At 37.0% G+C, this 72,089-nt stretch overlaps 4 protein-coding genes and 1 long non-coding RNA gene across 7 annotated transcripts in view; 2 read left to right on the top strand and 3 right to left on the bottom strand.

Annotated features, from left to right (window-relative positions):
• The window catches only part of LOC309504204, a 46,825-nt gene extending 43,442 nt beyond the window's left edge, over positions 1 to 3,383 (top strand). Inside the window, exon 3 of the long non-coding RNA XR_014208014.1 lies at positions 2,883 to 3,383. This is a non-coding gene — a long non-coding RNA (uncharacterized lncRNA). The remainder of the gene's footprint in view (positions 1 to 2,882) is intronic.
• The window catches only part of enpp6 (ectonucleotide pyrophosphatase/phosphodiesterase 6), a 26,906-nt gene extending 9,719 nt beyond the window's left edge, over positions 1 to 17,187 (bottom strand). The window contains exons 1-5 of the mRNA XM_082177069.1: positions 16,883 to 17,187; positions 3,848 to 4,027; positions 3,392 to 3,503; positions 2,110 to 2,251; positions 1,856 to 2,035 (exon numbers count right to left, since the gene is read on the bottom strand). Coding sequence (XP_082033195.1) covers positions 1,856 to 2,035; positions 2,110 to 2,251; positions 3,392 to 3,503; positions 3,848 to 4,027; positions 16,883 to 17,117 — 849 coding nt within the window. The 5' untranslated portion in view covers positions 17,118 to 17,187. The remainder of the gene's footprint in view (positions 1 to 1,855; positions 2,036 to 2,109; positions 2,252 to 3,391; positions 3,504 to 3,847; positions 4,028 to 16,882) is intronic.
• Positions 17,188 to 21,305: 4,118 nt separating this feature from the next.
• Positions 21,306 to 46,162, bottom strand: irf2b (interferon regulatory factor 2b). Of its 3 annotated transcripts, none has more exons than XM_082177112.1 (9): positions 45,978 to 46,162; positions 44,435 to 44,527; positions 44,174 to 44,273; positions 39,172 to 39,345; positions 37,202 to 37,239; positions 36,986 to 37,079; positions 34,338 to 34,481; positions 29,204 to 29,247; positions 21,306 to 22,057 (listed from the first exon to the last, which is right to left on the bottom strand). In XM_082177112.1, exons 2-9 carry the CDS (start codon positions 44,519 to 44,521, stop codon positions 21,779 to 21,781), a joined length of 960 nt encoding a protein of 319 aa, XP_082033238.1. In that variant the 5' UTR covers positions 44,522 to 44,527; positions 45,978 to 46,162; the 3' UTR covers positions 21,306 to 21,778. The 3 variants fall into 3 exon arrangements, with proteins under 3 accessions (XP_082033238.1, XP_082033237.1, XP_082033236.1); XM_082177111.1 differs by lacking the exon at positions 45,978 to 46,162 and adding an exon at positions 45,708 to 45,924 and having other exon boundaries at positions 29,204 to 29,244; XM_082177110.1 differs by lacking the exon at positions 45,978 to 46,162 and adding an exon at positions 45,708 to 45,915.
• Positions 46,163 to 48,356: 2,194 nt separating this feature from the next.
• On the bottom strand, positions 48,357 to 54,423 carry casp3b (caspase 3, apoptosis-related cysteine peptidase b). The gene is made up of 7 exons (XM_082178018.1): positions 54,188 to 54,423; positions 53,296 to 53,362; positions 51,411 to 51,547; positions 51,202 to 51,330; positions 50,955 to 51,130; positions 49,478 to 49,592; positions 48,357 to 49,394 (listed from the first exon to the last, which is right to left on the bottom strand). The coding sequence occupies exons 2-7, from the start codon at positions 53,355 to 53,357 to the stop codon at positions 49,165 to 49,167; spliced, it is 849 nt and encodes a 282-aa protein (XP_082034144.1). The 5' UTR covers positions 53,358 to 53,362; positions 54,188 to 54,423; the 3' UTR covers positions 48,357 to 49,164.
• Positions 54,424 to 57,024: 2,601 nt separating this feature from the next.
• Positions 57,025 to 67,304, top strand: dhrs13l1 (dehydrogenase/reductase (SDR family) member 13 like 1). The gene is made up of 5 exons (XM_082177962.1): positions 57,025 to 57,219; positions 59,497 to 59,615; positions 60,835 to 60,958; positions 63,810 to 64,136; positions 66,537 to 67,304. The coding sequence occupies exons 1-5, from the start codon at positions 57,093 to 57,095 to the stop codon at positions 66,797 to 66,799; spliced, it is 960 nt and encodes a 319-aa protein (XP_082034088.1). The 5' UTR covers positions 57,025 to 57,092; the 3' UTR covers positions 66,800 to 67,304.
• Positions 67,305 to 72,089: the final 4,785 nt, after the last annotated feature.

Here is a 72,089-nt window from a genome sequence, read left to right as displayed (position 1 = left end):
GTTTTGATATCTTGTATTTCCCATTAGTGATTTAAAAATATTATATTATGTTATATTAATGAAATTCCACCATGTATAAATATTTTAGTATTTAAATAATATATTCTTTTTTTCCCCAATGTATCCAATGTTTCCCAATGTTCCCATAATGAGAATGAGATTTTTGTGAGAGTTGTGTAATATTATATTATTTTTTATTGTATTATAATAATTAAATGCACTTCAACAAATACCACCAATCACCATGTATAAATATTTTACAATTTAAATATATTCCCTTTTTTCACAGTATAGTAATGAGAACAAGATTTGTGAGTGTTTTGTATTATAATAATTATTCTTATATTATATTATAATTTTATTTTATAAATATTTTACAATTTAAATAATATCTTATTTACAGTATAGTAGCGAGAACGAGACTTTCATGAGTTTTGTAAAATAATAATCATTATGTTTTATTAATTTATATTATATATCATTCTAATTTAGAAAATGAAATGCAGTTCAACAAATACCATGTATAAATATTTTACAATTATTATTTTTTATAGTAATGAAAACAAGATTTTTTAGTGAATAATAATAATAATAATAATTGAGTTAAAAATAATGTCAAAATGCGAAACACATCTTTATGGTGATAGCACTAGCCTTTATTTTCAATTTACAAAATATAATCTGTTATTTGTTCTGAAATGTGATGTTCTGTTGACGGGTTTCATGAGGTTCAGGACTGAGTATCTCTACTATGTGTAGTTTTTCTACATCAATGTTTAAGAATACAGTCATTTACATACTGAAAAAAGTTAAAGTTTAAATCCAAACAGGTTGAAGAGCAACGAATCCTGACTCCAAGTGTATTTTTCCCCCTCAAAATGTCAGAATGAAAGTAAGCATTTTACATTGAATCATTTAGCAGACGCTTTTATGCAAAACGACTTACAAATGAGGAGAGCAATAGAAGCAGTTAAACTAACAGTAGTGCCGTGACCCTTCCCAGTGTAAGACTGAAAGAACTGGAAGAACTGGAAGAGAGAGCTACTCTCTGAGACAACAAAGGAAATTAACATTTGAACTCACCATGTGAGACGCAAAGTCTCACCTCAGAACACATCTCTCCCCCTCTTCCCCACTCCTCACCCCCCCCCCCCCTCCCCCCCCTCCCCCCTCATGCTGAGACCACATGAAAATTACCCCGAAATACATATGGTTTGATGTGAATAATTATCATTGAGTATTATACGTTTGGTATCATTTGAAATGTCTCAGTGCGACTGGTACAAATAAGTCAAACAAAAGGTAATAAGGAGTATTTATTTATATAACCGTATACATACTGGGAACTATATTCTCAGAAGGCGAAGCACTGCTACTTGGGCGGATCACTCCGCAGAAGCCTTCTGAGAATATAGTTCCCAGTATGTATACGGTTAGAAGATGGCTGTGTGTCATGTGACCTTGTTATTTGTACAAGCTGTGACTATACAAATCACAACATGGAAAATGTTGCCGTTATTTTGTCACTTCTTGGGAGCAGTATGCTAGCTGGAGCCATTTACCTCCAGTCTTTGTGCTAAGCTAGGCTAGCGGTGGGTGCGTCAGACAGAGTTACGGCACGCACGGAGATGAGAAGGGTGTGTATGGACTTATCTAACTCTGGGGGATACGGGGAATAAGATAAAGTCCCAAAAAGTCGGCGTGTTCCTTTAAACAAACGATATGCAAGTGCTGTGACCCTTCCCAGTTTAATCAATTTTTTATTTTTTTATTTTTTTAAGCAAGGGCTGTTTTGGCCTTGTCGTCGCGAGTAAACATGAGTCTGATGTAACACACACACACAGGTTGAGCTCACCTCCTCAAACTTGTCCTGTTTGGGCCACAGATTGACCACCGGCCCCCGGTCCATCATCTTAATAACGTGTGACATGTCAATGAAGTTATCCAGCTCGATAACCTTCTCCATCCACTGGAGCTCCGTCATGCCGTGATCCGAGAACAGCACCACGTTTATTTCATCTCTCATTTTCTTCTCCTGACAAACAAACAAACAAATGTGTTCCAGATGTTCAAGTTGTTCTTTCATTCTTTCACCCTTGTTAAAAATACCTTGATTTTCTGGTTGAGTGTCTGGAAGGCCTGGTCCAGGGAGCGGATGGCTCGCTGTATTTCAGGAGATCGAGGACCAAAGTGATGCCCTTCCACATCAATCTTCTCATAATAAATGCCAGCCATGTCTGCTTTATTGCTCCTGTTGGAAACATTCAAATCAAATCATCAGATTATAACAAACACACTTGAAGTCCCACTGAAGTGCAGCTTTGTTTGATGCGTTGACGTAATTTCCACTGAAAAAGGAAGCGAAGGCGGGACATAATGAATGGCTCCTCCCCCTTTTCAAATTAGCCAATAGCGTTAAGTTTACCTCACAGACTGCAAGTCATGCTTGACAACACCAAGGAAGCGAATCCGAGCGCTGATGATACGTTGGATTCAATAGTAGAGATGTGAATAAATTCTAGCCAATTCATTACAATTGGAAAACGGAATAAAACTTGAGTGTTTGAGCGACCGAACACACATCTCTAACACATATTGCTCCATGACTGTCAATGGTCGCTTTGGCCAGGTGGTGTTTATAGCAAAGGGGGCGGAGCTTTAGATTCTAGAGAGCATTTGATTGGACAGAAGATGTGATGTCATAAAAATCCATGATCCATTTTAGCGGAAGTGAGAGAGTGTCCGTTTTTAATGTTTATTTAATGTCATTGTTTTGGAACACACCAGCTTATTCCTAACCTTAAGGCTAATATATTCATGCTAAAAGCTAAAAAACATATTCCTATTATGCCTTGATGTTGTTTCAGGCTCTACTAGAACAGGTTTTCCTGCTTGAATGTTGATTATTTTCCTCATATTCTCCATAGTTGCAGCTCCTCTCTTCCCAGTCTGTCAGTAACGCTCTGTTTAATTCCTGTCTCTATGAAGCCCCTCCTTCTGAAAAGCACACTGTGCTCTGATTGGTCGGCTGGAGCAGTGTGTTGTGATTGGTCGAGCGCTTCGAGTGTGTTTGGGAAATGTCCCGCCCCTTACCATAACCGCCAGTTTAACACACTACTAACTAACTCAACCAGGCCCCGCCCCTTTATTCTGCGCATGAATTATTTAAATGAGGAATATTGTGACGTGTTCGTTCCCGGAAGAAACTCAAGACTACAATGGAGGCGTTTCAGGAGTTCAGGAACACTGACACTGATATAGAGAAGAACTGTGTGACTTTGCAGAGATTTTTCATGTTTAAACGGCAACGTTACACACTGAAGAAAGATGAACGTGGAGAAAAGCATTATCGCTCCTCTTTAATGGTTTCTGGGGAGGCTTGTGCTCTTACTTTAACATATTGAGAGCGTTCTCCATGGAGTCGGTCAGGTTCTTCTCTGAAGGATTGTACACGTATTCCTCACAGAACGTAGGTCTGACTCCAAGGATCGTCACTTCACAACCTGAACGGACAGAAACACACATAATAATATGTTGATTATATGCATATTAAAATGTGTTAATATGCATTTGAGAGAGATCAAAGAGGATCTTTTGAAAGCTTCACTTGAAAACGTTGCAAGCTTGTTTTGATGTAAAGCAGCAGCAGGAGCAGCTCTTATAAGACAAACACTAATTAAACGAGGAGGAAGATCATCAAAGAACGGGTATTGTTCAAAATTCATGTACAGTATAACTTTGATGAAAGGTTTTGATCCACTTCAAATGTTGACTACTGTATATATATACTTTTAGTTAATTTTAATAACCCTGGTCCCACATTGTACTCTATTGATGGCATACTGACCTGGCCAGTAGTACATGTAGACTCTCTTCCCTAGTTTCTGCATGGTGACCCACAGCGGCTCGGACCCGTCCCACCACAGGGGTAACCGGCTGTCCGGATTGGTTCCAATCAGGAATTCCTTCATGGTGTCCTTATCCCACATGTAATTCCCAGTCATCTGGTGCACCTCGCAGTGGCGTCCTGTAAATGAGGAGGGAAGCCGATGTTAAATGACAAAATAGCCTTATAAAATTCATTCAATACACAGTTGAGTACATAGTGTACAAGTGCATAGTGCACAAGTGTATAAGTGCATAGTGTATAAGTGCATAGTATACAAGTGTATAAGCGAATAGTGTATAAGCGCACAGTGTACAAGTGCATAGTGTATAATTGCATAGTATATAAGTGCATAGTATACAAGTGCATAGTGTACAAGTGCATAGTGTACAAGTGCATAGTGTAGTATAAGTGCAGTGTACAAGTGCATAGTGTACAAGTGCATAGTGTACAAGTGCATAGTGTATAATTGCATAGTGTATAAGTGCATAGTATACAAGTGCATAGTGTACAAGTGCATAGTGTACAAGTGCATAGTGTATAAGCGCACAGTGTACAAGTGCATAGTGTATAAGTGCATAGTGTACAAGTGCATAGTGTACAAGTGCATAGTGTATAAGCGAATAGTGTATAAGCGCATAGTGTACAAGTGCATAGTGTACAAGTGCATAGTGTACAAGTGCATAGTGTACAAGTGCATAGTGTATAAGTGCATAGTGTACAAGTGCATAGTGTACAAGTGCATAGTGTATAAGTGCATAGTGTGTAAGTGCATAGTGTATAAGTGCATAGTGTATAAGTGCATAGTGTATAGTGTATAAGCGCACAGTGTAGAAGTGCATAGTGTATAAGTGCACAGTGTACAAGTGCATAGTGTATAAGTGCATAGTGTATAAGCGCACAGTGTACAAGTGCATAGTGTATAAGTGCATAGTGTACAAGTGCATAGTGTACAAGTGCATAGTGTATAAGTGCATAGTGTACAAGTCAAGTGCACAGTGTACAAGTGCATAGTGTATAAGTGCATAGTGTACAAGTGCATAGTGTATAAGTGCATAGTGTACAAGTGCATAGTGTATAAGTGCATAGTGTACAAGTCAAGTGCACAGTGTACAAGTGCATAGTGTATAAGTGCATAGTGTACAAGTGCATAGTGTATAAGTGCATAGTGTACAAGTGCATAGTGTATAAGTGCATAGTGTACAAGTGCACAGTGTATAAGCGAATAGTGTCTAAGCACACAGTGTACAAGTGCATAGTGTATAAGTGCATAGTGTATAAGTGCATAGTGTACAAGTGCATAGTGTACAAGTGCATAGTGTACAAGTGCATAGTGTATAAGTGCATAGTGTACAAGTGCATAGTGTATAAGTGCATAGTGTATAAGTGCATAGTGTATAAGTGCATAGTGTATAATTGCATAGTGTATAAGTGCATAGTGTACAAGTGCATAGTGTATAAGTGCATAGTGTACAAGTGCATAGTGTATAAGTGCATAGTGTATAAGTGCATAGTGTATAATTGCATAGTGTATAAGTGCATAGTGTACAAGTGCATAGTGTATAAGTGCATAGTGTACAAGTGCATAGTGTATAAGTGCATAGTGTATAAGTGCATAGTGCACAAGTGTATAAGTGCATAGTGTATAAGTGCATAGTGTATAAGTGCATAGTGTACAAGTGCATAGTGTACAAGTGCATAGTGTACAAGTGCATAGTGTATAAGTGCATAGTGTATAATTGCATAGTGTATAAGTGCATAGTGTATAAGTGCATAGTGTATAATTGCATAGTGTATAAGTGCATAGTGTACAAGTGCATAGTGTATAAGTGCATAGTGTATAAGTGCATAGTGTATAAGTGCATAGTGTACAAGTGCATAGTGTATAAGTGCATAGTGTACAAGTGCATAGTGTATAAGTGCACAGTGTATAAGTGCATAGTGCACAAGTGTATAAGTGCATAGTGTATAAGTGCATAGTGTATAAGCGAATAGTGTTTAAGCGCACAGTGTACAAGTGCATAGTGTATAATTGCATAGTGTATAAGTGCATAGTTCACAAGTGTATAAGTGCATAGTGTATAAGTGCATAGTATACAAGTGTATAAGTGCATAGTGTATAAGCGCAGTGTACAAGTGCATAGTGTATAATTGCATAGTGTATAAGTGCATAGTATACAAGTGCATAGTGTACAAGTGCATAGTGTATAAGTGCATAGTGTACAAGTGCATAGTGTACAAGTGCATAGTGTATAAGCGAATAGTGTATAAGTGCAGTGTACAAGTGCATAGTGTACAAGTGCATAGTGTATAAGTGCATAGTGTATAAGTGCATAGTGTATAAGTGCATAGTGTACAAGTGCATAGTGTACAAGTGCATAGTGTATAAGCGAATAGTGTATAAGTGCAGTGTACAAGTGCATAGTGTACAAGTGCATAGTGTACAAGTGCATAGTGTATAAGTGCATAGTGTACAAGTGCATAGTGTATAAGTGCATAGTGTATAATTGAATAGTGTACAAGTGAATAGTGTAAAAGCACATAGTGAATAGTGAATAGTGTAAAATTACAAATATTTTATGATTATATATCATAAATTAATAAGATGCATTCACAGCTTTCGTGGGCACAGCTCTTGAAACACGCAGTGCAATTATATATTGAATTAAATTGCAGATCAGATCCATTGTGATTCGATAATCAGTCGGTTTCCAGAAGTAAAAAATTTACCGACTTTTAACGATAACTCATAAACCTTTAAAGTCAGCTCTACTGCTACGAGCTTGATAAGCGATGGTGTATATCAACTTAGCTTTAATATATAACTTAACTTAATATATAACTTAGCTTAGTGTATAAGTGTTAAGCACAGTCTTGTACTTTTGCATTTTTGTCCCAGTTTCAAACACTTTGTTGTAATGGTGTGTTTCTCCTTGCAGGCGAGGTTCATGTTTTATAACGCTTTAACAAAGACTATTTTGAAATCGCTATGGGAGAAATTAATGGAAAAAATAGGAGGTTCCAAGGGATCTGATTTAAAAAGACAACAAATTCCCATAAACATACACTAAAAGAGAGTCCACATCACCCAAAACACGCTACAGCAACCACATGAAATTTTAATTTCTAATTAGTTCTGAGATGTTAATGGTAATTACGCTTGACTGCCTGCAATGTTTAAAGTGTAATGTTAAACTGAAGCGCTGACTCTACAGAAGTTCACAGTGCAAAGAGCAGGGTCAGCGCTTCCAAGAAATGCAAACATTAAACAAACGAACGCACTCCGTTAATAACACCGAACCGGCTATAAAACCATCAGAGTGTCAAGAACCTTTGGCCAACCCTGCAAGTTACAGCCCAAAGAACTTCCATTAATAAATCACAAATACTCTATGATACTCAACAAGTAGTTCATGCACGTTTAAATATGAATTATGAAGTCTCTTTTGCTCACCAAATCTGCATTTATGTGATTAAAAAATACAGTGAAAACTGTGAAATATTATTATAATGTAAATCAGCTGTTTATGTGAATATATAGTAAAGTGTAATTTATTTCTGTGATCAAAGCTGAATTTTAAGCATCATTACTCCAGTCTTCAGAGTCACATGATCCTTCACAAATCATTCTAATATGATGATTTGATGCACAAGACACATTTATGATTATTATCGGTGTTGAAAACAGTTTCATATTTTTCCTATTATTTTTATTTGATGCACTGAAAGTTCAAAAGAACAGCATTTATTTGAAATAAACACTCAGTTTTGATCAGTTTAATGCATCCTTGCTAAACAAAAGCTTAATTTCTTTTTTAAACTAAATCTTGTTTATTGGCATTAATGAATGTTTCTCGTTGCACAGCTTTGCTCTCAGTAGTGTTTGATTTCTCTGTGAAAGCCGGAGCACACAATCTTCTGAAGCTTTGTGGCGAGGGGAATGTGCTCAAACAAAACACCAGCATCAGCAAAGTGTTGAAGCGTCGGCTGGGATTGTGAACGCCGCGGGTCAAAGCGTGTGTTGGAGATCAGCCCAAAGAACACAATATCACAACTCAAAATATGCCACTCCCGTGACTAAATACACATTTTACAGCATTACACACAATTCAACTAATCACTATAGTAGTAATCAAACATTAGGAACATATGAACATCTTCGGAACACAAATGAAGATTATTTTGATGAAATCTGAGAGTTTTCTGTCCCTCCATTGACAGGCTACGCAACTACCACTTTCAAGCCCCAGTAAGGAAGTAAAGACATTATTAAAGTAACCCATGTGACTCCAGTGGTTTAACCTCAGTTTTATGAAGCAATGTGAGCACAAACAAACATAATTTACCACTTTATTTACAAAATATTAATCTCCGACGCTCATTCACGAGAGCACCGCGACGCATGTGTTGTGTTGACACGAGAGCGGATGTGGTTGCCTGAATGCGATATAATATTTTGTAAATAAAGAAGATGAATGAAAGTCTTACGAGGTTGGAACGACATGAGGGTGAGTAATTAATGACAGCATTTTCATTTTTGAGTGAACTACCCAAAATTTGGGGAAAACCGTGGACTTGGCAACCCTGAGACAACATAGTTTCATCATGTGATTCAGCAACACTCAAATGAGCAAATATGCTTGTGCAAAATGGATTGAAAGTTTCAATTTTCCTTCACGAATTAATTTAATGCTCTGCCATGTGAATTTCCTCCTGATGATGTCCTGATAACCATTTCGATTCTGGAAACTCACAAACAGCGAGGATCAGTCTCTCTTCCAATGATTTGTGCTGCGCGTCGTGTACAAAAAGTTCAAGACAATTCAACTTCGGCAGCGGGCGGGCGTGTGCGCACAACCGCGACAGTTTTACGGGAACGCACCCGCTTGTCGCTGCACCTTGTGCTCGACCACTTCACCTTAGAGATGGGGAGTCGACTCCAAAAGAGTCGATTCCTCGACTCTCACTAGCCCTAGTGTCGGAATCGACTCCAGGTCAGGAATCGACTCCCAGTGTCGAGTGTTTTTTTCAAGTTCAACACAGCAACAGTTCATTATAACGAAAAGATTATAATGAATGTAAAGATACGGAAATTAAAACAAAAAGATAAAGAAATGAGAGGAAACAATAAGAGGTGATTTTTGTTTCTTGTCTGTGTTGATTAATTTTTCAATATTAAACATTTTAATAATGACCTTTACTTATTTGTATACAAAATTAGACGTTTTCTACAGAAGAGCTTTGATATCTATAATTTCCAGGTAATGTATGTAATCATGTAGGTTATCCCTAAATAAGACATTAAAAGACAAGTGCTGTGTAAATAAGAGTATAGTGTTTAGTGTTGTACTTCTGAAAACTGAAGGGAGTAAATTAAGTGTATAACAAAAACTATGTAATGCTTTGTGTGCTTGTCAATTCTTATATATGCATCCTTGTTTCCTTTCCTCTTACCTCCATCCCCTTAGGATGCGAGGATGGAACATTAACATTAGTGAAATGGCATGTACTCACTCTATATGAAGTTCATTTTCTATTATTAAATGACAAGTGCATTAAAAACTATTATTAAACTACAGTTATTATTGGTAATAATATAACTAATATTTTTCAATGTTAAACAAAAAAAGTTAAAAAATAAAGTTAAACATGCTTAAGTTAAAGTTCATAGCTTCACTACATTAAAATTATATAAAATAATATACAAAATAAATAGATAAATACACTGTCTAAAACAAGTCTGCTTTTACAAGTTTAATGATTAATACTAACATATTGCACACTTAAATATGATTTGAAGAAGCTGCGATGTGAAAAGGAGGGGGATTTATAAGGTTTAGTTGATTAAACATTTTATTATAGGAAACATTTGTATCCTCGCTCTTGACTCCTCAGGAAGCCTCCTTGTTCCTCGCCCTCCTCCCGGTGGAATTAAAGAATTTAGATGTCCTACATGAGAGCGGAGCTCGATCGGTTTCAGGGTCGTAGGACATACGAGCGAGAAACGAGGAAGCATATTGAGACGCACCTTCTGAATCCTGACCCTATTTTAATTCAAAGTAAATGGAGTCGAGGAGTCGATTCCACCGACTCCAAAATTAGGAGTCGGGAGTCGGAGTCGACTCCAAAAAAACCGGAACCGAACACCCCTACTTCACCTCACTTTATGGTGCGTTCACACCAAACGCGAATAGAGCGTCTGGCGCGAGTGATTTCAATGTTATGTCAATGCAAAGGCACGTTTATGCGCGTCTGGAGGTCCTGCGGCGCGAATGAGGCGTTTAGCGTGGCGCGGTGGACGCGAATTCGCCTCGCGCGTCCAGTTCGCTTCAAACTTTTGCTTTTTACGCGCGAATGGATTCAAAATGTTCAAGCGTCCAACTAGACGCGTTAGACGCGAATTTGACACGCTATTCGCGTTTGGTGTGAACGCACAGTAATAACAGGGAAACTTGCTACTGAACACAGACTGTTTCTGCTGCTCCCTGATGAAAGATACCTGTTGATACCTGTTCAGAAAAAAACCCAAGAAAACAGGACTCTGATGGTAACTTGTTTAACAAGCTGCATAAAAGGTAATGCCCTGGCAGTGGCAAATAGCTTTGGTTTAATATTTGATTTGATTACATTAATGTTTAAGTTGAGATTTACAAGAAATATTTTATTGCTACTGTGTAAAGGGAATACTGCTAGTAAAAAGCACATTAGGCTATTTGTTTAAAGTTTTTGCAAACCACATGTTATTGCACTTTTGTGTATATAGCAGTACATTTAGATCAAAAGTGTGCAATACACGACTTTAGAATTCATTATTAAATTTTGCGCGTAATAATGCAATTAATCGCAAGAAAATCATGCGATTAATCGCGATTAAAAATTGTAATCGTTGCCCAGCACTTATATATATATATATACATACATATACATATATATATATATATATATATACTGAACAAAATTATAAACACTTTTGTTTTTGCCCCCACTTTTCATGAGCTGAACTCAAAGATCTAAGACTTTTTCTATGTACACAAAAGGCCTATTTCTCTCAAATATTTTTCACAAATCTGTCTAAATCTGTGTTAGTGAGCACTTCTCCTTTGCCGAGATAATCCATCCACCTCACAGGTGTGGCATATCAAGATACTGATTAGATAGACAGCATGATTATTGCACAGGTGTGCCTTAGGCTGTCCACAATAAAAGGCCACTCTAAAATGTGCAGTTTTATCACACAGCACAATGCCACAGATGTCGCAAGTTTTGAGGGAGCATGCAGTTGGCATGCTGACTGCAGTAATGTCCACCAGAGCTGTTGCCCGTGAATTGAATGTTCATCCCACAACTGCAGACCACATGAAACCACACCAGCCCAGGACCTCCACATCCAGCATCTTCATCTAAAAGATCATCTGAGGCCAGCCACCCGGACAGCTGCTGCAACAATTGGTTTGTATAACCAAAGAATTTCTGCACAAACTGTCAGAAACCGTCTTAGGGAAGCTCATCTGCATGCTCGTCGTCCTCATCGGGGGCTCGACCTGACTGCAGTTCGTCGCCATAACCGACTTGAGTGGGCAAATGCTCACATTTGATGGCGTCTGGCACTTTGGAGAGGTGTTCTCTTCACGGATGAATCCCGGTTTTCACTGTACAGGGCAGATAGCATGTATGGCGTAGTTTGGGTAAGCGGGTTGCTGATGTCAACATTGTGGATCGAGTGGCCCATGGTGGCGGTGGGGTTATGGTATGGGCAGGCGTATGTTATGGACAACGAACACAGGTGCATTTTATTGATGGCATTTTGAATGCACAGAGATACCGGGACGAGATCCTGAGGCCCATTGTTGTGCCATTCATCCACGACCATCACCTCATGTTGCAGCATGATAATGCACGGCCCCATGTTGCAAGGATCTGTACACAATTCCTGGAAGCTGAAAACATCCCAGTTCTTGCATGGCCAGCATACTCACCGGACACGTCACCCATGGAGCATGTTTGGGATGCTCTGGATCGGCGACGTATACGACAACGTGTTCCAGGTCCTGCCAATATCCAGCAACTTCGTAAAGCCATTGAAGAGGAGTGGACCAACATCAGAATCAGAATCAGAATGAGCTTTATTCCATTCAGCAGGCCACAATCAACGTCTTAGATCTTTGAGTTCAGCTCATGAAAAATGGGGGCAAAAACAAAAGTGGTGCGTTTATAATTTTGTTCAGTGTGTGTATATACATATATATATAGGGATGGGGCCGATCCGATAGAAAAATACAGAGCGACCGCAAAAAAATGGAAGTTAAAAGACAATATTCTAAAGATGGCGGCGCCCTCGTTTCTCTGGCGCATAAGGTCTATATAAATGAAGATGACTTGACTTGACTACAATGAACTGGATAAGGGGGAGGTGTGTGTGTGTGTGTGTGTGTGTGTGTGTGTGTGTGTGTGTGTGTGTGTGTGTCTGTGTGTGTCTGTGCACATGCATGCAGGCTGGGTTCTTGCAGCGGCAACAAATAAGTTGAACTGAACCTATTTAATTTTTGTGTCAGTCAGATTCTTTATGGGTGAAGAAACTGCAGGAGGGCGAAGGCTCTCCTGACACAAGAGCTTGAAGAAGATGGAGCAAGCACTGCTCAGGGCATCAGCGGATGAAGCAGGGGCAACAGAGGCAGAGCCAGCAGAAAAGGTCGCTCGCATGGAAGCTGGTCCAAGTACTGGTTCTCCTCCAAGCACAAGTAAGAGCAGCTTCAGCAGTCTGTACGAGGAGCATGATGAACCTGCAGGAGGTACCCAGCAGTGGGGATTTCTTTAAGACTGCAAGGGAAGCTCGGCTTCCCCTATAATGTCAAAAAATTAATGGTCAAATATGTACTATTGTGTTAACATTTTATTGACTAAAAAAGCGTTAGAAAACGTTCATCTCAAAGACGAGTTCGTTCAGAATCAGTTACATACAGCAGGTCGGCTGACTCGATTTCCTTCTCATAGATTCCCGTAGCGTCACAGTGCATTTCCCTGTTGAAGCCCAGCGTCCAGTGACTTCAGTGGAGCTGCTCTGAATAGTTTTTTCAGTGCTTCGAAACTAGACGGTCATTAGATAAATGCTGCGATTATGTCCCGCCCGCGGACGCTCAGCGTCTCTGGGAGTGAGTGGAGGAGTGGGCTGGCCTGGACTCCGGCTTCTGCGTGATGATTGGAGGGTCTGTTGAAAGGCTGCGTCTCCTTTTGATTGACAGCGATTTCATACAATAAAGTCGCTGATGCTGAAGCTGTTCGAGCTCAGTCCCATCGCGGATTTTTCAAAGACAAACTGCTGCAACCTATTTCTTGGTATTTGCTTGTCGAAATTGCTAGCCAATTTTTAAAATACATTTCACACAATTATACATTTATATACCTTTATTATATTATTACTTATTATATTTTTAATATTATTATTAGTAGGCTAATAATAAAAATAAATATTATTAAAATAATAAAAAATATATATTATTAGTAGTAGTATTATTATACTTTATTATATTATTATTTATACCTTTATTATATTATTACATTTATACAATTATATTTAACTCTGCTGGCCATTGAGAGGACACTGGTCAAGTCACTGGAAAAGACACCTAGATGTACGTCAAGCATTTTCTTGAAAAGGAACGTATAATTTACGTATAAATAAATGGACAATTTTTATGATGTAGGCCGAAAATGAGCTTCCCCTCTTTGAAAGACCAGCAGCCGCCACTGGTACACAGGCAGCGGTTATCCAAATGCAAATGTATTTGAAAGAACTGCGGTGGATTTTTTATAGATAAGATTAATTATGTTACTAACCATGGAAATCTGACTTTATATTTGTAACTTATGATAAACTTTTATCACACTTCCCATTTTTATGTCTGATGTCTAACTTTCCATTCCAGATCTAACAATAAAACAAAATAATTCTTACTTCCTTTTATTTAGGATTTAGCCACCAGATGAACTTTCGATATGATCTAACCTTCTAACAAACTTTTGACTCAGTGTAACCCTGGTCAAATGGAACTTTGAAAATGGACTCAATGTTCTTTTTTTTTTTTTTTACTGTATTGTGATTGACTGGAATATTAACCCCTTACAATGTTTTTGATATTTAACAATAATGGGGGGGGGGGGGGGGGGTTGAAGCTTGCTTTAAACAATTTAACAAATCATATTGATAGAGCTTGACATGTTAGTCAATGATGATTCTATTTTGATGTGTCAAAAATAAGGAAAACAAGTTAGACTAGGTGACTTATTGATTGGGGACGTCGATTTGTAGACGAGACCCAGAAAGTTAGGTTTAGGAAAAATCCATTACAGAATCACCGATGGGTGAGAAAGACAGCCCTTTCCAGTACTGGGCAAACAACCATGCTCGCTTTCCTCTCCTCGCTGCTGTTGCGGTAAAGTTCCTGTTTAGCACGGCATCCAATGTCGTGGATGAAAAGAGGAATCGTCTGACAGCAGAGAGAGCAGAAATGCTCATATTCCTCAAAAAGAACCTGCCAATGTCTAAGTGAGATTTGTTGAACACTACATCACTCCCTCAGCGTTAACTTTCCGAGTCATTTACTTTTTATTGTATTCTTTTGAGGAATAGCTAGACTCCGGCGTTAAGCTTAATCCAGGTCATCTTCAGTGCCAAACCTCCTACTGTACTTGATTTGTGCTGATAGTGAGTGTGTGTGTGTGTGTGTGTGTGTGTGTGTGTGTGTGTGTGTGTGTGTGTGTGTGTGTGTGTGTGTGTGTGTGTGTGTGTGTGTGTGTGTGTGTGTGTGTGTGTGTGTGTGTAAGATGTTTACACTTGCACTTTTCTTATATTTCAAGACTCAAGTATTTGACATTTTGGGAATGTAATAAATACTGACATGACAATCAATTTGAAACCCTTACAGTTGCATATTTGTTTTTTCAGAATGGGATTTTTCCTGTTAACAGGATTTCCTTTTCTGACCTTATACTTACCTCAAGTTGCCTTTTGGGACATACATGCAATACATATGTATACTTGCCTGCTGAGAGGAGTTTATTTCAGCATCATATAAAATCAACAATAATGATAATAATAATATTAAAGCAAACACAGCTCTGGTATCGGAATAGCATCGGTATCGGCCGATATCCAAATTCAGGTATCGGGATCGGATCGGAACTTCGGAAGTGAAAAAATGTGGATCGGTGCATCCCTATATATATATACAGTATATACAGTACAGGCCAAAAGTTTGGACACATTACTATAATGTTTTTGAAAGAAGATCTTCTGCTCATCAAGCCTGCATTTATTTGATCAAAAATACAGATTTTTTTTTTTAATATTGTGATATATTATTACAATTTAAAATAATTGGTTTTCAATTTATTATACTTTAAATTATCATTTATTTCTGTGATGCAAAGCTGAATTTTCAGGATCATTCCTCCAGTCTATCACATGATCCTTTAGAAATCATTCTAATATGATGATTCATTATCAAAGTTGGAAACAGTTCTGCTGTTTTTATTTTTTCATAACCTGTGATACTTTTTTAAGATACTTTGATGAATAAAAAGTTTTGAAAAAAAAGAAGAAAAAAAAAGAAGCAAATGTTTTAAAAATAGAAATCTTTTGTAACAGCAATATTCACTACTGGTCAGTCATTTGGGGTCAGTCATTTTTTTTTCTTCATTTTTTTGAAATAAATCAATACTTTTATTCAGCAAGGATGTGTTAAATTGATAAAAAGTGATAGTAAAGAAGATTTATATTATTAGAAAATATTTTTTTATTTTGAATAAATGCAGTTCTTTTTAACCTTTTATTCATCAAATATATTAGGCAGCAGAACTGTGTCCAACACTCATAATAAATCAGAATATTACAATGATTTCTAAAGGATCATGTGATAGACTGGATGTCACATGTGACACTGAAGACTGGAGTAATGATCCTGAATTATTTTAAATTGTAATAATATATCACAATATTACTTTTTTTCTGTATTTTTGAGTAGAAGAAACTTCTTTGAAAAACATTAAAAATAGTAATGTTTCCAAACTTTTGGCCTGTACTAATATATAATCAATATAATAGGCCTACAAAAATAAACTAACAAAAAATATTAAAAAATTGTCTCAACAATTAATAAAAACTCAAAAAATAAAAACGAAAATAATGTCCTCAGATATCTCCATCTGCTGGTTTCTGACATTGATGTGTGAATCTCAGTGAGAGTGAGCTGTGTCTGTGGTCATTGTGGAGAGAGGAAGGACTGGTCTCTGTTATCAATAACCCCATTCAAACTATAATCAACCAGCAGATCTCAGATCCCATAAATCCCTGTTGTTCTACAGAGAGAGTTCCTCTAAGGACCTTTACACTGTTATACGAGTGTATGAAATCTCACATAAGGATTGCATTAGTGCTGAAGCCTTATAAAGGTGTACCGTGATTATGTTTGCATGCAAGGCCTCACAAACACATATGGGAATAATTAAAAGCTCCAAGAGGTCATAATATCTCAGCTTACTACATTATAAAGGTAAAAACTGTTTGAAAAAGACCTGAACTAACTAATAATATTACTATAAAACATGAAACACTTTACAATAAGGTTCATTAGTTAACATTAGTTAATGTATATTAACTAACATGAACTAACCATGAGCAATACATGTGTTACAGTATTTATTAATCTTTGATAATGTTAGTTAATAAAAATACAGCCGTTCATTGTTCATGTTAGTTCACAGTGCATTAACTAATGTTAACAAGATTTTAATAAAGTATTTCTAAATGTTGAAATGAACAATTAAAGATGAATAAATGCTGTAGCCTATACGTGCAGTTCATTAGAATGTTCATAGTTCATGCTAATTAACGTAGTTAACTAATGTTAACTAATGAACCTCATTGTGAAGTGTTACCGAAGTAGGCTATTTATGATTGCATTTGTTGGAAAAATTAAATAAAAAGTTGTTAAAACTCACCTGTCATGAGAGAGTAATAGTTTGGATAGGACAGACTGGGGAAATCTGGAGTGAGATAATCCACTTTTACACCGTTCTCCACGATCTCTCTGAATCCGGCCAGGTTTTGTAAATCGTCCATGTAATCATAACGGAATCCATCGATGAGGAACACCAGGAGTTTGCGGTTTGCGTCGCAGCATCGCGACAGAAGGAGGAGAAACGCGACGCTGATGTTCAACGCGACGCGAGTCATGATGAAGCTGAAGCCGAACTGACGGAGAGGAGAAGAGACTCGATCATCTGATGATTCAGGAAAACTCTCCGGCACAATGGGTGTGTGTGATGCGGGGGGGGGGGGGGGGGGGGGAGAGAGAGAGAGAGAGAGAGAGAGAGAGAGAGAGAGAGAGAGAGAGAGAGAGAGAGAGAGAGAGAGAGAGAGAGAGAGAGAGAGAGAGAGAGAGAGAGAGAGAGAGAGAGAGAGAGAGAGAGAGACACACACACTGGACGGATACTTCATGAGGACTTTTTTATTTCTTTTCTATTTTTTCTTGCATATATATATATTTTTTTAAATATTCTAATTGCACTGTTACTGTTGTCGCATGTTTGAAAAAGATGGCAAATCGATATGTAGACTGAGTAAAAATCAATATGTTAAAAAGAAAAACTGCGGTCTCTCCTTGGCTGTTGAATGCTTGAATCTGATTGGTTGACGAACGTTCTAAGGTGTGCGCAGGACTAAAGTAGTTCCAGCAGGTTTTGACCGCATTACAGTTTCATATCACTTCGCCAAATGATCTCAGTTATATCAAAGGTCCTTACAGCCGACAACAGTAAAATAACCAAAAACCACAACGACTCTGACCCAGCAAATAAATATAGTAAACTATAGGACAAAAAAAAAGGACAAATAATTTCCATGTTTTTTGCCACAAGATTACGTTTTATTATGTATGGAAAGCACAGACTCTCTTTATCCCGCTCAAACACACACACACACACTCGCACAGAAATGCGCTGCTCTGATGATTTTATCAGTAAAATAGTTTAGCAACTTAAAAGCTACATTAAAAAATTTAAATTAAAAGCTACATGACATTTCTCATTAGCGAGGAAATAACGGCACTGTTCTTGAAGCGGATAAACTTACAGTTTCACTATTAGTAGAGACACTTCTGCAGACTCAGGTAATTCACCCATGCTTATCTCTCTCTCTCTCTCTCTCTCTCTCTCTCTCTCTCTCTCTCTCATAACTGCATTAATAACTGCATCAGTCTGCAATCAGTGGCTCAAGCCTCTGTTACTAAAATTATGAAAAAAATGGAAAAAATTATCAAGCCTCTAAAATGATATTTTGTAATTAGCAAACGAGGCTCGGGATATGATGTATAAGAAATTAGTCCTATACATAAGAGCGAATTATTCGAATATAATGCACAGATACACAAATAATGCCCTCCGCTTTGTGTCAAGGCCGCATTACCACCTCGGGTGAACACTTCTTTCTAATAATTAAACGGCCTGTCATCCATATTAGTTATATTATATATAATATAAAGTATATATACAAAAACAGGGTGCATATCACACAATAGCCTTCGGGGGTCAGGAAGTTAATATGCATGTCAGAAATTAATATATAGACTAGTCTGTAACCATTAACAAAAGCCATCTTTACACTGCAAAGGTGGAACAGAAGCTGCATCTGATATGCATGTTTATTTACACAGCTTAATGCTGCACGTGTTCACACAAACAAATACATAATAAATGAAATGTAAATATCGAGCACATGACTTCAGTCTAATGTGAGCTAGGCACACACACACACACACACACACACACACACAAAACTCCCGTTATAATCACTAAAGCTGTCTACGCTGCAAAATGAATCTCCCACACCCTGATAATGAACAGAGTCCGGTTGCATAAACTGATAAGACTAGTCTTACAAGCTAGTGATCACATTTCTTTCTTTAAAGTCCCCCTGTAGTCAATCATTTTACTCCTTAAACTCATCTTTGATCAACAAATCGACATATTTAAAAGTTTTTTCCTTGAAAAAATGTCTTAATGCCTAAAAATATCTTGAATGTAACTCGACACCCTTGCCTCATTTACTACACAGTTCTGTGAATATGCAAATGAGCCCCGCCTCCACTCGTTGACGATCCCATATTGATCTGATTGGTTACAAGGTAGTTTGTGACGTCAGAAACACCAGCGATTTCAAAGCGTGTGTTATAGACTGTCTTTGGTTCACTGCAGTTTTAAGGAGGAAATACTCAGCAATGCTGTCGACTTATGAATTTACACATGATTTGTCTTAAAGCTTATTAAAAACACCACATAGACACATATACTACATTAAAAGCTGGATTTTCACCACAGACTTTAAGTTACATGTAAACTTAGATTGGTCAAATTTGAAGTCAGACTGATTACCCCCTTGACTAATCACTAGTTGGTCATACTATAGTAGTCACAGAATTATAATGAAGTACTATTAAACTCTACAATGTAAACGAGTTCAGAGGATTCTCAAACCCCTTCATTATGCACAACAAGCAGAATCTGTTTACCTCCATTCAATGATTAATTAACATGCAAATTGGTATCTGACGTCGATTTGAACTCAAATGACCCTCAACAGAACCTGAAAGTCCTTCTCAAACCGAGCAGAAAGTTCAGTAAAGCTGATAACTCGAGCTGTTGTCCCGATAGCCTCTGTTCTGCTGTTCATGTTCACGAACACATTTACAGTCTCATTATTTACAAGCAAACTCTTTCGTTGAACACTTGGCCTGAAAACATTTGGCCTTCATTTTGCTCTAGTCTACACAATATATGATCTGAACACTACTGACCTCTTGTGTCTGAAAACTAATAAAGCAGAAATATTAAAAACAAGCTGAAGTGTGTTCAGTCCGCCACTGGGTTGTGCAATAACCTTACCTTTATGCCCTCATTCAACTGTTAAAACCTGCTAAATAAAGAGGCATTACACCACATTCAGTCATCAGTTACAGAGTGATTATGATTTTTGCTTGGCGCATGTAAAAACATTTAAAAAATTTTTTTTATATATATATATTCTTTTTATTTTTTTGTGAAGTTTAAAGTGGGGTTTAGCACACGTTTTGTGTATTTGCATGTGTTAATCACAGATCTGAAACTAACTGATGAGTTTTAGATAAACCACTAGTCATTATTCATCATATGTATATAAAACGCACACAGAGAGAGAGAGAGAGAGAGAGAGAGAGCCTTAGATTGAAGAAGAATCAGCAAAAAAATAAAGTAATAATAATAATAATAATTCACTATGAAAATGTACTAGTGTATCAATCATGTATGAAACAAACTACACTAATAAAGTACACAAAAATGCCTTTTAGTCCCTAACTGGGTGGACTTTTTTTTAATCTTACATTTAATTTATTGGAAATTTTGGAAATTAATGTCATAAATGGTTGCATTTATTTACCCAAGCTTGACTAGTTTTTTCCCCCTATCATGATTACACAAAATGTTTATTTTCTACATTTTATGATGGCCAGAAGGCACTGAATACCATGATGACATGTTGAATGCACGGTACAAAAATGCTTTTGTGAAGTTTAAAGTGTGATTTAGCACGTTTAGTGTATGTGTGAATCACAGATCTGAAAGTAACTGATGAGTTTTAGATAAACCCCTAGCCATTATTCATCATGAGAGTTGATGCAGATGTCAAAACTACAGATGAGATATATGCAGGAAATCAAAATTATTTTATGGAATATAAATGTATTATAAATAATTTATCGGTGCACATCATTATTGTTGTAATAATCTTGAATGAGAATAAGTTCCTCTCGCAGCATCTCTTCTCTGATGATGTGGGCGGGGCTATAACCTGTCACTCACATGAGATCAGCCAATAGCAAACCACAACCATCCAATCAAATCCCCACAGACTAAATCAAGCCCCGCCCACATTTGTTCTCGTTCCGTTTCACTCGGATATACAGAACAATAGGAAATAAAAGAAGCAAGAGACATGAGAAACTAATTCAATTGCTTTCCAACATCCAAACAAAAGCAGATTTAAGTAAAACAACCAAGGAAAATGACTCGAATATAAAAATACAAACAGACCAAGAGATTCTCTTTAATATTCATCAGAACAGACAACCCAACTCTGACCCAAACAGTGTAGTCTGTCATTTATTCTCATGATCACATGATTTTATACACCAGAATCTTGAGGAAATCATTACAGAAGCCCTTGTATGTGTATAAAGATCGCACACATTATCCGGGACCTGATACACAGCTGTAGACGGACACAAGACAAGCAGGACACATATATATATACACACACATCTTTTTACGTTCACATACAGTAGAAAGAGACACATTAAAAAGATTACATTTTTCCTTTTTTAAAAAAAACAAAAACAAACAAAATCATAAAAACAAGTGCTTTTTTTCCATCATAAAAACCACAAATTCACACAGGATTTCTTACATCACATGTCCTATAATGTAAAACGCCATTGCATAAAGGTATAAAAATATATATTGGCTCGCACTGGAGGTCTTAAGATAAGTTAATATTATGCTGTTTATGTGCATATGCTTTTGCGCGTAAAACGTCTTGATTGCGAGCGACTGAAGTCACTGATTCTTCTCCATAAGGTGCTCGGGCGGCTAAAGGCAATTAGGCAACGACCCCTCCTATTTACACATTCAGAATGGCTTACGGACTCTTAAAATCTCCCTGAATTTAAGCTCACGTGTCACTTCCTGTTCGGGAGGATGTGGTTCACCTTCCCGTGGGATGGTCCATGTGTGTCCCGTGAGCTCATAGGTCCTTTATTCAAACCGATGATAGTGTTCTCCACGTGTCCGCCTCAGGTTTGGTCATCAGCAACTCTTGACGGAGGACTTGGACACGTCTGGGGTTTTCATGATGACGCTGGCGCGGTTCTCGTGGGCCGCCGGCGGGCCCGAGGGTCCAGGCGGGAGGGGGGATGAGGGGAAAGGGTTGTTAAGGATGTCCCAGGATGTCCCGCCAGAGAAGGGGGCGGAGTCTCGGACTGTGGTTATCTTGAAGTTGGGCTTGTCGGGAGAAATGAAGGAGGACATGCCGGGAAGGGGCATCCGCTTCTTGTCTTCGGGTCCAAATAGCGTGGCCTGGATGCGCTGGCGGGAAAAACAAAAGCACTGTCAGTGACTATCACACGCGAGGACACTAGAATACACTCGTGTTACATACTAGCACAATCTTTTAGACATCAGAGAATCCGTGTATAAAGACCCAGCTAATACTGTGAAAAATGTATGTCTAAAATATTATTTGGAAGATTATTAAGTTTCTATTACTTTACATTATTCCTTTTTTTTTTTTTATCAATTTGCATTTATTATGTTAATCAAAATTTCAATTAATCTATTATAATTATTTAGGCATTTTCATTTTTTTATTTTAAGATTTTTTTATTTAAATAAATATTTAAATATTTGTATTATTAAAATATCTATTTATTTATTATAATCAAATGTTTTAATTATGTATTTGCTTTCATTTTATCTGTTTTTAAGTTTTTACACTGTTTTAAAATCAGTTTGCATTTATTTAATTAAAATTTAGTTTAATCTATTATTATGTATTTATTTTAGGCATAAAAATGTATTTATTTATTTTATTTCCATACATATTTTAATATTATTTTTACTAAAATAAATATTTTTTATTATAATTAAATGTTTTTAGATGTGTATTTACTTTCATTTTATTTTATTTTTTACTTGGTTTTCCTTTTTTACACTTATTTAAAATCAATTTGCATTTATTATTTTAGTAAAAATGTTGTTTAATCTATTATAATTATTTATTTATTTATTTATTTATAATGTTATTTGTCTTTACTTCTTCTTACCCCATTTTAAAAATCAATTTGCATTTATTTTTTAATAAAAATTTCAATTCATCTATTATAATTATTTATTTATTATTTAGGCATTTTCATTTTTTTATTTTTTTATTTGTTTATTTAAATAAATATTTCAATTTTCTTTAATTAAAATATCTATTTATTTATTTATTATAATCAAATGTTTTAATTATGTATTTGCTTTCATTTTATTTTATTATTTTATTTGTTTTTAAGTTTTTACACGGTTTTAAAATCAGTTTGCAATTTATTTAATTAAAATTTAGTTTAATCTATTATTATTTATTTATTTTAAGCATTTTTATTTATTTATTTTAATTTTAATATTGTTTTTACTAAAATAAATATTTATTATAATTAAATGTTTTTAGATATGTATTTACTTTCATTTTATTTTTTTATTTTATTTGTTTTTCCTTTTTTACTTATTTAAAATCAATTTGCATTTATTATTTTAATAAAAATTTTGTTTAATCTATTATAATTATTTATTTATTTATTATGTTATTTGCCTTTATGTCTTACCCCGTTTTAAAAATCAATTTGCATTTGTTTTTTAATCAGTATTTAGTTTAATCTATTATAATTATATATTTATTATTTTATTATTTACACTGTTTTAAAATCAAAAAAAAAAAAAAAAATTTATGCATTTTTTTTTTAATCTATTATAATTATTTATTATTTTAGGCATTTTTATACATTTACTTGTATATTTTTATTAAAATATTTATTTATTTATTTATTTATTATAATAAATCTTTTTAGTTATGTATTTACTTTCATTTTATTTTTATTACTTTCTAAACTCTCTAAAGTTTGAAAATCCCTAATTTTGCAGATACTTCTATGGTTTTATGATTTAGTGCACACTTCAGTCTCTCTCAGTCCCTCAGCGTTTCCCAAACCGGGCTTTCTAAAAAGCTGATCATTAATAAAAATAAAATAAAAATATTATAAAAATAATAACAAATCAAAATAAAATACTAAAAAAAATAAAAAATAAAAAGATTAAATATTTTAGCTGTGTGTCCACATGGCCACTAACTGACATCAGATAACTTTGAACATGCAAATGTGTTGCTAAATCATTTAAATTCCACCTTAAAACCACTTGAGATGTGAAGATGTGAAGTAAATGTGTTTTTGTCGGAGTTGTCGAGTAACCTGAGCTTCAGTGTCTCGGTTTGCACGTACAATCTGTCAATATTTTTCTAACCAGGAAATATCAGTATATTTTCATGAATTACAACCTGAAGTTATGTCATAAACACACACACACACACTTCCTTCTGTTCAGATTACGATAATCCCCGCCACACAGCATTTCCGCTCTGACACACACACCTTCATGCCTGTGATTGTTCTCTCCAGAACAGACGTTTGTTTGGTGTTCACAGAACGCAGTGTTTCTGACAGCACGTCAGATCAGTGATGATTTACAGCGTGTGTGTGTGTGTGTGTTTCCTGACAGACTTACGACGACGGATCGACTATCATCACACTGCAGGATCTGCAGTTTCCTGACACATGTGAGGGTGTGAGAGTGAGAGTGAGTGTGTGTGAGTGTGTGTGTGTGTGTGTGTGAGAGAGAGAGAGAGAGAGAGAGAGAGAGAGAGAGAGAGAGAGGAGAGAGAGAGAGATGAGAGAGAGAGAGGAGAGAGAGAGAGAGAGAGAGAGAGAGAGAGAGAGAGAGAGAGAGAGAGAGAGAGAGAGAGAGAGAGAGAGAGAGAGAGAGAGAGAGAGAGTGTGTGTGTGTGTGTGTGTGTGTGTGTGTGTGTGTGTGTGTGTGTGTGTGTGTGTGTGTGTGTGTGTGTGTGTGTGTGTGTGTGTGTGTGTGTGTGTGTGTGTGTGTGTGTGTGTGTGTGTGTGTGTGTGTGTGTGTGTGTGTGTGTGTGTGTGTGTGTGTGTGTGTGTGTGAGTGTGTGAGTGAGTGAGTGTGTGTGTGTGTGTGTGTGTGTGTGTGTGTGTGTGTGTGTGTGTGTGTGTGTGTGTGTGTAAAACACTACTCTTGGTTGGACAACTTCAGTAACATTATTCTTTATATATGACAGTATACAGTTCAGTGTCAGTGAAGTGCTTGTATTTCTCTCTTCATGTGTATCACTGTGAGCTTTAGTGCCTCATAAACTAAACAAAGTGCAATTCACTGTAAAGCTTTCAGAAGTGTAGATCATCAGGCGCACTTCAGACAGGTGTTTAGTCAAACCCGTTGTGAAATAAAAACCTCTAAAGTGTAAATGCCACTTCCATCAAACGCTGCTCATCTCGTCAGCCGCTGAATCACGGATTCTATCTTTCATTTTCAATAGTTTTCTAACGAGCCGCAGAACATTTGCCGGAATCATCGAGACTCACGTCAGCGCCTGCGCTCTCTCTTTCCCCTCGTCTTGTTTTACATCACAGCTCTGAGGTACAGGAACCGAGAACAGGGGCTTGATGTCTCACACACACACACACACACACTGGCACTCGCATGTGTGGACAGACGCTGAGCGCTTGCAAACGGGAACTAGGAAAAGCCACAATCTTTCAGGCATCAAATGTTAAATCACAAGACCAGGCATTTTAAAAACCCAGATTAGTTGTGCATTTCTGTTGCTTTTCAACATCTATGCTCTACTAAAACAAAGAAAAAATGATCTTTTAGCAGATCTACTGTGTGTGCTTTTAAAAATAGACCAAAGTATTGATGACTCATCTTGCACTTTTGTCCAATTAAACAATTCCACCTTTATTTGACTGTGCGAATGAATAATGTTAAAAGGAATCAGGTGAAATATTCGAAGCATGTCGTGTAGTTGTGCTTTGTGATGATGATGATGATGATGATAATGCAATGAATCATGGCAAATTGTGCAACACAATTTTTGGCCAGATATTATGGACACATGTAAAAACAAGAGAGAACCATTGAAATATTAATAAGTGATTATGTTGTGTAGTCAATGTGAGCTTTTTGTTTTTCCTATGCATTTTTTTATATTTTTTTATTATTTTTTTTTATAGTGAAATAAAACCTGTAGGTTTTTTTTAAAACAAATAAAACTTGTAGAAAAAAAAAGTTTATTTTTTTATTTTTTATTTTGCAATTCTGAGGGGAAAAAAGTAGTTTTTTTATTTTTATTTTATTTTTTATTATATTTTAAGGAAGTTTGTTTGAATAAAATATAATTAAAATTAAATATAACTTAAAAAATAATCATGTTTTTTTTTTTCAGAATTGCATGTTTATATCTCACAATTCTGACTTTATAACACGCAATTCTGACTTTATATCATGCAATATATCATGCAATTCTGACTTTATAACACACAATTCTGACTTTATATCATGCAATTCAGAGAAATAAAGTCAGAATTGTGAGATAAAAAGTCGCAATTATCTTTTAAAATGTTTTACTCTGTGGCGTAAACAAGCTTATGTAGCTCTAGTTCGCCTTTTTTTGCCCAATAATATCAGATAAATACCTTAACCAGGTTTAATATTTTGTTCTAAGCTCATATTTAATGGTTTAATGGTATCAATGGTATTATTTTAATGGTTTAACCAAACTTATAGGATCATTAAAAACATATATCCCTTTACTTTTACCCACTACTGTATATTAATCTACACGTAATTAATGATTTTTTAAAATGCATTCACAATGCAAAACATTGCAAAGTTATGTAATGCATAAAATGCACTTTTACACTTGCACAAATGCACTTTTAATGGTTTTGCAAAATATAACAAGGGTTTTCTGCATCATCTTTCTATCCTTAACCTAAAAAGGCTTACAGTTAAAATGCTTGTAAGCACCAAAATAGATTTATATAGTAAGGCACAGTTGATTTATAAAGATCTGGCACGCGTCTACAAGACTAATTATAAAGCATTACAGTGAGGAAATGACCCCTGAGACTAGTTTACTCAAAAACAGCTGTGCCATCGCTCGCTCAGAGCATCAGTGTCATGGACTGAGCGTGCACACAGCTCACGTGAACGAGTGCTTAGATTAGTCCGACAACTTCCAGTAATCTTACTATTGAGCAAACAGTTGAACAAGCACTGACGCCGCTTTAAATGCAACCCTCAAACAGCCTGTTGTTTAAAACCCCTTTCACACACTCGACAGACACAAACGTCCTCTATGCACATATGCAAATGCTAGAGTAAATGCTCAGTACAAGAGGGCGATAGAGCTTTCTTTAAATGTCTGCCGTCAAACCGATAAGCTACTAACATGTTAACACTGATGATGATGATTCTCCTCAAACTGTTGCATTTACAGTAGATAAACTGAAAGACGCACAGAAGCGTGAGGTTTACATGATAGTGCCTCTAGTGGCAATGCTAAGAATGCAGCACGCATTTACATTCGAGTATTTTAAAGGAGTCGTTCACTTCAGAATGAAAATTTCCTGATAATTTACTCTCCTCCACGTCATCCAAGATGTTCATGTCTTTCTTTCTTCAGTCGAACAGAAATTAAGGTTTGTGAGGAAAACGTTCCAGGATTTTCCTCCATATAGTGACTTCAATGGGGTCCAACGGGTCGAAGGTCCAAATGTGAGTTTCAGTGCAGCTTCAAAGTCTCGACACGATCCAGCCGAGGAATAAGAGTCTTATCTAGACAAACCAGCAGACATTTCATAACAATATATAAACTTTTAACCACAAATGCTGGTCTTGCACGTCCACGACTTCACGTTGTTATGTAATCAGGTTGAAAGGTCAGATGGTACAATAGAGTAGAGCAAAAAACTCCATCTCATTTTCTCCTGCAACTTTAAAATCGCCCGATATCGTTGTTTTACCTTTTATTTATTTGAAAACAGCGTTTGTCTTAGTCTTTGCACGTTCTCCTTATAAACACATGTCGGTACTTACGCCTACGTCACGCTTGACCTTTCAACCTGGGGCCGGTTTCACAAAGCTATTTTAGGCCGTTCTATAGTGTTAGACAAGTCTAAAACTCGCTCATAGACTAGGCTAATGCAAGTTAGACTTTTTCACAAAAAATAAAGACTGACTTAATTTAGACCAAAGACACCTTCCCCCCAGGCTAACTTACCCCCAGACACCTTACCTCCAGGCTAACTTACCCCCAGACACCTTACCCCCAGGCTAACTTACCCCCAGACACCTTACCTCCAGGCTAACTTACCCCCAGACACCTTACCCCCAGGCTAACTTACCCCCAGACACCTTACCCCCAGGCTAACTTACCCCCAGACACCTTACCCCCAGACACCTTACCCCCAGACACCTTACCCCCAGGCTAACTTAGGTCTAAGACTCTATGTTACCTTGGCAACCAGCAGTAACAATCAGTTACATTACAAACAGCCAACAGAAAAGGGAAAATGGCTCATAATTTAAACATTTCTTCTTGTTACTACATTCTCCGCTAAATTTCCCAAGTAAAATGTCCTTGTAACTGTTATACTCCTCCAACAAACACATATATCTTCCGCTGGGGTAAACTGCACTGAGCGGTTGAATGTGCTTACTCGATCCGACATGTTTTTTGTTTTGAAAAGTGTCTTAATTTACCCAGAATGCATTGCAGTGTAGTCCTACTTAAGATAGTCAGAGTCTTAAGTGCTTTGTGCAACGGTCTGTGCAAGTCTGACTATCTATTATATCTAAGCCATAGTCAAAGTCTATCTGTGTGAAACCGGCCCCTGATTACGTAATGTGTGTTGCATCACAGCGAGTGCAAGACGAGCATTTGTGGATAAAAGTATATAAATGTTTATTTTGTTCTAAAATGTCCGCTGGTTTGTCTAGATAAGACTCTTATTCCTCGGCTGGATCGTGTCGAGACTTTGAAGCTGCACTGAAACTCACACTTGGACCTTCAACCCGTTGGACCCCATTGAAGTCACTATATGGAGAAACATCCTGGAACATTTTCCTCAAAAACCTTCATTTCTGTTCTACTGAAGAAAGAAAGACATTTAAGGAATAATGGAAAAATTATTTATCCATGCACATTTTTTTAAAATTCATGTCTCGTAATCTTGAATCAGAATAAATTCCTCTCGCAGCATCTCTTCTCTTCTCTGATGATGTGGGCGGAGCAACCTGTCACTCACATGAGATCAGCCAATAGCAAACCACAACCATCCAATCAATTCCACACAGACAAAATCAAGCCCCGCCCACATTTTCATATTGTTCCGGAAGCGTTTCACTCGGATATACAGAACAATAGATCACAACTTCTTTCATACCAACTTCAAATCAAACGTCGTAGTGTGTTTTGGCCTTTAACCACAATTCAGTTCTTCACAAGCCCTGAAGCTGTTGCTTTAAACCAACAAACATGTTCACAAAAAGATTCTAGTAATCGCTTGTACACACCCATTAAAAGCACTCTTTAAATAGTTTTTTTGCACATACCTCTTTGGAGTCTTCCTCACTGGCGCTGTCTGTATCGCTCTCTGCTGGAAGACAAAGGAAAAGAAATCAGACTGATTTATCCGGGATTTCCTGACTGACAGGTTATCGGATGTGGGATGATAAAACAAAGCATGAGGAAAAAAAAACTCAACTGTTTATAAATCATGGATATTTAACCCTTACAGGTTTGAAAAGTTTTAACTGATTACTGACTGTCAGTGTTTCTGAACTCCCTGAAACGCCTCCATTGTAGTCTTGAGTTTCTTCCGGGAACGAACACGTCACAATATTCCTCATTATAATAATTAATGCGCAGAATAAAGGGGCGGGGCCTGGTTGAGTTAGTTAGTAGTGTGTTAAACTGGCGGTTATGGGAAGGGGCGGGACATTTCCCAAACACACTCGAAGCGCTCGACCAATCACAACACACTACTCCAGCCGACCAATCAGAGCACAGTGTGCTTTTCAGAAGGAGGGGCTTCATAGAGACAGGAACTAAACAGAGCGTTACTGACAGACTGGGAAGAGAGGAGCCGCAACAATGGAGAATATGAGGAAAATAATCAACATCCAAGCAGGAAAACCTGTTCTTGTAGAGCCTGAAACAACATCAAGAGTTTGTAAAAGGGCATAATATGACCTTTTTAAATTGCACCAAGTGTTGTGGAGATACTGGATAATATAAATCATAAATACCAGAAGAAAGTCTGACCATAAATATCTCAACACTTGAGCAAGACATTTCATCCCGTAAAACCATTCGCTTTGAGCCCCAGGCACATCTGAGAAAGAAAAAAAAAAGGACTGTTGATTGGAAAACACGGAACAACAGGACATGAGTCAACATTCCCGTCCGTGTGCAAACACACTGACTAGAGATACTGTACGGTAAACTTCAGTTTTCATAAGCCAAGCCCCACGTCCATCAATGCTCAAGAGTTCATCTCACATTCATATTTAATTTAATTTGATCAATCAATAAATTCCTCTTGAAAAAAACTTTGTTGTATTATTTTAATTTAATACTGTGAAGCTGCTTTGATACAATCTGTATTGTGAAAAGCGCTATACAAATAAACTTGACTTGACATTCAACACGGTCAAACACTGCAGATAAAGGACATGATAAAGTGTTTTACAACGACTCTAGGAAGTCATTTGCATTCCTTACTCGTAACTAGCTCCCATAGGGAAAAGCTGCAACACTTATAGAAGGAAATGCTGTGATCGTAAGCTTGGATCTAGTAGTGTTGTGGTTTTGGATCAGCAGCGAGTTTCAGCGCGAGTGTGTGCCAGAGTCGGAAAGACTGTGTTGAATAATAGGTATAACTATTACTATTACTCATTTACAGTTAGAGACCGACTAACCAAGAGTATTCAAGTCACATGACATCAAACAAATTTAATGTTTTTATGGAATATTGCTGTATTTGTAATACATGATTTATCGGTGCACATCATTATTGCTTTAATAATCTTGAATGAGAATAAGTTCCTCTCGCAGCATCTCTTCTCTTCTCTGATGATGTGGGCGGAGCAACCTGTCAATCACATGAGATCAGCCAATCGCAAACCACAACCATCCAATCAATTCTAAATTAAATCTGTTCATCATATAAAGTGATCGAGTCTCTTCAGGAAATTTAGATAAATTAATTGGTTGTATTTTAACGATTCAACCAGTCTCTCGCATTTGAAAATACATATTTTAATGCTCACAAAAGGAATCGATAAGAAGAGTCGAAATTTGAATTTCATAACAAGTATCCGATTCCACAATTGAACTTTCTTTCTTTCTAACTAATCTTTCTTTCCTTTCTTTCTTTCTTTTTTTTTCTTTCTTTCTTTCTTTCTTTCTTTCTCTTTCTTTCTTTCTTTCTAACTTTCTAACTAATCTTTCTCTCTTTCTCTTTCTTTCTTTCTTTCTAACTTTCTAACTAATCTTTCTTTCTTTCTTTCTTTCATTCTAACTAATCTTTCTCTCTTTCTCTTTCTTTCTTTCTTTCTAACTTTCTAACTAATCTTTCTTTCTTTCTTTCTTTCTTTCATTCTAACTAATCTTTCTTTTCTTTCTTTCTAACTAATCTTTCTTTCTTTCTTTCTTTCTTTCATTCTAACTAATCTTTCTTTCTTTCTTTCTTTCTTTCTTTCTTTCTTTCTAACTTTCTAACTAATCTTTATTTATTTATTTATTTATTTCTAACTAATCTTTCTTTTCTTTCTTTCTAACTAATCTTTCTTCTTTCTTTCTAACTAATCGTTCTTTCTTTCTAACTAATCTTTCTTTCTTTCTTTCTAACTAATCTTTCTTTCTTTCTTTCTAACTAATCGTTCTTTCTTTCTAACTAATCTTTCTTTCTTTCTTTCTTTCTAACTAATCGTTCTTTCTTTCTTTCTAACCCTTAACCCTCCTCAAAGTGGTAGTTGCGTAGAAATCTCTCAGAATTAATGAAAAAATATTCATGTGTGATTTCGAAGATGAACGAAAGTCTTACGGGTATGGGAACGATATGAGGGCGAGTAAATAATGACAGAATTTTCATTTTTGGGTGAATTAACCCTTTAAACACTTCAGTGCATCACACATCGCAATGCAGTAAATACAGGAACACGAAGAACACCTTTGCAACTGCATTGCACAAGCAAATACCACTCATCAGCAATCGAATTGAATTAACTTGAATTAATGAAGTGTCTAACTGGACTCAGACTTCTATAACATAATGAATGAGGAGCACATGCAGGTGAGAGAGTGAATGTGTTCTCGCCTCAGCGTTATATATTAACTCTGTTACAGTGCAGAAGTACGGCTGGCGTGACGCAGACGCGTGTCCTTGAGACGAGGGCCTGATCTCTAATGGACATTGAACAACACGACCAACACACACGGCCAGCACACATCTCAACGCCTCAAAACATGATTCAAGATGAGAGTCGAGTGGTTTAAGAGTGCGTTTTGCATTTAAAATTAAAACTTTCTCTAATAAGGAGAGCAGTTGCACTGCAAAAAAATATTTTCTTACGATGAAATACAATCTAAAAATTGTTAAAATACATATACATTTACTTGAGAAACAATATAAAAAATGTAATGTTTTAAAACAAGAAAAAAAATCTGTCAATGGGGTCAAAATAAACTTCAAAATTCAAAGGTAAAAGAAGATTCTTTTTCTGACCTCATTGGCAGATATTTTGTCAAATCTATCAAAATTAAGTGAGTTTTTCAGAAAACAAAAACATGTCATTTAGTTTCTCAAGTAAATGCATCTTGATTTAGGAATTTTACTGAGTAAGAATGAAGTAAAAAAAAAAAAAAAAAAGTATCTCCTTTGCAATAAATGATTTGCTTCCTTTTTCTGTCTTGTTTTCCAGAACAAACATCTAAACGTTCTTAAATAAAAATATATTTACTTGTACATTTTAAAAATACAGTGACCTAAGATATTAAGTCTTGTTTTCTAAAATATGTATTCAAATAAAGTTAGTTTATGCCTTAAAACAAAAAACAAATATCTGAAAATTAACTTTTAAGCAAACTCAATTTATTTCAGACTTATATATTTTCTTTAGTCAATTTTTTTCCCAAGTAAATGTATCTTGATCTGAGAATGTTTCTAATGTGTGTTTGTTCTGGCATATTTTGGTGTGTATTTGACCAAGCTCAAAGTACACACTGCTCTCGAAGCGCGCACAAAGAAAGCTACCCGAGGAACAGCGCGAGTTTCACGCTTTTAATAACTCGTTTTAATATCACGCACGTCCCATTTTGCGAAAGTCCCCTTACATGATTTTACTGATTTGTACGTTAGGTTTGGGCTTTACAGGAAGAGTGACAGTGAAACAAATGGAATTGTGGACAGTAATTGTTTAATAATCGTTGGAAGCCGAAAATCGAAACTCAATTGCGATTAAACGCACACAAGAGCAAATCCATCGCCTGTGTCGGTGTCCACAGGCCACTGAGAGCAAACAGGGAGTGGAAATCCCTATTGATTAAATAGTGGAGATACTTCAGGGAATGGTGAGGAGAACAGGATTGCGTCATCATCACGGCTCAGGCCAAGTTCAAACACACACCAGTTCAATGTGTGGAAATGTCCAAAATTACAACATCAAAATTCGAAAAGCTTTAAGTCTCTGAAGGCCGTGCTGGATTAATATGAATATAGTCAAGGCTAAATTATGGAAGCTTGTTTCCACTATGGAATAAAAACATAAAAAAACGTAACAACTTTTTTTCTCTGAATTCTGAGATATAAACTCGCAACTGCAAGTTATAAAGTCAGAATTGCGAGTTTATTTCTAAGAATAGTGACTTCATATTTCATAATTCAAAATATATATCTCAAATCTGACTTTTTTTCCTCAGAATTGCAACTTTTTATCTTGCAATTGTGAGTTTATTTCTCAGAATTGCGACTTTATATCTCGCAATTGTGGAAAAAAGTCAGTCTGAGGGAAAAAATCTCAGAATAAAACAACTTTATATTTAGCAATTTTCGCAATGGGACTTTAGAACTTACAATTGTGGGGGAAAAAAGTCAGATTTGAGGGATATAAATTTGCAATTGCAAGATAAAGTCAGAATTGCGGAATATGAATTCGGAATTGCAAGTTTATGTCTCGCAATTGCGACTTGATTTTTCAGAATTGTGACTTTATTTCTCAGAAATGCGACTTAATATCTCGCAACTTGCAATTGTGGAAAAAAAGTCAAAATTGCATGATATAAACAGTTCTGAGAAAAAAAAGTCAGAATTATGAGCTATAAAACAACTTTTAAACGTTAGAACTTACAATTGTGACGAAAAAAAGTCAGATTTGTGGGATATAGATATGCAATTTCAAGAAAAAGTCAGAATTGTGAGTTTATGTCTCGCAATATAAACTTTAGAACTCGCAATTGCGAAAAAAGTCCAAATTGAACGTTTATATTTTGCAATTCAGATTTTTAACTTACAATTGAGGGAAAAAGTCTGAATTGTGAGTTATAAATTTGCGAGTATAAACTCGTTAATATCTCTCAGTTCTGAGAAAAATAGTCAGAATTGAGAGATAAAAGTTGCTTTTTAATATTCCGTGGCAGAAACAAGCTTCCATGCTAAAGTAATGCGAGTGTATGCGTCCAACCAACCTCCATACGAGGAGACAGGGGAGATCTGTAGGGGGTAGTGGCTGGAGGTCACGGCCTGATCCTCGTTTTCCGTCACCACCTCGATGGTCTGACACACATCAGGAAGATCGTTGATGATCAGGTGGTCGTCCCGCCCATCAGCCTCTGAGGAACGAGAAGAGGGAAGAGAGAGTGAATATGGAGAACAGTGAAGTGGGAAGTGAGCGTGTTTCTTAAAGGGGGGGGGGGGCATATCTGTGTCATTTTTCATTTTTCATGAAGCTGAACTCTATTTCCCATGACTCTATAATGAAATGATGCAGTGGAAACCAGGTTAAAAACAAATTAACCAGCTCAAAGGCTTTTGTAAATGAATTACGTTGCTTTTGGTTTTTGCTTTGGCAATGCAATGTGTATCAAAACCTCATATCAATGCTGAGTAACAAAACAAACACACACTAAGCTCACCTTTTACCCCAATAGTGTGCATTACTGAGTCTGAAGGCGAACACAGGACGTGAATAAACACAGAAACAAGGAGATCTGGATAAACAGGTTCATGACAGAATGATAGGTGTCATATCCCGAAAATGTTCAGGTCATATTATTTCAACAAAGTTAAAAATAATAATAATAATAATATTTTGCATAAATTGCATATGTATTTATGTGTCATTTGCTGTACTGAATATAATTCATGTTGATTTTAATTTAACTAAAATAAATTTTTTGTCACTGAAATAAAGTTGAAATAATAAAATATAATTTTTAGTTGAATATTACGAAACGAACAAATGCTGAAGCACTACATTTATTAAGTGGAAATATGTAAAAAATTACAAGTAACTCAAATTGAAATAATGTTGAAATAATGACAAAAGCACATGACAGGAAATGACAAAAAATAAATAAACTGGAATTAACATGAAAACTGAAAAAAATATTAATAAAATGATGATAAAACTAAAATAACATTGGTCTGGATCATTTACATTAATGAAAATTAATAAAGATTTTAGTATGGGAATTTGGTGGGGAAAATTGGCATAATAAAAAAAGGCAAAATAATCCTACAATATTTTTTTTTACAACATAATATAAATGCCCTTTTTTCCTCTGATTATGGGGTGAAATATGAGCCGAGCATTGACCAATAACACCAGCCATTCAGACAATTTCAATACTAAAGGCAAATCAAAAAGCTCTTCTTTAATAATGCAAACCGCCGCCATTGTGAGACAGTGTTTATGTTTATGAACACGACTGCTTTTATTGGACAGCTCAGACTCAGAGCCATAGGAGGTTCACGTCTACGAGGTGCTTGATTTTGGAGAAGAGCGAGAGAAAGTCCCACAGCTGTGAAGTGATGCATGTGTCTTATAATGTGAACCAGGACAGGAGAGCCACTGCAAACTCAAGAGAAGCCTGAAGCATTCTGGGTATTTGCAACAAGTGACTGAACAAAATGCTGTTGTGTTTTCAAGGGCCGTTTCATATTCTCTCAAACCACAAGTCATGCTTTTTTTTTTTTTTTGAGACACCTAAAATAACCCTGAGAGAGCACACATTTAACAGACCTATTTCTATCAGTAATAATATATTTTAATAAAATATTTAAAATGATATTTGATACATGTATTTAATAAATATATCAAAAGTTATTATTGTTATTATTATTATGATAAATAAAAATAAAATAAATACACATCAAGCCATTTAAGTGTTTTGTTTTAAGATTCTCTTGAAAATGATTATATTATATTATATTATATTATTGTTTTGTTTTATAAATAGCCCTAAAACCAATCACTTTTGAATGGCTTGATGTGTATGTATTATTATTATTATTATTATTTAAATAACAATTCTTTTATTTTCGTATAAAATATTTTTTAAATATTTTGAGATTATTATTTTCATAATAATAATTTTAACAACAAAATATTTTGAAAAAATAAAATAAAATAAATATGCATCAAGCAATTCACAAGTATTTTAGGGGTATTTTAAGTTTCTTTCTTTAAAAAGCATGACTTTTAACACTGACTTGAACAGCGATTGGATAGTTCACCCAAATATTCACCCTCATGTAGTTTCCTTCTTCTATTGAACACAAAAGAAGATATTTTGAAGAATGTCAGTAACCAAATGGTTTCTGGTCCTCATTGACTTCCATAGTATTTGTTTTCCTACTATAGAAGTCAATGGGGTCCAACAACTGTTTGATTCCCAACATTCTTCAAAATATCTTCTTTTGTGTTCAATAGAAGAAAGAAACTCATTCAGGTTTGGGAACAACTTGATGGTGAGTAAATGATAACAGAATGTGCATTTTTGTGTGAACTATCCCTTTGAGTAAAAACATAATTTGGTTGAATTAGTGTCGATAAGTCCTGTTTTTAAGACACTCGTCAAAATGGTGTCATTTATCGGTCAATTCAACATTAGAGGATCAACACCTGGTTGTGTAGAAAAGTGTGAACATCTGATAATCTTTAAATCTGAACACCTAAAATGTGAAATGAGTGCAGAGATAAAAACCAGATACAGTTTCAAATCCTAGCTTCTAGCTTGCCGTCCTGTAGAGAACCGGTTCCACCTGAATTACGTCACATGACCGTGGCACAGGTGTGCAGGGTGGATCAGGATATTCAGCTCTCCTACTGTACCTGTGCTATAGTAATCCTCCTCCTGCTTGACTGTCACTGAGGACGAGCCGTTGCTGTTTTCCCAACTGGAAGCCTCAGGACACGATCGCTCCGCCTGTGGTTAACACACACACACACACACACACACATCTGTGTCGATTCATCTAATAACCTTTATCATTTCAGCTTTTCTGACTGCACACACAACGACACACAGCCAAAAGTGAGAGTCCATACCTTTATCTTTTCTTCTTTCTCAGCTGCTCGCTTCTTTCCTTTGAGAAACACAGACACACACATCTAGATCAATGCATGCAAATCATCAAACCTGTCATTTCAACATTTGATGTGCTTTTTCACCCCAAAATCAAATAGGAAATTATCAAATTTAATTATATATTTTCATATATTATTGAAATTATATTTGCTTTTTATAATTATATGATAATGAAGCCATTAACTAAATTCTATATAAATTCTAGTAAATTATATATTTATACCAGTATTACTATGATTTAAACAAATTTGTTTAATTCTTATTATCCTCATTAGATTCTCATTAATAATGTTTTCATTTAAATCAACATAAAGCGGTACAACAAATATATACACATAAATTATTACACAATTATTACACAATTACATTTAAAAAAAACATCCTTAATGCTGAGCTTTGCTGTACTAAAGGCACAGCTAAATGTGACATTAATAACAATTAATAATTGGTTTTGAATAAATGCTGTTCTTTTTTATTTTTATTCATCAGTGAATCCTGAAAAAAGTGTCACGGGTTATAAAAAAAAAAAAAAATCTGCTGTTTCCAACATTGATAATGAATAGTTATGATAATGATTTCTGAAGGATCATGTGACACTGAAGACTGGAGTAATGATGCTGAAAATGCAGCTTTGATCACAGGAATAAATTCTATTTTTAAGGTTATAATATAATATATAATTTATTAGTTAGAATTGAAAACCATTATTTTAAATTGTAATAATATTTGATAATAGCACTTTTTTTTTTTTGATGAAATATGTATGCAATATTAAAAATAGTAATGTTTCCAAAACTTTCGACCGGTACTATATGTGTACATGTATAATGTTTGCATTACAATAATGATAAGTTGAAGGAAAATGCATTATATTGTCCTGGAAATAATGTAGAAAAATTCATTTATTTCTTTCTAAAAAGAATTGGGGGTGAAATATGACATGAACATATTTTCTTCTCAGCTTTTGTGAAACACATCAGTAACAGTTACTTGGGCAGACTAAGCGGGATCATACCAGAATTATTATAGTTACTAACACTAAAACCATGAAAAAAGTGTCACTTGAAATAAATTACATTTTAACAAATAAATTAAAATGTAAAAAAAAAAAGTAGTTTATGTATGTTTCATGTAGTTTAAGTTCTACTAAAATAACTAAACTGAAATAGTGATTAATAAAAACGTTAAACGTATTGTTTACAAGCAAACTAATACAAATGTCAAAAACACACAACAAAAATACCAAAACTTTAACTAAAATTAAAATGAAAACAGAAAATGTATAAATAAATAAATATAAGGCAAAATACTGATAAAAACAAGAGTCTCTCAGTGAAATACCACTCTTGGGTTTGATTAAACAAACAGGTCATGCTCTGATCACAGAAATGTCTTTAAATTCCACATCATCATGTCCAGGCACGTCAGAATAAAATGAAGGTGCGTCTCTGTGATGAAGTGAGTGTGATGTGATGAAGTCAGTTGCAGTGTTTACATGGACCCTAATAATGCCATTGTAACCGGACTAGCACAGTCAGAATAAATAAAATAATCACATGTAACCGCGTAAATCGGAATGAATTGGTCAAATCAACAGTCCTTGTTTCGGACTCTCATCCTGCAGCACGGCACAACTGTTCTTGTGCTCATCGTCTCCTAATCAGGACCCGAAATATACAAATATAAAGTCTGCTCTTTAAAACAAAGAAGAGAAGCGATGTAGGAGAATAGTTAGCGCAAACGGCAGGATTCGTGCAGTGTGTACACGTCAAAAAATCAATTCTGATTTGAAGCTTGTGACATATAAACGCACACATAAACCCCATCACTTTCTTACGGTCATGTAAACACTATGTTCGGATTCATCAATCGTATTGAAACAAAAGGTAAACGCAGCTAGTGCCCGTATGGATGTGTGTTATGGACTGACCTCTCTTTGAGTGCCTCTCAGACGGTGACAGCATCTTGTAAACTCTGAAGGCGTTTGTTCCCTTTTTGATGCTTTTGTCCTTCACCTCTTCTATGTCCGGCAGGGAGTTCATGGCACAGCGGAAGTTTGCCTTCCATGTTTTGGGGTCCGGTTTGTCACCTGGTTGATATTTACCTAAAGAAATAGCAGAAGAAAACCAGATACACTTATAATATAGAATGACAATTCTTGATCACTTCAACTTTTTATATTTGTATTGCCTTTATTAGTTATGAAAATAGCGATGTAGAAGAAACTCAAATTATATATTATATATAAGAATGAGAATATCTATATATATAGGCCTATATAACATTTAGTGTTGGACTCTTTGAATTTGGAAAATAAGTGTCCTCCCAGAACACCCCATCAACTAACTAGTAAAACCCTAGCATCCTCCCAGAACACCCCATCAACTAACTAGTAAAACCCTAGCATCCTCCCAGAACACCCCACCAACTAGTAAAACCCTAGCATCCTCCCAGAACACCCCATCAACTAACTAGTAAAACCCTAGCATTCTCCCAGAACACACCATCAACCAACTAGTAAAACCCTAGCATCCTCCCAGAACACACCATCAACCAACTAGTAAAACCCTAGCATCCTCCCAGAACACCCCATCAACTAAGTAGTAAAACCCTAGCATTCTCCCAGAACACCCCATCAACCAACTAGTAAAACCCTAGCATCCTCATACAACACCCCATCAACCAACTAGTAAAACCCTAGCATTCTCCCAGAACACCCCATCAACTAACTAGTAAAACCCTAGCATCCTCCCAGAACACACCATCAACCAACTAGTAAAACCCTAGCATCCTCCCAGAACACACCATCAACCAACTAGTAAAACCCTAGCATTCTCCCAGAACACCCCATCAACTAACTAGTAAAACCCTAGCATCCTCCCAGAACACCCCATCAACTAACTAGTAAAACCCTAGCATCCTCCCAGAACACACCATCAACCAACTAGTAAAACCCTAGCATTCTCCCAGAACACACCATCAACCAACTAGTAAAACCCTAGCATCCTCCCAGAACACACCATCAACCAACTAGTAAAACCCTAGCATCCTCCCAGAACACCCCATCAACTAACTAGTAAAACCCTAGCATTCTCCCAGAACACCCCATCAACCAACTAGTAAAACCCTAGCATCCTCCCAGAACACCCCATCAACCAACTAGTAAAACCCTAGCATCCTCCCAGAACACACCATCAACCAACTAGTAAAACCCTAGCATCCTCCCAGAACACCCCATCAACCAACTAGTAAAACCCTAGCATCCTCCCAGAACACCCCATCAACTAACTAGTAAAACCCTAGCATCATCCCAAAACACCCCATCAACCAACTAGTAAAACCCTAGCATCCTCCCAGAACACCCCATCAACTAACTAGTAAAACCCTAGCATTCTCCCAGAACACACCATCAACCAACTAGTAAAACCCTAGCATCCTCCCAGAACACACCATCAACCAACTAGTAAAACCCTAGCATCCTCCCAGAACACACCATCAACCAACTAGTAAAACCCTAGCATCCTCCCAGAACACCCCATCAACTAACTAGTAAAACCCTAGCATTCTCCCAGAACACCCCATCAACCAACTAGTAAAACCCTAGCATCCTCATACAACACCCCATCAACCAACTAGTAAAACCCTAGCATCCTCCCAGAACACCCCATCAACCAACTAGTTAAACTCTAGCATCCTCCCAAAACACCCCATCAACCAACTAGTAAAACCCTAGCATCCTCCCAGAACACCCCATCAACCAACTAGTAAAACTCTAGCATCCTCCCAAAACACCCCATCAACCAACTAGTTAAACCCTAGCATCCTCCCAGAACACCCCATCAACCAACTAGTTAAACTCTAGCATCCTCCCAGAACACCCCATCAACTAAGTAGTAAAACCCTAGCATCATCCCAAAACACCCCATCAACCAACTAGTAAAACCCTAGCATCCTCCCAGAACACCCCATCAACTAACTAGTAAAACCCTAGCATTCTCCCAGAACACACCATCAACCAACTAGTAAAACCCTAGCATCCTCCCAGAACACACCATCAACCAACTAGTAAAACCCTAGCATCCTCCCAGAACACACCATCAACCAACTAGTAAAACCCTAGCATCCTCCCAGAACACCCCATCAACTAACTAGTAAAACCCTAGCATTCTCCCAGAACACCCCATCAACCAACTAGTAAAACCCTAGCATCCTCATACAACACCCCATCAACCAACTAGTAAAACCCTAGCATCCTCCCAAAACACCCCATCAACCAACTAGTAAAACCCTAGCATCCTCCCAGAACACCCCATCAACTAACTAGTAAAACCCTAGCATTCTCCCAGAACACCCCATCAACCAACTAGTAAAACCCTAGCATCCTCATACAACACCCCATCAACCAACTAGTAAAACCCTAGCATCCTCCCAAAACACCCCATCAACCAACTAGTAAAACCCTAGCATCCTCCCAGAACACCCCATCAACCAACTAGTAAAACCCTAGCATCCTCATACAACACCCCATCAACCAACTAGTAAAACCCTAGCATCCTCCCAGAACACCCCATCAACCAACTAGTAAAACTCTAGCATCCTCCCAGAACACACCATCAACCAACTAGTAAAACCCTAGCATCCTCCCAGAACACCCCATCAACTAACTAGTAAAACCCTAGCATTCTCCCAGAACACCCCATCAACCAACTAGTAAAACCCTAGCATCCTCATACAACACCCCATCAACCAACTAGTAAAACCCTAGCATCCTCCCAAAACACCCCATCAACCAACTAGTAAAACCCTAGCATCCTCCCAGAACACCCCATCAACCAACTAGTAAAACTCTAGCATCCTCCCAAAACACCCCATCAACCAACTAGTTAAACCCTAGCATCCTCCCAGAACACCCCATCAACCAACTAGTTAAACTCTAGCATCCTCCCAGAACACCCCATCAACTAACTAGTAAAACCCTAGCATCATCCCAAAACACCCCATCAACCAACTAGTAAAACCCTAGCATCCTCCCAGAACACCCCATCAACTAACTAGTAAAACCCTAGCATTCTCCCAGAACACACCATCAACCAACTAGTAAAACCCTAGCATCCTCCCAGAACACACCATCAACCAACTAGTAAAACCCTAGCATCCTCCCAGAACACACCATCAACCAACTAGTAAAACCCTAGCATCCTCCCAGAACACCCCATCAACTAACTAGTAAAACCCTAGCATTCTCCCAGAACACCCCATCAACCAACTAGTAAAACCCTAGCATCCTCATACAACACCCCATCAACCAACTAGTAAAACCCTAGCATCCTCCCAGAACACCCCATCAACCAACTAGTTAAACTCTAGCATCCTCCCAAAACACCCCATCAACCAACTAGTAAAACCCTAGCATCCTCCCAGAACACCCCATCAACCAACTAGTAAAACCCTAGCATCCTCCCAAAACACCCCATCAACCAACTAGTAAAACTCTAGCATCCTCCCAAAACACCCCATCAACCAACTAGTTAAACCCTAGCATCCTCCCAGAACACCCCATCAACCAACTAGTTAAACCCTAGCATCCTCCCAGAACACCCCATCAACCAACTAGTTAAACTCTAGCATCCTCCCAGAACACCCCATCAACCAACTAGTAAAACTCTAGCATCCTCCCAAAACACCCCATCAACCAACTAGTTAAACCCTAGCATCCTCCCAGAACACCCCATCAACCAACTAGTTAAACCCTAGCATCCTCCCAGAACACCCCATCAACCAACTAGTAAAACTCTAGCATCCTCCCAAAACACCCCATCAACCAACTAGTTAAACCCTAGCATCCTCCCAGAACACCCCATCAACCAACTAGTAAAACCCTAGCATCCTCCCAGAACACCCCATCAACCAACTAGTTAAACTCTAGCATCCTCCCAAAACACCCCATCAACCAACTAGTAAAACCCTAGCATCCTCCCAGAACACCCCATCAACCAACTAGTAAAACTCTAGCATCCTCCCAAAACACCCCATCAACCAACTAGTTAAACCCTAGCATCCTCCCAAAACACCCCATCAACCAACTAGTAAAACCCTAGCATCCTCCCAGAACACCCCATCAACCAACTAGTTAAACCCTAGCATCCTCCCAGAACACCCCATCAACCAACTAGTTAAACTCTAGCATCCTCCCAAAACACCCCATCAACCAACTAGTAAAACCCTAGCATCCTCCCAGAACACCCCATCAACCAACTAGTAAAACTCTAGCATCCTCCCAGAACACCCCATCAACCAACTAGTTAAACCCCAGCATCCTCCCAGAACACTCCATCAACCAACTAGTAAAACCCCAGCATCCTCCCAGAACACCCCATCAACCAACTAGTAAAACCCCAGCATCCTCCCAGAACACCCCATCAACCAGCTAGTAAAACCCTAGCATTCTCCCAGAACACCCCATCAACTAACTAGTAAAACCCTAGCATTCTCCCAGAACACACCATCAACCAACTAGTAAAACCCTAGCATCCTCCAAGAACACCCCATCAACTAACTAGTAAAACCCTAGCATTCTCCCAGAACACCCCATCAACCAACTAGTAAAACCCTAGCATCCTCCCAGAACACCCCATCAACCAACTAGTAAAACCCTAGCATCCTCCCAGAACACCCCATCAACCAACTAGTAAAACCCCCTAGAACACTAGAAACCCCAGCAACCATTCAAAACTCCCAAACAACCACAATGCAACAGCTTTTGCCAACAACAACAGCTCGTCTTGGCAAATGCAAAACAGCATCCTCACATTGTGACTGAGTTTTAAACAGGTAAGCACACTATTTCGTTCAGAGAATGAGATGTTCACACTGTCTGTATGTGTGTGTGTATGTTTACATGCATATATGTCAGTGTTTCATGCTGACTGCACCTGTGTGTATGGCCCAGTTTCGGAAGAGAGGAGCATCTTTCTCCACGTCCCAGCCGTGTCGCGCAGCATGCATCCATGGAATCTGGAATATTCTCTTCTCCTGCAGGCAAAGAACATGCAAAACATGTCACGGATCAAGACACACCCTGCGTATGTGCACTTTAAAATGACGAAACTCTTCACAGATAATAGCATCGTGCTCATGGCGATTGTAGTTTTCACCAATTAAATGCTATAAAAAGACTAGCACAGTCACAGTACCTTGTTGACCCATTTCAGCCCCGGTATTTTACACGAGTTTATCTGCTCTTCCAACCACGGTCTCATTCGCATTCTCTCTACCGGCATGCTGTCCTAGAGAAAGAGAGAGAGAGAGATAGAGAGAGATCTGGAATTTGTCAAAGTTTGACAGCAACTTTTCCTCCTTCAACAGGTTGTACATTCCTTCATGACTTTCCAGGAAGCAAGATGACAAACTTTAACCCCGTTTCTGAAAACAAACCACCAGGAGAGAAACGTCTGAATCACAATTTACTGAAAGTTACAGCAAACTAAATGATTATGAGATGATTGGTTTGGCTTTTTCTCCATGAGTCAGGGCCTGAATGACAACACAAACAGAGGACGCTGAAGTGCCTGTGTGCTTGTGTGTGTGTGTGTGTGTGTGTGTGTGTGTGTGTGTGTGTGTGTGTGTGTGTGTGTGTGTGTGTGTGTGTGTGTGTGTGTGTGTGTGTGTGTGTGAGAGAGAGAGAGAGAGAGAGAGAGAGAGAGAGAGAGAGAGAGAGAGAGAGAGTTTTTCTAAGAACGAGTGCATGTGGCCAAACCTGTAATATTGATCATGCATGATGACAGACATCAAAACTGCTTGATGCTAGAATGTGCAAATCAAAAGTTACAGATTAACCGATTTGAGCTCATAAAAAGGTTTATAGTTAATCACAATGAAAACCCACTCATTAAAATCATCCGTTTGTCGCTTAGACCTTTGAGCTTTTATGGTCTGTTATAGACGTAAGAGTGAACAAAGGCATGGCACAACAACATGCATGCATTTCACTGCATGCTAACATGAGAAACAGAATTATGACGCAACAATGTTAAAACACAATCCACACAAAACCATAACTCAATAACTAGGGAAGCATGATGAAATATTGGTCTCATATCAGCTGATGTTAGTGATTTTTAGCTCACTTGCATTGGATATTTAACTGTTTCTGCCTATATTTAGATTTTTTTGCCATCATCTAGTGCCAACATAAATGGAAAGCATTAGATTATGAGCTCTATTTCTTAAAGAACCCCGTTTTTAACATGTTATGTGAATATGAAGCTATCAGCTTATCAGACAGAATTTGGATACAGATATTGGTGCACCAGTTCATGACAGACTCTTTCCATTGCAGTGCCAATGCTACACCCTGTACTTGCCCATGTAAGTCAATAACAATATCCCCAAGTCCATGCAAACTTCTCAACAACATAATCTGATAATAAAACACACGTTATTCATTAAGGTCTGCACTGTACTTACTGTAAAATGACATTGTGGCGTCCAATGTTGCCCAATCATTCTTAACACTACACTGAATCAGAAGACTTCAACCTCCACAAATAAGTGTGTTAGTGTTGTCAAGTCAACTCAAAAGTGAAAATAAAAGATTCCTTGATTCCCATTGGATCCAAACACCCCTTGACTTTCGATTTTACACTCACCCCAGCAACTCTACGTGGCCTACAGCATAAACATGCACTTATATTCATTCGAGCCCCCATAAATACATGCGGAAACGCGATTTATTACCTGTGACGCGTGGAAATCACTCCAGGAATAAAAGCAAATAGTCTGTAAAGAGTCTTGACAATTTGTAGTTCTCGATAACAAAACGAAAAGTCAAATGGGTTTGATTTCGCTCTTCAGATCGAAAGCAAAACAAGTGAAGGAAACAAGCGCTTGGGTGGAAATCCCCAGTGTGCGTGTGTGTGAGTGTGTGTTGTGCGCTTACTTCGTGTTTACAAATCCTACTATGGTGCAGAAGAGTCTCATTAATATTAACGACGCAGCGAGCCGTTCGCGAGCTGATTGGATGGCATGTGGAGAGGGCGCATTTAAGTGGGAGGGAACGATGTCATGGGGAAAGCTTGGCTCATGAATATTAATTACGTAGCGAGACGTTCGCACACCGATTGGCTGAAAAGCAGACTCGTTTGTAAGTTGGTTTGTTTTACCAAAAATAAACTGGGAAAATTAATAGTATTGCCACAGAAGGAAAATAAAAATTATATTGCTCATGAATATTACATATATTGCGGAAAACATTTTTTTTTTTATTGTATATTGCTATTATTTTTTCATTAACATCACTGACACCTTATTGTATTAAATATTCCCTGTCACACATGTCACTGAATGTATTGTTTATATTGCAATACTACGTATAAACGAATCAAACACTTTGAAATTCACATTTACTGGACTCTCACCAGAGAGTTTAACCCGAGTAACGTCTTTGGACCTACTTAATATTCATGAGCTAAGTCTTCGCCATAGTAGTTTTTGAGCTGGTCTGCTTATTGGCTGCAAGGCTGAAATGCGAAAGTCGATTTCATTTTCACTTCCTCGTTGTTTCGTTATTGCTTCTTAAAGGCGAAGCTGCAACGTGCAGAAGTGCTGGTTGTGTTTGAACAGGAAAATGCCCTAAGTTTCATGTTCCTGAGAGTTCAGTTGTGATATATATCACATATATTTATGTGCAGATGTTGCGTATTGCTGTATTCAAAATTGCATTCGTCTTTTGTAGTTTGTGTGTGTGTGTGTGTGTGTGTAAGTGCACATAGTTCAGTCCATCACTGTAGCTGGAATGACATTTCCAAACAATCATGAGCTCTAGAGATGAGAGAGGAAATGCAAGTATAGCTGCATAAGGTATAGCTGTGCAATACTATCCTCAGTGTGTCCACACACACACACACACACACACACAGTCTCATATCTTATCTCTGCCGCCAAGCCCTGCAACTCCCAGTATATGATGCAACACACAAACTCGAGCAACTCAAACCCCATTTAAATAATGCATTGGACTCACATAGTCTTTACTAGAGGACTATAATTGCAAAAAGCATTTCTAAAACCCACTTTCTTTCTGAAATCATCCAGGTTTTCCCCGGTATGTATTTTTGAGTAAAAAACAACCCAAAAAGGAAACAGCTTGACGGAGAGTTGAGAAACAGGACTGAAACAGAAATAAGGTACGGCAAGGTTTCGGGGAACAGTTCTGCTTTCTGTTGCATTTCTCAGGAACACACCTTGTTTTTCAGCAGAACTAGAACACAGCGCCACCTAGTGCTGAAGAAACACTGCGGTCTCTTTTGCTCTCGAGCAGTTTCACAGGAATTATGTCAATCTGTTTAATAAACTACCTGCAAATCTGCATGCTGTGGAGTGAGAATGTTTGCAAAAATAATGGCTATGAATATATATATATTTAAATATAATTTAACATTAACTGAATAAGGATGTTTCTTCATATGAAGACTTTATACACTACCTTTCAAAAGTTGTTTTTGAAAGAAACACTTATGGTCAGTTTGTGTGTGTGTGAGTGTGTGTGGCTGTATTAGGTATTAATTTAAACTCCTGCTTTTAGATCAGAATTCACAGATTAAATAGATTTAAAAAAAAGAAAAAAGAAGTCTCCTTTGCTCACCAATGCTCCATTTGATCAAATCAGTAATATTGTGAAATATTATTATTATTGGGATCGGTACGATTTTTAATGTTTTCAAAAGAAGTCTCTTACGAACAACAAATCTGCATTTATTTGATCAAAAATACGATAAAAACAGTAAAATTGTGAAATATTATTATAATGTAAATCATCTGTTTTCTGTGTGAATATCTAGTAAAGTGTAATTTATTCCTGTGATCAAAGCTGCATTTTCAGCATCATTACTCCAGTCTTCAGTGTCACATGATCCTTCACAAATCACTCTAATATGATTTGATGCTCAACACACACACACACACACACACACACGCGCGCGCGCGCGCGCACACACATACACACACACACACACACACACACACACACACACTAGCTCTTTATCTTGTTTTTGAAATTTCTCTTCACTTGTCTTCAGTATTTGCTCTACTCAAAGCTAATCACACAACGCACACAAATGAAATACCAAAGTAAAATGTTTATTTTATCATCATTAAAATTATGCTAATGTTTATATTCACATCTTCTTCCTGTAAAATAATCTTTATTTTGCATGAAACCTGAAAACTGTGAACTTTAAACAACGCAAACATTCAGATGAGGCTTGAATAATGACAGACCGCCTACATGTGCATATAAAGATTTAAAAACAGCTGTCCATCAAACCCAGCACTGTAAACATCTCCCACACCATAACCACAAAGACTAGATAGTAATTTCAAATACTCCTGATCAGATAATAGTACATTAAAATCCACACCGCTACTGTCAAACCAAATATTATTCAGACGCCAGTTATAATTGTTGATATTTTCTTACTAGTGTGTGCAGGAAACTATAGTTCATTAATGTAAGTGAGGAGAGCAAAATAAAGTAAACTGGGACATATTTATAAAAATTTGGTTTAAAAATTAAAAAACAAAATGCTCTTTTTACACACAGACTGAACACAATGAAGCATTGCTTGGTGATTGGTTGAGCTAAACTGGTATTATCTAATTGTGTAGTTAAATTTAACAGCTGACAGATATTCAACATAATTCATGTGTGAGACAGTCTAACAGAAGGACGGACAAAACCAGTCAAATATCAACTTCTTGTCATATTTTATCACCATTTTCTAAACTATAGCCTAGCTAATAAACTGTGATAAAGTGAGAAATGTTGAAGGCGTCTGAGTAAATGTTGGTTTGACTACATACAATAAAAATGCTTTAAAGTGTTATTTTTATCCCATTGCAACTTAATCAGTAAAATAAAGATGAATTATTTAGGGAAGTAGAGTTCTTTGGTCAGCATAGACACAATGCAAGGTATCTGTTTCTTGCCACCGAACCCTGGCATATTGCAGGAGGATTCGAAGTCGAGCGCCACCTTGTGGTTGACACGTGTCATGATCTGCATGATCTCCAGTTGCTTGCCGTATTTTGACAGCATCTCACAGAGCGAGGAGATGAACCAGGAACCCTGAGCGACGTTCCTCCAGGAGTAATACCCTGAGGAGAGACAGAAAGCACACGTTTGAGGGCGAGTGCATGTGGTTTTGTGAGGAAACGGCACTGAGTGAGACATTAGAGACCTGGAGCCGCGGAGTACGCATACAGAAAATCAGCCTCCACTGGAATTCTCGTAGTTTCCGTGTCACCTCCACCGTCTGTTTCAACGCCAGGGTCCAGATCTGTGCCTCGACAAGCCTGGAGACACACACAGGGTCAACACATCTGTGAAAGAGCAACTAAAGCAACACTCTTAAGTAAAAATACAGCTTTTAATGTGGTATTTTCAATATGCTAAACCATGTGTAAATTCATAAGTCGACAGCCTCAGGCACTGCTGTCGTTAATAACTAATGATCTGTACAACGGAAGTGAATCTGGACAATAACTTTATTCTAGATCTGCTGTAAAGCCTAATCAATCTCTGTTACTGTAATCTCCTATTATTATTATCACTGTAAAGCTGCTTTAAAACAATTAATATTGTATATAATATATACAGGTGAAACTCGAAAAATTTGAATATCGTGCAAAAGTTCATTTAATTCAGTAATTCAACGTAAAAGGTGAAACTAATATATTATATAGACTCATTACATGCAAAGTGAGATATTTCAAGCCTTTATTTGATGATTATGGCTTACAGCTTATGAAAACCCCAAATTCAAAATATTTTTTTTTGAATATTACATCAAATCAATTTTAAAAAAGAACTTTAAATGCAGAAATGTCGGCCCTCTGAAAGGTATAATCATGCATGTGTACTCAGGTCTTGGTTTGGGCCGCTTTTGCATGAATTTCTGCCTCAATGCGGCCAGCGGCGGACTTAAAGGGATACTCCACTTTTTTTGGAAATAGGCTCATTTTACAGCTCCCCCAGAGTTAAAGAGTTGAGTCTTACCGTTTTCTAATCCATTCAGCCGAACTCCGGGTCTGGCGGTACCACTTTTAGCATAGCTTAGCATAGGTCAATGAATCGGACAGGACCATTAGCATTATGACTGAAAATCAATATCCTACGGAGAAAATGAATGGGATTTTGCTGGTGTGTTGGGGTCCCCCTCGGAGGGCGGGGCCTGTTTCAATTGAAACGGGTGAAACATAGGTAAGTCCGCGTCTGAATGCGGTGTGGCATGCATGCTATCAGCCTGTGGCACGACTGAGGTGTTATGAAGACCAGTTCTGCATTGCTCAGTCTCATGTCTCTCATCTTTCTCTTGGCAATGCTCCATAGGTTAAGGTCAGGCTAGTTTGCTATCAAGCACAGTCATCCCATGGTCATTGAACAAGGTTTTGGTTCTTTTGGCAAATCCTGCTGGAAAATGAAGTCAGCATCTCCATAAAGCTTGTCTGCTAAAGGAAGCATGAAGTGCTCTCAAACATCCTGCGTTGTTTCTCGACTTAATAAAGACTCAAATTATAACAAACAAAAGGCTTGAAATATCTCACTTTGCATGAAATGAGTCTATATAATATTAGTTTCACCTTTTAAGTTGAATTACTGAAATAAATGAACGAGTTTCACCTGTAAATGAAGGTGACATGACTCGTGACGCTCACCTGAATGAAGAAAAGCTTGGGTTTTCCCACCAGTGAAGGGCAGCGATCTCCTCTGAAGAGCTCAAACAGTGTGTTCAGTGCTATATCTCCATCCGTGCCAAAAATCATCCCATCGTTTCCATGACTCAACAACACACACACAAACATGGCCGACTTACTGTGATCCTCCCGAGACACTGAGGATGGAAGACTTCGTGAGTTTATGAGCCATTCAATTATTCTAATCAATCAATGTTGCAAAACATACCTTTAGTTAACAAAGCCTTCATGTCTGAGACAGTTTGATCATTCCTAGTGGTGACTTTGAAGCCTAGCTTTGAGAAGGTCGCCATCGCATTCTTTGCATCCTCGTCTGTCCCGTTACGAACTCCCATTGCTGTTTAAAAGAGGATAAAATCAGGATGAACATGCCTGAACTAAACCCTTAACCCTGTCTGTGTGCTTCCCAGCTCTTACCTGTTTGCCTGTGGAAGTTCTTGTTGTTGATGATCACACATTGTCCCAGACTGCCGTAGTTCATGTTGTACTGGAAAGCATCAGAACGTGGTTTGGCGTCCGTTTGATCGACTCCGGCATCCGTGAGAAACGAAGTCCTGCGAGAGCAAATACTTTTATGAGTCATTCCTAATTAAAGTGGAAATTATAGACAGTCACTTCAGGAAGGGGTTAGGCAGCACATACGTTCATTAACTTCACAAGCGGCACGAAACGGAAATTGTGCTCGTCTTTTCTTCCCTTTTGTGACGTATACATCAGAGTGAAACACTTCTGGAAGGCGGGGCAACCTGTCACTCACACGAGATCCACCAATAGAGACAGAGCGACACGCATCATAATCTGAAACCACACCCACATCGGCGGGGGACACAATCTAACCGTCTCCATTGACTGTGCATTGTGTGTGAAGCTGCCTCCTTGTCATTTATGACTTATTACAAAAAACAAAACCATGTCTAAAAGCTGCTGTGTGACAAAGTGTGCAGCAAACAAGCTAAAAAACCCAGAAATACATGTTTATAAGCTGTCGACCCCAAAAAACGAGCGTTTAAGGACAAAAAAAGTGGACACAGGCTGGAACGAATGGGTAAATTGTGGGATTCTGACACTCAATTTGCACTAAGACTATGTGTGCAGTAAACATTTTGTCACTAGTAAGTCAAATATCCAAATGTCAGTTTTATATATTATATTTCTGTAAGCTAAGCTATCCTGTCGCCGATTACGTTCTCCTCAGTGGCGTACGTTAGTTCTCCGAGTAATACGACACTGTCTCAATCCACTTTTGTGTCCTTAAATGCTTGTTTTTTGGGGTCGACAGCTTATAAAAATGTATTTATGGGTGTTTTAGCTTGTTTGCTGCACACCTTGTCACATAACAGCTTTTAGACATGGTTTTGTTTTTTGTAATAGGTCAGAAATGACAAGGAGGCAGCTTCACACAATTCACAGTCAGTGGAGCGTGAATGCCTTGAAAAACACACAAAGTACATCTAAAACGGGAAAGAGCTTTGAGATCGACTGTACAACTAGTTTTGAGAAGAATCTGAGGTGTATTTTGACAGACTGCTGAAAGATTCAGAACCGAGAAGCAAATGGATCACTGCGATTCACAGAAACAACTGGATCCAGGCAGAGAGATCCATTTACAGTTTTCATTTCATACAGTTTCATTTTAACCCTTCATTTCCCCTTTCATTTTTTCCACATACTCATTTGTTCCTGTTTTGCTGGCCTTTTGTGGTCACGCACTATTCAAATGATTGATCATACAATAAAAAGTCCCCCTGTGGTGAAATTCCAGCTTTTACTGTTGTTTATGTGTCTATGTGGTGTTTTTAATACGCTTAAACCATGTGTAAGTTCATAAGTCGACAGCATTGCTGAGTATTTCCTCCTTAAAACTGCAGTGAACCAAAGACAGTCTCAAAAACACGCTTTGAAATCGCTGGTGTTTCTGACGTCACAAACTACCTTGTAACCAATCAGATCAACGTGTGATCGTCAACCAGTGGATCTCTGAGCTGAGTGAGTGAGTGGAGGCGGGGCTCATTTGCATATCTATAGAACAGCATACTAAATGAGGCAAGGGTGTCAAATTACATTCAAGATATTTTAAGGCATGAAGGCATAAAACATTTAAATATGTAATTTTTAGTGATCAAAGATGAGTTTTAAGGGATGAAATGATTGATAACAGGGGGACTTTAACATTTTGGATGATCTTCTCAGTGATTCCTCGATCAACAATGAGTCGTTCTAATTCTGACTTACATATCCATCTACAGTTTCTTGTAATTATATGTTTGTAATGAATCAATTTCCATCAAAATCAAACACATACTCTTGTGCGTTCCCTTTTCTGGCGTCCACAGTGTCTTCACCCCTGGGCTTTCCGTCCGACATGGTCACTAAAAAAGAACATAAAAGAAACAGGTCTACTGATTAATAATGCAACACATTTCCAGCAAAAAAAATTAATAATAATAGCTATTATTGATTAAGAATTCCAGGAAATGCAGCATGTGTGAGTTACAGTAAGTGTTTATCTGTAAATGTTGTGTCACTGTACTTCACATCCTGCTTTATTTCCTTCCGCCATGATTTTGTCATTAAAACCGCAAGGACATTTTTAGGTAACACAACAATATATATAATTATAGATTCTGTTTATGTCAAACTTGAGTTTTTGTTGTGTCAAAAAACAAAACCAACTGGTTTCAAAGACATTTCCTAAAAAAAAAAAACTTACAGGTGTGTCAAGCTCCCTTAAAATGCTAAGAGATAACATGTTTGCTTCTTTCTAGATTTAGATGATCGTGAAGTCATAATGATCACAAATATCATTATCATAAGATATACAAACATGTCACAGCTTGATGAATGAAGGCTGGGTGAGTCATTGTCACTTGAATTGGGGTCACAAATTGCAGTAACAGAAAGTATGTCACGCAGTTTCTCTTTATTACCCAAGACACATTATGAAATAAGTTTATTGTTACTCTTCTTCTTCTATAATACGATACGTTTTAGTCTTAGACTGTCTCAGAAATGCCAAAAACATCACACAGACTCTTCACTGATCCTCTTTAGTGGCGTTTACACACCACGTCTTGTTATCTGAATCCATTCGTTATTAAAAACACTCCAAAACATTCAGAACTTTAAAAAAAAAAAAGATCAGTAAAAAAGCAAAGGTAAAGATGCAATTAATGGGAATAAATTAAAGAACTTACAGATGTGTTGTCAGCTACTTTAATTTCCTTCTGAAATAGAAACTGAATTGAGGTCGCTTTTATAATGAGGTGTTTGTGGTTTCTTTTGCAGAGAGGAAGCGCGCAGTTTACGGTTAAATATTAATTAAGCAATGTTTTTTTTGTTTTTGTTTTTTTAAATCACCCAATAACGAAAGCTAACTCATAAATATTAAATAAATGGCGCATACGTTGCGTTTTATGACCAATGTTCCGTGAGACTGTCGCTCCTCCCACATGCCATCTACAACAAACGAGATTCTACGCATGCGCAGTAACACCACACATTAGGAGTGAGACATTACATAAACACACTAAATAATCTTTTTAGTGTACGTATTTATACAGTAGTTGTCAGAAGTGATGTCCAGCCATAAATGTGATTGAAGACACAATACGGTTTTTTTTTCTATAAAAATATGTTGTTACATATGTTAAAATGTATTTTAACATGGTTAAAAATGGTTAACAATTAACGTTATGGTCAGTAAACAAAAACTTCTCGGTTAACTTCAAATTCTCTTCAATTATACGTGACAAATCTCTCTGAATTCACACTATTTACTCTCGTATAATTCTTAGTTATAAGCAATTATTCAATAAAGAGGTCGATACACTAATGTTAGTCAGCAAAACGAAATGCGCGCGACTTTCTATTGAAGACTGAGGTAAGCGCGTGCTGGAGAAGCGCGTGCAGAATCAGATCAGGGGCGCGCAAAGATTTGTAGGCTATGCTTTTCATCCTACGCTTAACCTTGGCTTAATATTTTTAGCTGTAAAATTGGATTTATCTGAAAATTATAATGCATTTTAACGCGATCTAATCCAGGTTTAAACTGTATCTGCAAAATGACACATTTTAGCATAATAATATCGGCTTGTTATAGAAATAAACCCTAAAAATAACCTGTAGGGAACGTCCTTGGAAGGTTCCCTTAGGTGGAAAAATGTGGTATTAATAAAATAACCAAAAGGGAACCATGTTTGCTGGGTATACATTTACATATATATATAGCCTACATACAGAACAGGTCAAAAGTTTGGAAACATTACGATTTTTTTTATATTTTTGAAAGAAGTCTCTAATGCTCATCAAGGCTGCATTTATTTGATCAAAAATACAGAAAAAAACAGTAATATTGTGAAATATTATTACAACTTAAAATAATAGTTTTCTATTTGAATATACTTTAAAAAATAATTTATTTCTGTGATGCAAAGCTGAATTTTCAGGATCAGGATTACTCCAGTCTATCACATGATCCTTCAGAAATCATTCTAATATTCTGATTTATTATGAGTGTTGGACACAGTTCTGCTGGCTAATATATTTGATGAATAAAAGGTTAAAAAGAACTGCATTTATTCAAAATAAAAAAATATTTTCTAATAATATAAATCTTCTTTACTATCACTTTTTATCAGTTTAACACATCCTAGCTGAATAAAAGTAGTGATTTATTTCAAAAAAAGAAAGAAAAAAAATGACTGACCAGTCGTGTATATTGTTGTTACAGAAGATTTCTATTTTTAAAACATTTGCTTCTTTTTTTCTTTTTTTTACTTTTTATTCATCAAAGTATCCTAAAAAAGTATCACAGGTTATGAAAAAATATTAAGCAGCAGAACTGTGTCCAACTTTGATAATGAATCATCATATTAGAATGATTTCTAAAGGATCATGTGATAGACTGGAGGAATGATCCTGAAAATTCAGCTTTGCATCACAGAGATAAATGATATTTTAAAGTATAATAAATTGAAAAGCAATTATTTTAAATTGTAATAATATATCACAATATTACATTTTTTTTCTGTATTTTTGATCAAATAAATGCAGGCTTGATGAGCAGAAGAAACTTCTTTCAAAAACATTAAAAATAGTAATGTGTCCAAACTTTTGACCTGTACTGTATATATACACACACACACACACACACACACACACACACACACACACACACACACACACACACACACACACACACACACACACACACACACACACACATACACACACACACATAAATATATCATACAGGATGCAGTGTTGGAAGGGGTGTATACATTTTATGACTGAATGACTGGAGTGGCCAAACAACAAAGTAAAGTCATAAGTGTCTCTCTGATTTATGGAGATAATTGTTCAACATTATGAATGTTCATAACTGGAGGAACCCTGGAGGAACTCTCTGACACCGAAACGTGCAACGTCATTATTAGAAAGGAAAATAGGTAATGTTGGAGAGCTTTATTTCAAACAAATCTAAACTTGCACACATTGACAGCTGATCGAGTTCAGTGACAAATACATCAGAAAATATGAGGGTTTATCAAACACTTTAAAGAATATAAAAACAACAGTGTTGCATTCATTTAGAAAAACAACTTGATGGTATTTGCTTTGCATACGCTTGTCTTAGCAAACAGCACTAACAAAACACAGAGTAAATGTAAGATATTTCACTACATTTCAGTCATTTATAAAGTTATAATCTTCACGGAATCCAGTCCAGCGAGTTCTTGAATCGCATGCATTGTGCTGTGAGATACGGACTGGAGGAAAGGTGAGGTTGTGCCGTTTGACCTGAAACACAGTGACTTTGCACTGATTCTTCAGCTTTATTGTGTGTAAGGGACCTGAGTAAATGCTGTGTATCACCCGGATGTCATTACATAACACACACACACACACACACACACACACACACACACACACACACACACACACACACACACACACACACACACACACACACACACACACACACACACACACACACACACACACACACACACACACACATTCCAGAGCATCAGGCAGTGTTTAAAAAGGGTGTGACTCCAGATCAAGTTCATTCAGATTCAGAGTCTCACGCCTGCAAAAATGATCCTCTTTCTGGGTGTTGTGGTTTCTTTATTAGCTTTGTATTTTATTTGTCATAGGATCTTTGTCCAGAGGAAGACCTTCACAGGCACTGCCAAACTATACGGGAAGACCGTCATTGTGACCGGTAGGTGAAACACACTTCTGTGCAAACGTTTAGTCATGATTCCTCAGAGGTTCTTCAACTGCGTAGATGTTTATCCCTCGGGCGAGATGAAGACAGACACTGTGGATATCAGGATAAAGCTCCGTGTGGAGAGCAAGCTCGGGTCAGGAGGGCATCGGGAGAGCTTGATGAGAAGGAGTGTTTGAGATCATATGGAGATCTCTGACTTATGATTGCAGACTTTAGCAAATCTCCACTGAAATAGGAGACCCGATGGAGTCTGAGTCTGCAGGAGAGTTCAGCAGAGATCTCCATTAACTGTGATATTGAAGAGATATCATGATTGTTATTCCCTGTAAAATCACAGAACTGAGAGTCTTTTCTGCTAAACTTAATTATTGTGAACAAAAACAATCATTAACAGAATTAAAGCTGTGATAAATTATAAATATTAGATGAAAATCTTAAACTAAATTACTAAAATGACTAACTGGAAATATATAAAAACTAAAACTGGACTAAAAAAATTTATTAATAAAAAAAATAAAAAATAAATAAACCTAAATAGTAATATATATATATATATATATATATATATATATATATATATACACTCACCTAAAGGATTATTAGGAACACCATACTAATACTGTGTTTGACCCCCTTTCGCCTTCAGAACTGCCTTAATTCTACGTGGCATTGATTCAACAAGGTGCTGAAAGCATTCTTTAGAAATGTTGGCCCATATTGATAGGATAGCATCTTACAGTTGATGGAGATTTGTGGGATGCACATCCAGGGCACGAAGCTCCCGTTCCACCACATCCCAAAGATGCTCTATTGGGTTGAGATCTGGTGACTGTGGGGGCCATTTTAGTACAGTGAACTCATTGTCATGTTCAAGAAACCAATTTGAAATGATTCAAGCTTTGTGACATGGTGCATTATCCTGCTGGAAGTAGCCATCAGAGGATGGGTACATGGTGGTCATAAAGGGATGGACATGGTCAGAAACAATGCTCAGGTAGGCCGTGGCATTTAAACGATGCCCAATTGGCACTAAGGGGCCTAAAGTGTGCCAAGAAAACATCTCCCACACCATTACACCACCACCACCAGCCTGCACAGTGGTAACAAGGCATGATGGATCCATGTTCTCATTCTGTTTACGCCAAATTCTGACTCTACCATCTGAATGTCTCAACCGAAATCGAGACTCATCAGACCAGGCAACATTTTTCCAGTCTTCAACTGTCCAACTTTGGTGAGCTCGTGCAAATTGTAGCCTCTTTTTCCTATTTGTAGTGGAGATGAGTGGTACCCGGTGGGGTCTTCTGCTGTTGTAGCCCATCCGCCTCAAGGTTGTGCGTGTTGTGGCTTCACAAATGCTTTGCTGCATACCTCGGTTGTAACGAGTGGTTATTTCAGTCAAAGTTGCTCTTCTATCAGCTTGAATCAGTCGGCCCATTCTCCTCTGACTTTTAGCATCAACAAGGCATTTTCGCCCACAGGACTGCCGCACACTGGATGTTTTTCCCTTTTCACCCCATTCTTTGTAAACCCTAGAAATGGTTGTGCGTGAAAATCCCAGTAACTGAGCAGATTGTGAAATACTCAGACCGGCCCGTCTGGCACCAACAACCATGCCACGCTCAAAATTGCTTAAATCACCTTTCTTTCCCATTCTGACATTCAGTTTGGAGTTCAGGAGATTGTCTTGACCAGGACCACACCCCTAAATGCATTGAAGCAACTGCCATGTGATTGGTTGATTAGATAATTGCATTAATGAGAAATTGAACAGGTGTTCCTAATATTCCTTTAGGTGAGTGTATATACACAAGCTAAGAAAAATCACAAAAGCACATAAAACATGTAATGAATTACTCAAATTAAAATAAAATAACTGAAAATACTAAAAAAGCTAATTCAAAATATTAATAAAAACTACACTAGTGTTGCAACATTACTAAAATGACACTGAAATGAATATAAGCATTGCATGATATATAATACTAGAAAATACAATGGAGAAATGAGTCTCAAAATTTTGTGGAGAAAAAAAAGTGTGATTTAATGAGCTGGGAAAATTATATGAAACCATGGGCATTTGAATAATGAATATATAGTTGAGCTTCAAATATTTCTGTGGACAATTGAGGTCAAAAGGTCTAAATGAGGTTCAGCAAGTGCAAGTACTTCACATGAAGCCGTGATTCTGTGCCGGTCTACGCTGAATCATACAGAACACATATTCCATGTGCCATAATTTTAATAATCCCTGCATGTGTCTGACAGGTGGGAACACTGGGATTGGGAAAGCGACTGCGTCTGCGATGGCAGCGAGAGGAGGACGAGTGATTCTGGCCTGTCGAAGCACACAGAGAGGAGAAGAAGCAGCTCGAGAGATCAGGATGGTGAGTGTGAGGAAGACCGGGGCATGTTGTCACAGGGAAGGTGTTCGCATTGACCCTATAGTGGGGCATGTTGTCACAGGGAAGGTTTACATGTGTTCGTATTGACCCTATAGTGGGGCATGTTGTCACAGGGAAGGTCTATATGTGTCCGTATTGACCCTATAGTGGGGCATGTTGTCACAGGGAAGGTCTATATGTGTTCGTATTGACCCTATAGTGGGGCATGTTGTCACAGGGAAGGTCTATATGTGTCCGTATTGACCCTATAGTGGGGCATGTTGTCACAGGGAAGGTTTACATGTGTTCGTATTGACCCTATAGTGGGGCATGTTGTCACAGGGAAGGTCTATATGTGTTCGTATTGACCCTATAGTGGGGCATGTTGTCACAGGGAAGGTCTATATGTGTTCGTATTGACCCTATAGTGGGGCATGTTGTCACAGGGAAGGTCTATATGTGTTCGTATTGACCCTATAGTGGGGCATGTTGTCACAGGGAAGGTTTACATGTGTTCGTATTGACCCTATAGTGGGGCATGTTGTCACAGGGAAGGTCTATATGTGTTCGTATTGACCCTATAGTGGGGCATGTTGTCACAGGGAAGGTCTATATGTGTTCGTATTGACCCTATAGTGGGGCATGTTGTCACAGGGAAGGTCTATATATGTTCGTATTGACCCTATAGTGGGGCATGTTGTCACAGGGAAGGTCTATATGTGTTCGTATTGACCCTATAGTGGGGCATGTTGTCACAGGGAAGGTCTATATGTGTTCGTATTGACCCTATAGTGGGGCATGTTGTCACAGGGAAGGTCTATATGTGTTCGTATTGACCCTATAGTGGGGCATGTTGTCACAGGGAAGGTCTATATGTGTTCGTATTGACCCTATAGTGGGGCATGTTGTCACAGGGAAGGTCTATATGTGTTCGTATTGACCCTATAGTGGGGCATGTTGTCACAGGGAAGGTTTACATGTGTTCGTATTGACCCTATAGTGGGGCATGTTGTCACAGGGAAGGTCTATATGTGTTCGTATTGACCCTATAATGGGGCATGTTGTCACAGGGAAGGTCTATATGTGTTCGTATTGACCCTATAGTGGGGCATGTTGTCACAGGGAAGGTCATTTTTATGAATGCTACATGTTCACACTGCTTTACTTATATCTATTGCACAATCATTGTAAATGATAGAACATTATAATACTTTCCTCATAGGAAACTGGAAATGAGAATGTGATCTTCATGCAACTGGATCTTGCGAGTCAGAAATCGATCTCTCTTTTTGCGGAGAACTTCCTGAAGGCCGAGCGCAGACTGGACCTGCTGATCAATAACGCCGGTGAAACTATCGGGACACAAACACAAACATACTTCAGTCTTAAACCCAAGTCTAAAACTTCACTGTCACATGATCCTTCGAAATAATTCTAATATGCTGCTTAATTTGGTTACACTTTATTTTAAGCTGTCATTGTTACAGTGTAGGCTAACTATATAGGCTATTTAAATACTGATAAATATTAATTAACTACATGTACTTACTATAGGGTTAGAGTAGGATTAGGATTCGGTTTAGTTGCATGTAAGGGATAATGTAGAGCTATAGCGAACACAACCGCGACAGGCTGATCACGACCCCGACGCGCAGTGGAGCTTGACTCATCCTGAAGGGGTTGTATTCGCTATAATAACCGCCTCGCTCTACATTATCCCGCTTATTACATGGCTACCTACCAAATAAATCAATAATTTGACACAAAATATTGATTTAATAAGGAGTTTATTGATTTAAAAACGATTGTATTGCTTCCGCGAAAGAAAATAGTGCGTTCCGTCTCTACGGTTAGAATCCTGCGTCCATAGCAACGCTCTGTTTTTCATGGCAACGGTGTGTTATACTTAGCAACGGTTATCAAGATATAACACACCGCATTATACATTAGAATTCAACCAAAGCCCGTCTACGGAAAGCCTGTTCACTCCAACGCCCTATTAAGTCCTATTGGTTGTAGTTCCAATCAGAGTTCCACTGGGGGCGCTCGCCATGAGTGCAAAATGAATGGGAGTCAATGGGGCTAGACGGCTAATTTTGTCTCCCTCACCCGATTGCCGTTGAGAAATCTCAGATTTTATTGTAGGTTTTGCAAGTTCAACATGGGTTATAGATCGAAAATTGAATGAACGAGTACTCATTTCTTTTCGATTTCTTACAGGTTGAGTTGTTGTTGCCCATAACACGCTAGCATTCTGCTAATGACGTCAGCATTCTGACATCATTGACATTTTGAAAGACTTTTTAAAGCAAATAAGTGACTCTAAAAAATCTAACACCAAGCAGTGTGTAATTTCTTTGCATCCCCTTTCGAAAACAACATTCAAATTACTAGACAAAAAATTATATCCTGAGAAAAGTGGATTTTGAGCGGTATAGCCCCATAGACCTCCATTCATTCTGCACTCGTCATGTGAGCGCCCTCATATGGAACAAGAGTGGAACTGCAACCGGAAGTTTATTGAGTGGCACTTCTCCCCTCATTAGACTTTCTCTGATTCAACCAAGCCATGTAATACGTAAGGGTTAACAGAGCCCGTCTACGGAGAGCCTTGGCACTTCCTATTAGCCCCATTGTATCAATCTTGGTTGCAGTTCCATTAGAATTCCACTGGAGGTGATCGTGGGCGAGTGCAGACTGAATGGGAGTCTATGGGGCTAGACGGCTAAATGTGTCTCTTTCACCCGATTGCAGTTGAGAAATCTCAGATTTTATTGTAGGTTTTGCAAGTTCAACATGGGTTATAGGTCGAAAGTTGAATGAACGAGTACTTATTTCTTTTCGATTTCTTACAGTTTGAGTTGTTGTTGCCCATAACACGCTAGCATTCTGCTAATGACGTCAGCATTCTGACGTCATTGACATTTTAAAAGACTTTTTAAACCAAATAAGTGACTCTAAAAAATCTAACACCCAGCAATGTGTAATTTCTTTGCATCTCCTTTCGAATACAATATTCAAATTACTAGACAAAAAATTATATCCTGAGAAAAGTGGATTTTGAGGGTTTTTCGCCATAGACCTCCATTCATTCTGCACTCGCCTGCGAGCGCCCCCGCATGGACAGAGACGTGTTACTGCAGCCAGTCCAGAAACCGAAAGTAAGCAGAGAGTGCCAATTCTCTTCCTATTAGACATTCTCTGGGGTTAATACCCGAAGAGGTGTCCATTGTCAGGTGGGTTCAGGGTTGCCTCCGCCGAAGTCATTAATACCTGACAATGGACACCTCGAAGGGCATTAACCCGCTTATACCATGGTCACTTGCCAAATAACACATTTTTAAAACATTAGTTTATATTTTAATTAGTTTTACAATCGAAATCTAAAGTTTTACAAACAATAACTTGGTTTCCCTGGTTACGCCTGACCGGAGATATTTATAGTCCGCTCAGCTCGTAGAAGCCTTCAGTTTACTGCCTGTTGCTATGGTTACTCACAGCTGATGTAGCCAGCGCATTTATTTATTAATTTCGAACGGTAAACAGTCAGTTTCACCAGAACTCCTTTACTAGGTGTCCTCTATCACTTTATAATGGACACCCTGCAGCCAATCAGAATCGAGTATTCACCCAGACTATGGTATAACAAGAAATAACACACCGCATTCTACATTAGAATTCAACCAAGCCATGTAATAATTATGCATAATGTATAGTTATTACTAACTACATGTAACGTGTAACAAGGACACTGTAAAATAAAGTGTTACCCTTAATTTTTTATTATAGTTTACTTTCAATTTGATTAATACCCTTTTATTAATGGTCTTTTCAACACTGATAATAATCATAAATGTTTGTTGAGCATCAAATCATCATATTAGAGTGATTTGTGAAGGATCATGTGACACTGAAGACTGGAGTAATGATGCTGAAAATTCAGCTTTGATCACAGGAATAAATTACATTTTATTAAATATTCACTGCTATTTTAAATTTTAACAATATTTCACTGTTTTTACTGTATTTTTGATCACATAAATGAGCAGAAGAGAGTCTTTTGTTCCAAACTTTTGCCCACCGACATCATGAATGACACCTTGTGTGTGTGTGTGTGTGTGTGTGTGTGTGTGTGTGTGTGTGTGTGTGTGTGTGTGTGTGTGTGTGTGTGTGTGTGTGTGTGTGTGTGTTGTCCAGCTCTGGCCTCTCCAGGACGCACTGAAGATGGCCTCGGGATGATCCTGGGTGTGAATCACATCGGCCCGTTCCTGCTGACCAATCTCCTGCTGGAGCGTCTCCAGGAGTGTGCGCCGAGCCGGGTGGTCAACGTGTCGTCCTGTGGGCACGATCTGGGCACTGTTGACTTCGACTGCATCAACACACACAAGAGGCTCACTCTGGGATCATCCGACGCGGATATATTCAGGGCTTACACTGCCAGCAAGCTCTGTAACGTGCTCTTCACACACCAGCTGGCCAAGAGACTGGAGGGAACCAACGTCACGACCTACAGCCTTCATCCCGGTTAGTGATCAATCATTCATTCAGTTCACGTTTATTTGTATAGCGCGTTTCAAAGTAGTTTTACAGAAAGTGCATGAGTCCATATTACAATTTACAGTGATCTGGGGCCGGTTTCACAAAGCTATTTTAGAGCGGTCTATAGTGTTAGACAAGTCTAATATGTGCTCATAGACTAGTCTAATAGAAGTTAGACTGTTTCACAAAAATAAAGACTGACTTAATTTAGACCAAAGACACCTTCCCCCCAGGCTAACTCAGGTCTAAGACTCTATGTTACCTTGGCAACCAGCAGTAACAATCAGTTACATTACAAACAGCCAAAAGAAAAGGGAAAATGGCTCATCATTTAAACATTTCTTCTTGTTACTACATTCTCCGCTAAATTTCCCAAGTAAAATGTCCTTGTAACTGTTATACTCCTCCACCAAACACATATATCTTCCGCTGGGGTAAACTGCACTGAGCGGTTGAATGCACTTACTCGATCCGCCATGTTTTTGTTTTGAAAAGTGTCTTATTTTACCCAGAATGCATTGCAGTGTAGTCCTCCTTAAGATAGTCAGAGTCTTAAGTGCTTTGTGCAACGGTCTGATTTAGATGTCTATCTGAAGTCTGACTATCTACTATATCTAAGCCATAGTGTGAAACCGGCTTATCAGAGGAAACTGTCTAAGTTCTGTATTTCAGAAATGTACATATACAAAATCACTGTAATTTACAGTTTTATTCCTATCTATATTCTGAAGGTTTTTATTGAATGGTTTGTTAATATATAATTTCTCAGATTTTTTATAACAGTTAAACAATCCTAAAAAACATTGTAAAATTAATTTTTTTCTGCTTGTTGACAGTATTTTCTGATTTATGAAGAGATGAAGAGAGAAATCCAAAATTCCCTCAGTAAACCTTTAACTCTAATATGTCAACAAAATCAAACTGTTCAGTTGTTATCAATCGGTCAGATTTCTGCTGTGTAAATGTGTACAATTATGCCTATTTAATTTAAATATTTCAGAAAACTCGTAAAACAAAAACATTTTAGCAGTTATTAATATAATCAAATAATTATGGTGATTTCTATTAGTTACCATTTTTCCTTGCATTCTTAAAAATAAAGTACCAAAAGCTTTTTTGTTTCAGCAAATCTCATAAAATTTTGGTCCCCAAAGAACCTTTTAGTGAAGTTATTAAAAATTTTTTTTTTTACAGTTCTAAAAAGAACCATCATATAAGATTTTTTTTTCTTTTTTTTTAATAAACAGATTCAGATTGTTTTATTTAGTGCCATGTCAGCATTGTTTTATTTAGTGCCATGTCAGCATTCAAGGCTATTTTCATGGCAAAAATGTAATTACAAAAATAGAAATATCATATAAATACAATAAAAACCATACAAACAAAAACAGCAAGTCAATATATTATACAAGATTTGATAAATTAACATATGATAAACAAAATCCAAAACCTTTTCAGGCATAATCTTACTAAATTTAAATAAACATTTTAATAAACTAAATACATATATATATATATATATATATATATATATACACATATATATATATACACACACATATATATATATATATATTATTTATATGTGTGTGTATATATATATATATATATATATTTTTTAAATATATATATATATAAAAAATATATGTATATAAAAAATATTTAAAAAATTAAAAATATATATACACACACACTCACATATATATATATATATATATATATATATATATATATATATATATATACACACACACACATATATATATATGTAATATATAATATAATATAATATAACATAATATATATAAATATATATAAATATGTAAGGGATAATGTAGAGCTAGGCGGTTGTTATAGCGAATAACAACCCCGACAGGCTGAACGTTTGCATTGGGGTCTTGACTCCTGAAGGGGTTGTATTCGCTATAACAACCGCCTCGCTCTACATTATACCGCTTATTACATGGCTACCTACAAAATAAATAAATAATTTGACACAAAATATTGATTTAAAAAGGAGTTTATTGATTTAAAAACGATTATATTGCTTCCGCTAAAAAAAATAGTCCGTTCCGCGTCCATAGCAACGCTCTGTTTTTCATGGCAACGGTGTGTTATACTTCGCAGCGGTTATCAAGAAATAACACACCGCATTCTACATTAGAGTTCAACCAAGCCATGTAATAAATATATATAAAATATACTTAATAAACCTTTTTAAAGAAGATTTTGTGCAATGCAAAGATTTCATGGATGTTAAAGATTCTTTATGGAACCATCGATGCCAATAAAGAACCTTTATTCTGTAGTGTGTTCACCTGGTGTGTCCAGCTCCAGTTTCCCTCCTTCTAACAGTGTGTTTTCTCCTCGTTTGATCCGGTTCAGGGTCGGTCAATTCCGAGCTCGGCCGTGACATCAACGAGTGGAAGACGCGTATCCTGAAAGCCATCGTGAGCCGGTTTGGAGCGACAGACCCGGTGTCAGGAGCTCAGACGACACTGTTCTGTGCTCTACAGGAGGACATCGAGCACCTGAGCGGACGATACTTCTCTGACTGTCAGCTGGTACAGGTCAAGCCTGAGGCCAGAGATGACGGAGTCGCCCAGAAGCTGTGGGACGTCAGCGAGAGGTTATGTGGGATGAGCTGAACACACACACACTTCGCGGAGGAATATGTACTGCACTATTATTGTTGCCGTTCATTGTTCAGAATCCAATCAGGAAACACTTTACTTAAAGCTGTAATGTGTAATGCATTATAAAGGCATTCAAAATGTACGTTATAATGAATGGTCTTTTCATAAAGAATTGTAACCAAAGTTAAAACACATTATAATATTGTCAGATTCCTGGTTACATAGGTAACTGGTTGTTTGTCATGCGTTTTAATGCATTATACTTTCTAAAGGTGTAATGCTGTCTACCAGTACATCCATGTGAAAAAGACGTACTATTAAATGTATTAAAAAATGTACTTGAGTATGTTTATAGTAAAATATAAATATACTATAATGCATTTTTAATACATTTAATAATGTCGTTTTCACTCGTACCTGCGAGTCTGTCATCATCACGTCACTCATTCAAAGGCTTTCAACAATCTGAATGTTTTTGTACTGTACTTGTTAAAAAATAAAGTCATTTGTAAATGCATCTATCTTGCCATTTGTTGAGTGACATCGCCTTCAGAAGAAGAAGAAGAAGAAAAGTGGAAAAAAAAAGTTGCACAATTATTGTGGGTAATAAAGTGTTTTTTTTTTAAAATGTTGTTTAGGAAACATTTTTCTGCACAGAACAAAATGCCATAACTTCTCCTTTCTACACTGATACATACAGCAGAAAGAAATCCATGTTAGTTCTGGATTTGGTCCCATTTCATGGCATACAAAAAACAAAACATGCGCACCATTAAACTATATATGATTTTACAAAGCATTTTGTCCCTTTGATCTGGACAGGAGAAGTGTAGAGAACAAGATTAGGTTAGAGCTGGATGACAGTGTTTCAGGGAACTTGAACTACTAGTGCTTGTTGAACTACAAACAAGCATGTGCATCATTTCAGCCCAAGAGAAACGCATCATAGGTCAGAGGTCAAAGGTGTGAGCGAAAGAAGGGCATCATTTCTCCTTTGATGTTGCCCAATCCTCCTTCATATTCACATTAAAAATGAATTAAAAATATACCTTGGGTGATCTACGTCTATATATATATATACTGTATATATAGACGTAGATCACCCAAGGTATATTTTTAATTAATTATATATATATATATATATATATGGGACCCAGGAATAGACTTTTGTGCACTGTAGTGGACATTATATTTGAGTGAATTTCTCTGACATCATACATGTCACATGACACATGACCTGGGTGTCCTGTAAAGAGCACATTCAGGACTTTTCCGAGACACCAAATGTTTGGAGGCTTCACCATGACAACAGCTTCTCCTTGGTCTTTAAAAATGTCTGACATTAATTTAGTGATCAAATGTAAGAAATATGATAATATATTGTAATTATAATATAAATCGGACTACTTTTCAAATTGTATTTCATAAACCAGCATCTCAGGAAAACATTATGGGGTTTCAAATCAAAAAATGACTTTCTGTTCCAGATCAGGGCATTGATTTCATAATGTCCACTGTAGAGACATCAGGACTTACATCATGTTCATCAGGCATTCTGGGAGAGAGAACAAGAGAATATGGAAATAAATTATACATCAATATTCCTATGAAATATTAGATATTATTATAAAAATGTTGTCAATTATTACTCCAATTATTACTCCAATTATTACACTTCTGGTGCTCCAAGAACACATTAATGTGCATTAGATACAGTGTATAGATGCATTGCATTGAATGGGAATATTAATTTATGGCCATTTTACCCACATATTGCATAAAGTAAAATGGTGCATCAATTCATTCTGTTATATCTTTCATAACATAGTTGAGAATCATCTTTATACAAATTTTGGTAAAAAAAATCCTGAAACCCCAAAATGTATTGGTGATTGAAAAAAAAAAATCCCATTGTTTTTGCCTATACATATAATTTCATGTCATTTTATTTTTTAAACAACTGAGTCCTGGCGTCACTACAGAGGACAGAGCATAACGTATGAATAAAATAATATTTTTCAAAAATGTTTTTTTTTTTACCATTTGTTTCTTATGCTCTAAACAATGTGATGACATGAGAAAAAAACTAAATTCAAAAAACTTTTTTTTTCTGGGACTCAGGAGGAGAGATATATTCATTTTTATGTTTAGTTTGAATTGTTTTAGTGCGTGTTCCTCTTAAAAATAAAAGGTTAAGTTCCTTCAATAGTTCCACGAAGAACCTTTAACATCCATGGAAACTTTCCATTCCACAAAAGGTTCTTTAAAGAGGAAAAAGGTTCTTCACTCCGAGAGCAAAAGTGGTTCTTGTAAGAACAGTTGAAAGGTTCAGGGGAACCAAAACACTTTACGGCATTCCAGCCAAAACACCCTTTTGGATTCTTATTATTAAATAATAATATAATTTTCTTTTTTCTTTTTTTTTCATCAAGTTACATTTTAGTTTTACTAAACATAATGGGAAATATTTATTTTAAATCTTTTTTTTAAAGCTGCAGTAATGTCCTGTTTTTGTCCAATGTTCAGCCCTACTCGTCACGTAAACTCTTACCCGCCTTAACAAAAGAACCTTTTGTCTACTTTATACAAGCATGTTGACATATGGATATTAGTCATATCTCTCACGTCTGCACGTTCATTCACTCAAAACGTACCCTTTATCAGACGAGCTCGGGTGGGGCATTCTGGGACAAAGGGTCCTAATGACTAATCACCATCACTAACTTTACCCTAAATACACATGCATCGAGAATAAAGACCCGTTCACACCAAAGGATGATAAAGATATAGTTCTAAAAATCGTTCTGAATATTAAAGAATACCGGATGGACCAATCAGACACAACTATTTGTTATATTGTCCTGTTTATTGCTATAAATAAAGTGGCAACATGGAAAAGCAAAAGCCATAAACACACATAAAGCCTGTAAAACAGACCTTTCTTTCTTCACTCTCTCTCTCACACATTATGTGTCTTTTGTATTGCATACTTTATGATAGAAGCACCAGTTAATGACACCTGACCTTTACCATGTTTGGTATCAACAGTGTTGTGTGTAACGCAACTACTTTTTTGGGTAAAAAGTAGTGTAACGCGTTACTACAAAAAAATTGGTAACAAAACGTAGTTCCTTTTTCAATTCGGCGCAACGTTACTTTTCCCATGGATATATTTGACAGCGACACTGCCTCAGCTGCGCGCTTGAGAGAAGAGAACTGTTGAGAACTGAAGAAAACGATTTAGTTTCATATTTATGTTTAAATTAAATTAAATAAAAAAATTGCTCAATATATCGGGAGACAAATGGAGTGTGGAGACCACTTTATTAAGTTTGTTTTTGTAGAAAACCTGTATTTAAAGTGAATTTCGTTTTGTATTAATTGTATCTTAATTTTAATCAATGTTTTATCAACCAGTTGGCTGAATTAAATAAGAAGTAAATTAAAGAAAACTATTTAGTTTCATATTTATGTTTAAATAAAATAAATAAATAAATAATTTAATCTATGTTGATTATATGAAAAGTGAAAAGCGTGAGTAAGATCATAATTTTGTGCAATATATCGGGAGATAAATGGAGTGGGCAGACATGATTTAGACCACTTTATTAAGTTTGTTTTTGTAGAAAGACTTTCTTTAAAACGAATTTCGTTTTGTATTAATTGTATCTTAATTTTAATCAATGTTTTACCAACCAATTAATTGCCTGATTTTAATAAATAAGTAAATATGGCATGCAAAATAATCATGACGGCACCAGCGCGTGAACTGGAGCTCCTCTCCATACTGTAAATGAACCGAAACTCATAAGCTACTTGTCTCACAGACCTGAGAAATATATAGAAAGCTTGAATATGTGTACTTTTAAACAACCCAAAAAATTTTTTATCTCAAAATCTCTTTTTTTTCTCCTACTCCCTTGATAGAGTGAGTCGTATGTCTGAAAACTAAGCTTATGTCTTCTATATCATTTTGTCCTATGTTATCAAGACGCGATTCGCACCGGTGTTAGAGAGCAGGGAAGCTTTATTGGCTGTTGCCGAAATTTAAAGTTCGGTGGATAGGGGAAGCGGAGCGGAGAGAAGTGGCGCGAGCACGCGGCTCATCGCGGAGTGTCGCACTCTACCCCATGATGCAGAGCCGGCTGAGATTAAAAGTTGCCGCACACAGCAGCGCCAATGAGAAGGACTTTTTTTCTTTTGAAATTGATACTATTTTTTATAATAAAGAGCACAAAATAATTACCTGTTAGTTAGCCTATGTTATATGCTCCATTGTATAACTTTATGTCTACATATTTAGGAACAGATATTGGGTTCTGCCCAAAGTCAAGCAACATAAAAGTAACGTAAAAGTAACGAGTAACGTAAAAAGTTACTTTCTAAACGGGGTAACTAAGTAAAGTAACGGATTACTTTTTTAAAAAGTAACGAGTAACGAGCAAACACTACTTTTTAAAAGTAACTTCCCCAACACTGGGTATCAACGGATTAGTATTTTGATGATCTAAATGATTGTGTGTGTTATTTGTTGATACCTATGCAACATATTAGTATTACAAGTATCTGTTTTTCTGCATCAACACCCAATCCCGCTACACATGCAAATGAGTCAGCTTCCAAACAAAGGAAGTTTCCCATTGGTTAAGCCAACCCTGAGAGCTGGGACTTTTCCCAGACTTTATAGAGCATCTATAAAGTCTATAAGATTCTTTTTTTTGTAATCTTATGTCAATTACATACATAGTAAAACGTTGGTTGGCATTTGTAGATTTTTAGTTAAGGTCATAATATATCAGAATATCAGTAAAAAATTAAAAGTTACATTATTGTGACATTTATGGCATTTTTCATATTAAATTCTGAGATTTTAAATTCACAGTGGGACTGAAATGGATCATCCGAAAACGGTCTGAGTTTAGGAGGTAACTGCGGCTTTACCGAGCTCAACGGCTCTGATTGGCCGAGCTGAGATGTAAATTAAACGCTATTTTAAAAAAGGGGAGGAGCTGCTCGATAAGCCCCGCCCTGTCTTCCTGTTTCACAGGGAATTTAAACTGTCGTAAATCTTGAATGCTTTTGGAGCTCAAGACTGAAGTTTGGTCTCTTTTAAAAAGTAAAAAAAAAAAAAAAAAAAGTTATACAAGTTGAAGTTTACTATTATGACAAATGCACAAAAATACCATTTGAACATTTTATATTAAATACATATTTTCCAAACATTATTTTACTCTAAAACTGTGAGAAATATAAATCTAAACAAGTTGTGTTCCAAATTTAAGGTTGATATCTCAAAAATTGA

This window comes from Leuciscus leuciscus, assembly GCF_965113295.1.
Source record: "Leuciscus leuciscus genome assembly, chromosome: 8".
NCBI lineage: Eukaryota > Metazoa > Chordata > Actinopteri > Cypriniformes > Leuciscidae > Leuciscus > Leuciscus leuciscus.
Note: the sequence above shows the minus strand (reverse complement) of the source record. Positions and strands in the feature narration are given on the sequence as shown.

Coding starts and splice junctions, on each gene's coding strand:
- irf2b (XM_082177110.1), bottom strand. CDS start 45,746: ATGATTGGGCAACATTGGACGCCACAATGTCATTTTACA. Junction 44,528..45,707: donor CGCCACAATGTCATTTTACA/GTAAGTACAGTG, acceptor CTCTTTCTCTAG/GACAGCATGCCGGTAGAGAG. Junction 34,482..36,985: donor GGAGGATTACTATAGCACAG/GTACAGTAGGAG, acceptor CTCGTTCCTCAG/AGGCTGATGGGCGGGACGAC.
- casp3b (XM_082178018.1), bottom strand. CDS start 53,357: ATGTCGGACGGAAAGCCCAGGGGTGAAGACACTGTGGACGCCAGAAAA. Junction 49,593..50,954: donor CCAAGCTTTTCTTCATTCAG/GTGAGCGTCACG, acceptor GTGTGTCTCCAG/GCTTGTCGAGGCACAGATCT. Junction 49,395..49,477: donor TGCGTACTCCGCGGCTCCAG/GTCTCTAATGTC, acceptor GTCTCTCCTCAG/GGTATTACTCCTGGAGGAAC.
- dhrs13l1 (XM_082177962.1), top strand. CDS start 57,093: ATGATCCTCTTTCTGGGTGTTGTGGTTTCTTTATTAGCTTTGTATTTT. Junction 57,220..59,496: donor GAAGACCGTCATTGTGACCG/GTAGGTGAAACA, acceptor TGTGTCTGACAG/GTGGGAACACTGGGATTGGG. Junction 60,959..63,809: donor CCTGCTGATCAATAACGCCG/GTGAAACTATCG, acceptor TGTGTTGTCCAG/CTCTGGCCTCTCCAGGACGC.